General features: G+C 38.1%; 1 protein-coding gene, 1 long non-coding RNA gene and 1 pseudogene across 2 annotated transcripts; 1 reads left to right on the plus strand and 2 right to left on the minus strand.

Moving 5' to 3' along the window:
* Positions 1 to 2200: 2200 nt before the first annotated feature.
* On the minus strand, positions 2201 to 42146 carry RAB18 (RAB18, member RAS oncogene family). Its single transcript, XM_025470967.3, has 7 exons — positions 41835 to 42146; positions 36559 to 36614; positions 13897 to 13958; positions 8663 to 8735; positions 7326 to 7444; positions 7187 to 7253; positions 2201 to 3924 (listed from the first exon to the last, which is right to left on the minus strand). The coding sequence occupies exons 1-7, from the start codon at positions 41900 to 41902 to the stop codon at positions 3749 to 3751; spliced, it is 621 nt and encodes a 206-aa protein (XP_025326752.1). The 5' UTR covers positions 41903 to 42146; the 3' UTR covers positions 2201 to 3748.
* A 31-nt stretch (positions 42147 to 42177) lies between these two features.
* LOC118353977 (uncharacterized) lies at positions 42178 to 49318 on the plus strand. The gene is made up of 2 exons (XR_004813742.2): positions 42178 to 42662; positions 47118 to 49318. It is a non-coding gene; the product is annotated as an uncharacterized LOC118353977 (long non-coding RNA).
* On the minus strand, positions 47299 to 47408 carry LOC112674610 (small nucleolar RNA U3; annotated as a pseudogene).
* Positions 49319 to 72089: the final 22771 nt, after the last annotated feature.

The raw sequence follows: 72089 nt of genomic DNA on the forward strand, positions 1-72089 counted from the left end.
ATGTAACCAAGCAAACTCTACCTATAGAGCTGGGGATGTGACAATCCCATCTGAACCACATGCATGATGGGAGGAAGTTGGTTATCCAAAGAAAACATGAGTGCAAGTGAATGCTAGATGGGCAAACACAACATACATAAGAATTAAAACAATACAAATATCTAATAAGATATTGAAAGTGCCCAATCTCACTAGTAATGAAAGAAATAAAAATAAAATTACATTTACCAGGTTAATTTAAAAAAGAAAAAGTCCTGTTTGTGAGAGATGGGGGGGGGGGGGGGTACAGAGCTAAGAATACGTGCTCACACGATTCCAAATGTGTAACACAACAGCTCTAAGAGGCTCCTCAGCAAATTTTATACTACACTCAAACAACATGAATTTCTAAATATGAAACAAAAAGCTAACAACAAATAGAAAATTTAAAGCACCAAAAGAAGTTGACTCCTTTATTTTTGTTTTTAAATCCAAACTGATCAGATGTTCCCATTCAGGAAAAAAAAAATCATCCAAGATCCCTGGGTAAATCTGTACTTATATTCCTTAGCTCTAATTCTTGACGTAGCCTATTTCTTTCTATCCACTTCTTTGAACAATCTTAGACAAAACCCAGGATGGAGTCTCTAGTAAATTACCCCTGGCATAGCTGGGATCAGAACTGGGATAAATGTCTTCAGGAAACTGATTAAATGCTTTTCCCCTCATCCTAACCAGATAAAAACCTTCCAAAATATAATTAGTGAAATGGAACCCAAGATATAAAAGCATAATACTTAAATATTGAGAAGAACTATAATCTAGCATTCCAGTTTACTTGAAAATCAGAATAACTATACATTAAACTGTGTTTAAAGATATTATGGTTGTGAGGTAGGTCTGTGCCATCCCACAGAAATAGTAGTAGTAATCAAGATTATTTTATGAGCTATGAGGTCAGTTCCATACTTGTACAGAATCACATATATTTCTTGAGTATGTAAAGTACAACGAATCAAAATCAAGTTCAATCCCACTGCATTCAATTAGAAAGTCAACACCAAGTGTGCACCTGTATATATGACAATTAAGTACCTGAAATGAAACATTCCCACAGATTTCAATTTTGAGCAAAAGACTGTTCCCAGATTTAATTTCTTTTCTCAGGTCCAATTACAAAGTAAAGGTCCCATACATCTCCTGATTTTGTATCTTTCCTAAGTCAGGTATTTTCATTCCAATCCAAGAAGGAAAAAGAACTAAGAGACCACCCACTACTACCTTTATAGCCAAGAAATCTGAACTACTTCTTTAACACATAACAAAAAATGGCTTAAAAAAATTAAAAAATAAAAATAAAGGAAATCCTTTAATCCTGTGTTAAATCAAAAAGCTAGGAACTAGCCATAGCAAAAGGAACAGCGGTTGAGAGTATGGACTTATGAAAAATGCTTTCACTTGAATCCAGCTCCATTACTGATTAAGCTATGTGGTCCTTGGGGAGTTACCTAAACAAAGCTATGTTTCATTATCCTCATCTTTAAAATGGGCATAATAGGCATACCAACCAATCTCTTAAGGTTGCTGTGAGGTTTAATGAAATAATCTAGCAATTAGACCATCACCTGGCATCAAGGAAGCTTTCAATAAATGTTAACTATTACTCTTAATATAAATTGAGTATTTATTTATCTGTTTAGGTCTGTGTATCAGTACTCCTAGAATTCAAAACACTATATTCTAATTGTTCTAATTTGACCATCTCCAAAAGGCACTTTTAAACTACTTCAAATGATCTGGAAATAATTAATAAAATCCTCAGCTATTTAAATGACTAATTTTAGATATCATAACTACTTCACTTAGAAAACCTCCACTATGAAATAAGCTTGCAACAAAATAGTAGAGTGAAAGCCATATAATAGAATCTGAGTGACGCTCTATTCAGAATGTTCCTTACCCATGAGAGCAACAGGGAAATGTAGAATACTTCCTGCACAAATGCATCTAGGGAAAGCAGGCTATATTTATTTCAAAAACTATAAAAGGTTACAATATAAATCTATCAAACAAAATTAGTTTTAAAAGTAAGTGACTCATATGTATCCAAATTTTGACCGAATCAACACAACAATCCAATGCACACAAAAAGATTATTATATACCTCAAAGAGCAAAAAGCAATAAACAGAAATAAATGTCTTATCAATTCAGACACTATATAAATATACAAATCTACAGCTTTAATGTAACACAAATTATAAGTACATCTGTTAGCTACTTTTCTCCAACAATAAAGGAGTAAATGTTTATATTTAGTAAATACATATATAATGTATAAAACCTTTAATCACATGTAATGTAGTTTCACAGGTGTGAACCAAGTAGAATGTAAGGTTGTCTTACGTGAAGATGTACATTTCAGAAAGAACCCCAACTTGAAGTCAATCCACTATCACAAGTTATTGCATCATTTGCAACTGTACAGAAATTAGTATCAGACATCTTACTGAGGAGTATAAGGGTAACCTGGCTAAAAGGACAAATAACTTATTTGGGGGCTTAATATAGCAGGTATCAATGTAAATTAAATAACATATGAGTGAAAAAAAAAAGCAGTGTATAATAGCAAGAGGTTAGAAAACTGAATACTGTGGAAAAGATTTATTAGTCTGTACAAGTTGGTTTTGATAAACTATTGGCTACTTGTTACAGTAAATTACCAAGATGTCCATTGCAACAATATTTTCCAACACACATCAAAATCTGGAAACAATAGGTCTTTCTCAAATTGTCATTTAGTGTTCTTTTCCCAACCCTCAAAACACAGAGATAGGTTTCTGAATAGCAACTAGCCATTTAGGGAAGTCATGAGATACAGATGTTCATAAACATTATACAAGCTACAAATGAGGTACCCGGACAAACACCACCAGCATTATGGGAGAAGGTGTCGGTTTACATTGGTAAGTACTACACCAGTTACATAAACACACTATTCGCATCCTTCCCAAACCAAAATGGGGGAAAACCTTATTGTCATTCTGCCAAACACCACATAACTAAAAATGCTGCACAAAGGGTCAGAATCCAACGTAGGTAACCAGAGTTAAGACTCCAGTTAAGCAACTGAGCTACTCATTGAAGAAAATTTAAAAGTAAGGCCAAACTTTGTAATATATCAATGCTATTTTAGAAGCATCATCAGAACAGAGATTTAATTATAAATTGACCTGGACTGCGGCCTGTCAAGAGAATTTTGTTTAGTACTAAAAGAGAATCGATCAGCAAACATCCTACAAAAGCTGTGTAATCATGCTCAGTGTTATTCCTGAAAGGAAATCTGCCAGGTCTGATGATATCTGAATATCTCCCAGTGGTTCTGGGAGTTCTACATACCAATTAATTCAATAATTGATAGAGGAGTTTTTAAGCAAAGAGGAGACCAAAAGTAGACCTTGTATCAACATATACTAGATAGGTGGATTTTTTTAAATCACATGATAAATGTAAATCATAAAATCAAATGTACTTGTAAAAGTACACCTATTTTATGTTACATAAAAACCTATAGACTGCAAACTATGCATGCTTACCATAACATTTTACCTGGGAAAGCCGATGAGCGGGATTTCTTGCAAGTATTTACTGCCATGATACAAAACAAATATGTGCAAACTGCAAGGTCCCTAAAATAGCAGTTAAAGAGTTTATATACAGAAAGATGTCACTATCTGATCAAATATGCAAGAGATGGAGTTTCCCAGAGTTTATAACATAGAACAGTAACCACCACAGGCCCCTCCTCCAGGGCCTTCTTCCCTGTGTGTCAGTTTGACTCCTTTATTCTGGTTCTCACTTTCCCACAGTCCAGGTGTCTGAATGATCTTTTCAACAAGTTCCTCAAAGGCACACTGTACACCATCACAGGTTTTTGCACTTGCCTCTGAAATTCAAGAAAAATATGTCAGGGTATATTCTTTTCTGGCCATATTCCTATGTTTTTCTGGGAAATTATTATGGTGTAAACATCAGCCAGCAGTATACACAGAGGCAAGTCAGCAATTTCTCCCCACAGTTTAATATTCATGAATTCTGCCCAACTCTCAAAGTTGACCGATTTAAATTCTATCCACAAAAACAGTGGCATATAAGCCCAAGATTTTGTCATAGAATTGCACACTGTAAAGCCCTACAGAAATATTATGCCAAAATTTCTCAGTGAGTAACTAATTTTTTAGTTAGTTCTTAAAATCAACCCCTAAAACAGATTATTCTTCCCATTTCAAAATAAGGAAATTCAGGCTCCAAGTTGAACAATCTGGCCATTCTGTGCCTGCAATCAAGGAGCTCTAGGTGGTTGGATAAATGATACACACCCATGGACACAGGTCTCCTTTAATGTTTATGCTCCCCATGAAACTGATGTGGACACTGAGCCCTACTCCCCAATAGTATCTTTCCCTAGTCATTACCTTTTTCACTATTTGAATGACTCCCTTATTCCTTTATCATAAAACTCCTCTATCTCAGCTCATGACCTAACTTTATGTTGAGAAAAATAGAAATGATCTGACAGGAGCTAACCGATCATATACCACTAAGAGATTCACCAACCTGTCTGCATTTGTAACCATGGGCTCTTGCCTTTGCTCTTATGACAGTACATTAACGGTCCCTGCTGCTATCTAGGAGGATCCTCTTTTCTAACTCCTTGGATCCCATCCCTTCTCATTCACTGAAGAATCTTGTGCCTTCACTACTGGATCACATCAGTCAGCTTAAAAACCTACCAAAATTATTGTCCATCTTACTAATCAATCAAGCAACCAACCACCCCACCCCCCAGCCCACGTGTCCTTCTAGTAGCCACCTGGGTTCTCTGTTTCAAAGCAAAACTGATAATCAAGATTTACCTACAAGTTAGCTACTTAAGCTGTTTCCACTTTCTTACCTCACATGTTTTCTTCAAACTGTAACTGACCCTTGAACAACACCAGTTTGAACTGTGAAGCTCCATTTACACATGGATTTTTTTTCTATACAGTACGGTACTATAAAGGTGTTTTCTCTTCCTTATGATTTTCTTTTTTTTTTCCTTATGATTTTCTTAGTAACATTTTTTTCCAGCTTACTTTATTGTAAGAATATAGTATGTAATACACATAACATACAGAATATGCATTCACTGACTGTTTTATCAGTAAGGTTTCAGGTCAACAATAGGCCATTAGCAATTCAGTTTCGGAGGAGTCAAAAGTTATACACAGGTTTTTGACTGTGAGGAGGGGTCGGCACCCTACCCCCACATTGTTCAAGGGTCAGCTGTACCCTAACTAGGCTTTTGTTCTCATCACTCCGTTGAAACTATTTTCCAAAAAATACCAACATTCTCCGTCCTGTCAAATCCAATGTCCTTATCCTATTCAACATCTAGCATTTGATACAGCTGATCACTTTCTTCCTTTAAATACTTTGTTCACTTGACTTCCAGAACACTGAACACTGTTCATCATATTCCTCCTCTCACCAGCACATCGTTCAGTCTTACTCACTGACCTTTCCACTTTCTGCTGACCTCTAACTGGTGGAGCATCCCAGGCTTCAATCTTCAGCTGTTTTCTACCCAGTTACTCCTATGACCACTATAACTCCATGACTTAAAATACCACCTACATGCTAATGATCAGCATGTCCACTGGTTATCTGAAAAATGATTCATTCTTATATTAAGCAGAATTCTTAATTCCCCACTCCCTTACCCAAACCTGTTCTTACCTCAGCCTTCCACACACAGTTAATGGCAACACAGTCCACCTAGTATGCTCATGCCAAAGACTCAGAGTTACACTTGATTGTTCTCTTTCCTTATCCTCAATACCCAATTTATCAACAGAGCCTGTCACCTTTATCATCCAAATATCTCCTAGATCTGCCATCCTTCCACCATCCACAACTACTCCCAAAGATAAAGGCATCGGCATTATTCATCCGGGCCACTGTAAGAAAATGATGAACCTCTTGCTTCTGCTTCACATGGACCATCTTCTGTACAAACAGGTCTTTTTAAAAGAGTACCAGATCACAAAACTACCCCCTCACTTTTCACACTTAGAATAAAATCCATCTCTTTACCATTCCTTAAAAAGGCCCAACGTGACTTTTTAAATCTTCTCTCCCATCATCACCACCTTTTCCCCCAACATACACTATGCTTCAGCCCACAAGCTTTTTTCCTGCCCCTTAAACACACTAAACTGCTTTCTAGCTCAGGAAATATGTGCTTTCTATTCCTTTCTAAAATTTCCTATTACCTTCCACTTATAGCACCCTGCTTCTATCTATAGATGATGTTCTTTCATTTCCATTTTCTAATGCCTAAAAGATTCTAACACAGTGAAGTAGCTAAATAAGTAATTCCTAAAGCTGGCTTCACACCAGAATCAACTAGGGTGTTTCTATAAACTGTCTTCCAGGCCCAGTTTCAGGCCTGTAACAAGGCTCAAGGAACCTGCAGTGTTAAAAAAAAGTTCTACAGTGATATAGCCTGTCCACTTTTCTAGACAGGGGGTCAACAAACTTTTTCTGTAAAGAGCCAGATGGTAAATATTTTAGGCTTTGAACACCATATGGTTTCTGTTGTAACTACTGAACTCTGCCATCAGGCACAAAGCAGCTATAGACAGCACGTAGATAACTGGGTAGATACGGCTGTGTTTCAGTACAAATGGTGTGGCCAGATCTGACCCCATGCTGTAGTGTGCCAAACCCTATTTTACAATGTTTCTCAAGTACTGATGTGCATACAAATCACAAGAAGATCTTGTTAAAATACAGATTCTAATTCAGAAAAGCTGGACTGGGCCTCAAAATGAAGCATTTCTAACAAACTCCCCAGGTGGTACACCACTGTTGCTGGCACAAGGACCAGCAAAGTACAACCACAGCACTGAGTGCCTGGCTTTGCTGAACGCCGTTATATCCTGAGAGGAAAGATCTGACTGTGTCCTGTACAACTTCACATAATGTGATTTTTTTTTTTTTTAACAAAAGGAAAAATGAACCTGGCTGTATAGTTAGATTTTAGAACACAAAAAAATGATGACCTAAGTACATACATTTTACAGTTTATAAAGAGAAATATATAGCAAAAACTCCATTTTAAAATTTCTCATTAACAATGAAAGGATAAATGCTCACACACCTACCTATAAATAACATGGAATGTTTTCGTGCAAATTTCAGGCCTTCATTTCTATCAACCTCACGATTTTCCTAAAAGATAAATATAAAGATTAAGAAAAGCTACTAAAATGCAGTCAAAATGTCAAGTGTCTGACTTCTTACCTTATCAATTTTATTTCCAACTAGCATGTTTACTATGTCATTTCTCGTGCAGTATGTTTCCAATTCATTTAACCAATTATCCAACTTAACAAAGGTATCTCTTCTTGTGACATCATAAACTGAAATAAGAAGGGTCACTTATTAAATAAGCATTAGAAATAAGAAGCAGTGATATAATATTTCTGATATATGACTGAGAACTAATATTCTATATAGGTGATTATGTTTCTAAGCCTTAAATGCTTAACAATCAGTATCTACTCACCCAGATGAAAGAAACAAGTCTATAAAAAATAATAAACACATACATATACATTCTTCAATTTTAACACACATTGTTAGAGAAATGAGATTATATCCTGTGCAATAATTAAAAATAATTTAAGCAAAACAACTGTTGTTCCCATTCCTAATAGTAAAAATCATTTATCCAAAGACCAAAAAACATTCATATTCAATCTGTGGCAAAATACCAAATTTTTTACATGGATTTAAACATCTATGATCCTGTTAATTTGTTTCTTACAAGGACCAGAATTTCCAACTTTGAAAAAATATGGAAAAAAAAAAAAAGAAAAAATATCTAAGCTTAATGGATAGGATTCTATCTCCCTGTTACCACTTTCATCTTACATGAAACCACATTATAATATAAAAGAGCTTATTAATATAAAAACCTTATTAAAGTGTTTTCTAAACTTAAAGATGCTGAACCAAAATAAGAGTTGCTGTTAATGAAATGAACCCAAACCTCACAAGTTATAATACAAAAAGACAATTCTCTCTAAAATTGATCAGTATTTATTTTAAAAAGTTTCTCTGCCATATTAATAGCAAGTACTTTTCAACACTTTACAGTAAGAATCCCCATTTGGTTTTTAAATTCTGTATGATTACGAATCAACAATGTTAAGTGCTTTGTGATACTTTTTAGGACAATAAAACATTCAACTAAGCAACTAGTAGGCTTCTTCCTTTATAAACACAAAGCAAATATTAATACACTGCTCACTGAAGGTCAGTTTCTGGTTAACACTCTTAAGACAGACCAATGGCATGCAGATTAATCCTCAATCACGTCCTCATCAATATGAGCCTTTAAACCAAGTTAATTAATCTGATCTTTATCTTTTAATTGCTAGACAAAAGACTGAAAATAAATTTTGAAAGTTTAAATAGTCATTAATGTAAAATCAAGCTTACTATAACTTCAAGTTACATAAAGATGCCCCTGAAGAAAAATAAAAATTTACTGACCTTCACAGATTAAGAAAATCAGAAATTGTAATAATAAGACAATAATATTTTTCAAGCATTATCTTAAAGGAAAACCTTACCTAATATAACACCCTGTGCACCTCTATAATAGCTTGGAGTTAATGTTCTGAACCTTTCTTGACCAGCAGTATCCTAAAAGTGACAATCAATTATTATTAAATTTTTAAAAGTATAAATTAAGAGTAGAAAATCAAACATTAAAAAAAAAAGAAAATCAAACATTATTAAAAATATCCATGCACAAGCTGATTTAAAACTTGAAATTTAAATTAGATGTGTTCTCTTACTGACAAGTGTTATTACATAAAATAAAATTAATATTCATCTCTAGAAAAATGCATCTAAGTAAATGGATTTTTTAATTTTTTAAATATTTTTAATTTATTTATTCATGAGAGAGAGAGAGAGAGAGAGAGAGAGAGGCAGAGACACAGGCAGAGAGAGAAGCAGGCTCCATGCAGGAAGCCTGATATGAGACTCGATACCGGGACTCGGGGATGATGCGCTGAGCCACCCAGGCATTCCAAAGGCTTTTTATTTTTTTTTTTTAAAGATTTTTTTTATTTATTCATGAAAGACACACAGAGAGAAAGGCAGAGATGTAGGCAGAGGGAGAAGCAGACTCCAGGCAGGTAGCCTGATGTGTGGGACTCGATCCTGAGACCGCAGGATCACACCTTGAGCCGGGGCAGGTACTCAACTGCTGAGTCACCCAGGCATCCTGGTTTTTTGTTTTTAAAAATTTTTTATCGCACATGAACATTTCCTTGAAAACCATGGTTCTCAACTTTAGAAGCACAATGAAATTTCCTGGGAAATGAAAAATTCCGATGCCTGAGTCCAATCCCTAATGATTCTGATTTAATTGGCCTCAGTAAGAAAGTAGGTTTCAAAATCTTCCCAGGTGATTCTAACATAGAATCAAGGTTGAGAACCTCTTATTTTTTTAAAAGAGAACTACAAGAGTGTCTTACTATAGTTATGCAATTTTCAGGTCGAACTCTTAAAGTATTTTCTATGTATCTTCTTTTAGGAAAATGCATAAAACCAAACCACTTGCTATCACATGTTTCTGACTCCTACTGGGAGAGACGAACAGAAGATGTACACCAGCTAGGAAGTGCAAGTTTCGTGAAAAAAAGACTTCATCTGCTTAATCATGGGTTTAAGCCTTGTGCCCAGAGTAATTCTTGCCACAGGATAGTTGTTCAACTTTTCTTAAGAAAGAAAAGAAAAAAAAAGAAAAAAAGAAAAGAAAAGAAAAGAAAAGAAAAGAAAAGAAAAGAAAAGAAAAGAAAGGAAAGGAAAGGAAAGGAAAGGAAAGGAAAGGAAAGGAAAGGAAAGGAAAGGAAAGGAAAGGAAAGGAAAAGAAAAGAAAAGAAAAGAAAAGAAAAGAAAAGAAAAGAAAAGAAAAGAAAAGAAAAGAGAAGGAAGGAAGGAAGGAAGGAAGGAAGGAAGGAAGGAGAAGGAGAAAGAAAGAAAGAGAGAGAGAAAGAAAGAAAGAAAGAAAGAAAGAGAGAAAGAAAGAAAGAGAAAAAGAGAAAGAAAGAAAAAGAGAAAGAAAGTCAGTACTTCTGGATCTGGTTCCTTCTGTCTTTTTTCTACCATCCTTGGACTGTGGCTTCAAGGTACCTAAGATGATGCAAAGCAGCAGTTGACAAACAGCTCCCTCAGCCCACCACCTGTTTTGTTAAATAAAATTTTACTGGAACACAGCCAGGCCCACTCGCTTATATGCACTGCCACATGGCCGGCCTTCGGATTAGACTAAATATTTACTATCTGGACTTAAAGAGAAAGTTTCCAGTCTGCTAATATAAAATAACCTAAAGAAGAGTGAAGACGTATGTCAAACATCAACTTAGCTGCCCGTCCCATGGTCGTAAATTCAAGTTTAGCTATGTGGCAAGCAGAGGCTCCTTCAAATATGTAACATGTTAAGAATCTCTCAGAGGTTTAAAAGATTGGAGAGGAATTTTAAACTAGCGGTGATGGGCTCCGGCTACCTACTTTCCTACTTACCTACTTTCTTTTCCTGGCCAAAATAGAGACTGCTGTAATATGAAGAGCTATAGGTAGAATATATGAGTAATTTACAGCCCCAGAAGAGAAACTTAACAGGAAAATAACTTTCAAAGTAAACCACTTTGCACATCTACTACTCTTCCTCAGATAAGCTTACATAATAAATGCAGAATATTCTTGCTTCCAGATTGTCACTACAGAAACTGCCCCCAACCTTGCCATGTTGAAATGAAAAACTTAACAAAATTAAAGCTAAACTTTCTAAACAGATAAATTTGTGATAAAAATTATTTCTCTCTTTATAAAAATTCCCTTTGCTTCAAAATTTCTTTTTTTTTTTCAAGATGTTATTTACTTATTCATGAGAGACAGAGAGAGAGAGAGGCAGAGACACAGGCAGAGGGAGGAGCAGGCTCCATGCAGGGAGCCTGATGTGGAACTCCATCCCAAGGGCTCCAGGATCACACCCTCGGTCGAAGGCAGGCGCCAAACTGCTGAGCAACCCAAGGATCCCAGCTTCAAAATTTCTTAAGAAACCTCTGATATTTAAAATTATTCTATCTGCATACTGGCTCAACTTTTCAAAAACAATAATATAAATTAAAGGTCCATAAAGTGCAGTGCACTTGCTATCTAAAGCAGATTATAATTTGGATAATTTGATATAGGTTAGGGCAAGGACCAAGCAAGAAATAGTTTAGTCAAAAGACTTTTTGTTATAACAGAAAAATTCTGTGTGCATAACAAAACCTGTATTCACACTGTAGTAAATTAATTTCTAGAAATAGCAGAAAGTATTTGAATATGAATTTTGTTCCCCTTCATCTTCACTGAGATCAGCTTTAGTAACTGCCCTGATGAAACAACATAAAAATCAGAACTGCTGGGATCCCTAGGTGGCGCAGCGGTTTGGCGCCTGCCTTTGGCCCAGGGCGCGATCCTGGAGACCCGGGACACATCGGGCTCCCGGTGCATGGAGCCTGCTTCTCCCTCTGCTTATGTCTCTGCCTCTCTCTCTCTCTCTCTCTCTCTCTGTGACTATCATAAATAAATAAAAATTTAAAAAAAAATTTAAAAATCAGAACTGCTCCTGGGTAGCCCAGTCAGTTGAGGGTTCAACTCTTGATTTCAGCTCAGGTCACGATCCCAGGGTCCTGGGATGGAGCCCGATGCCAGGTTCTGTGCTCAGCGGGGAGTCTGCCTCTTCCTCTCCCCATCTGCATCTCCTCTCACTCATGCTCTTTCTTGCTCTCTCTCAAATAAATAAACTCTTAAAAAAAAAAAAAAAAAGAAATGGATAAAGGGCTAGGAAGTATCCGAAAAGGCTAAATATTAAAATGTGGGAGTGGAAATAAGGGTAGAATTTTGAGAAAAACAGCCCTAGAAGTGCTTTTAAGATCAGTGAGGACAGAGCTGTACTTGATTATTCTATTTGATCCTAGGAGGAGTGTCCAAGTAGGAAAGGAACTGATCTTATGTATATAAATAAAACTACAGAAGAATTAGAGGAAACAATGGATTTGTGTATTTCTCTTAATGAGTGAGGAGGAGGCCTTCCTCAATACAACATGATACCTAAATTCATGAAGAAAAATAACTGGTCTGACCACGTAAATACTAAAACCTTAGTATGGCAAGAACATAGCTCCCCATACCATCTATACACACATTCATTCATCCTATACAAGATTGGAAGGCAAATGACAAACCAGAAAAAATATTCGAAGCATATAAGTTAGTATTACACACACACACACACACACACACAACAACAACAACAACAACAACAAAACCCCAGAACATTAACATTTGGGGTGTTTGGGTGGCTTAGCTAACCATCTGACTCTTGATTTCAGCTCAGGTCATGATCTCAGGGTCATGAGACTGAGCTTTTTATTTAAAAAATATTTATAGTCCTATGATAAAGATATCACTTCAATAATACCTGCCAACCTTTTTATTAACAGGAACTAAAAAATAAATTTAAAAAAAAACTCCTGCATAAAAGAAAGATCTCATGGAAACCATCAAGCCTTAGATCCTATTCTAATATGTATATCTCACAAAACAGTAGCAAAGACAGAAAGAACTGATTAATTCAACCATGAAAAGTACATGGAAAATCAGGCCCCACTTTTGTAAAGAAAGAAGCCAGCATTGTTAAACTGTTCAATATATTTCATTATTACCTAGTCCAACATTTTTCAAATTGTTTTGTTAGACATTACTATTCTTATTGATACCATAATTATATTTCAGGAGGGAGCAAATAGGATACCAATCATGTATTGTATGTTAGAAACACACAATTACTTGTCATTTGGGATAAAACGTGTGTTAGAAATAATATGCCATTCAGAGAATGCCAGGAAGATGAATCATATCATATAATTAATAAACACTTCTGTTTCAATCTGTAACTGATTTACTATTTAATCACTATGTTTAAGTACATCTCAAGGTAAAGACTGCTGACCAGTTAATATTATCACATGTAATAAAAACATATTTATATATTATCACAGTATATATGGGAACCAGATATATATGAGCATATTTTTATAAATTATTTATGTAATATTTTTAAAATATTAGCAATCATTTAGATAGAGAGAGGTAGACAGGTAGACAGATACATAGATAGGAGTGAGGGAGAGACAAGTAGACAGACAGACACTGACCATTTTGGATGTTTTTGACATTTAATGTTATCTTTTTCAATCAGAATCAAGAATCAGAATCAAGAAAAGGTCTAGTTAGGAAAGCAACGTGTATCAGACTGTTTGGGTTCACAGGCAAATGAAGACAGTAGGTAAAGACTGGGCATAGGCATTAAAAAATAAATCCAAAATTGGTAAACTCAAATTTCATAAATATTTATACTAACAAACATAAAAAATACTGCTTTTCCTGAGCATTACTTCATCTCCTTCTCATCCACAACTGAGTGAGTATACATTGTCTTTTTAAGACTTTAAAGAAACATATTCAATAATAGTAATTCTCTCTGGCAAACAAGACTATTTTTCTGTACTTTATTCTGCTTTTAAATATTCTCAAGGGATTATATATTTTAAATTTTTAAGTAAAACAAGTCTCTGCCTAATTACCTAATTTTAAGGTATGACCATTTATTGTTTATCCCTTAATATTAAGTTATCCAAGTTACTTAATACAAATTGTTTATCTCTAGAACTCTACACATCTCTGCTTCTTTAAAAAAATACAAGTTGAATATTTATACAAAGTACATTTTTAAAACTCTTACCCAAATTGCAAGTTTAGCCTTATTTCCATCCACTGAAATCGTTTTCACCTTAAAGTCAACACCTTAAAAAAAAAAAAAAGAAAAAATTTTGGTAAGAATCCCAGTAAAATAATATAAAATCAGTTATCAAGAAAACGAGAAAACAGAAAAATCACTTTATCAAATACCAAGTTCACACTCCCAAATTCTTGGAGTTATAGATGTGAAAATTAAAAAAAAAAAGTTCAGAAGCTTAGGATTTAGTCAGGATAAATAAAAACCAAATGCTTGCAGAATTCACACACTCACCTACCTGTACTTCCTTGAAAAAAATAAAAAGTTTAATGAGAAAATCAACTTCAATGTAAGGTGATTAACAATGCATGTTAAAATGGATGGAATTCACAGTGCTAATGTAAAGACTCTATGGCTGACTCCAGATAAGGGTAATTTTCTAAAGAGTTCCAACTGTATCTACATTCCATTATCAAGAGTGCTGTCCATACCAGCCAATTCCCTAACTCAAATTCTGACTGTTAGCAGCTTAGTAAAAACATAAAAGGGCCACTTACTCCTTGTCTTATGAATGGTCTTCATCCTAAAAAACAGTATTTACCTATGTAACTTTATCAATGATCCCTTGCTACTGCACAGTTGCAAAAGGAGAACTTACACCCAAAAACACCTGTGCCAAATCTCTAAGAATCTTCATAAGTGAAATGCTCAAAGTGCTATGAAAACCTTCTGTAAGTACTGGGGCACCTGGGTGTCTGCCTTTGGCTCAGGTAGTGATCCTGGGGTCCTAGGATGGAGTCCCACATCAGGCTCACCACAGGAGCTTGCCTCCCCTCTGCAGGTGTGTCTCTGCCTCTCTCTGTGTCTCTTATGAATGAATGAATGAATGAATGAATGAATGAATGAATAAATCTTTTAAAAAACAGCTATAAGTACTAATTTATGTAAAGAGAAGAGCTTCATAAGACGACACTTAAGGTTCTACTATATAGTATGGCCCTCCCCGCCACAAAAAAAAACAACCTTTCCCTTTTCAGGAAAAGGAGTTGACACATGCCATCTGGCTTAAATGAACAGTAGATGTCCACATGTCTTTAAAGAGTATCAAAATTAATGTGCAGTCTACCCCACTGGCTAGAGGGAAAGCATTAGCTCAAGAAATTTGGAAAGAAACTTTCAAAAGATCTTATTAGCTTGTCATGATTGATTCAGAACATCCACAACTAAGATGAACAGCACTCTCATATACTAAACACTTACAAGAACACCTGTCACCAATATGAAAATATATTAGTAAATCTTGGATGATTTCTGGTGATCCACTACAAACACAAATTAGGTAATAAAAATGCATTTCAAAATGTGCATTATACCAAGTCTCTCTGCATGCCAAAGATTTAAGAAAAAAAAAATTTGGTGTTTTGACTAGGATGATAAAGGAGCTGATAAAGCCGCACCTAGAAAAAAAAAAAAAAAAAAAAAAGCCGCACCTAGAATCATGGGCAATTATTGTTAAATGACAGTGCCAAGAACATAGTCCAAGGAAAACCTAAGTGTAAAGTTTTTTTGCACCTAAACAAAAAATGTCATATTAAATAATCTTGTATTCACCAGGTCTAGATAAAGAAATATGCCATACCATTTATATAAAAAATACGAAATTACTTATATGTCATTTATAATGCTTTAAAAAAAAAAAAAGATTTTATTTATTCATGAGAGACACAGAAAGAGAGGCAGAGACACAGGCAGAGGGAAAAGCAGGCTCCACACAGGGAGCCCAATGGGGAGAACCTGATCCCAGGACTCCAGGATCATGCCCTGAGCTGAAGGCAGACTCTCAACTGCTGAGCCACCCAGGTGTCCCATCATTCATAATGCTTTAAAGACAAAACAAAGTCTGTGAAAATTGGATGAGGGAAATGGTTCTGACTTGGTACAGGTACAAAATTAAGGCCACTGGAAGACATTACAGAGATAACCCATCATACACACTCTACAGTTAAATTCTCAAAGTTTTTCAGAGAATAAAGAAAAACTTTTCCCTATTTACTCCAGATGACATGCTCACGGGCAGACTAGACTGGCTTTTTGCTAGCTATGAGCTAATTAGTCCACCCAAGAAAAGAAACTCACTGTTCCCAAAATGTTTGTGTTTACTTCTCTCCAAATTTCCTCCCTCTTTTACAATTGCCTGTCTTTCATATGTTTCTTGACAGTCTAACGATGGCCTCTATCATATGTATCATTTACATGTTGATAATCTTCTCCAAGTTACTCTTCTGAGATATTAGACCTGAAAGTTACAGATAACCTCCCCAGAAAACAATGCTCACTGGAGTCCTACCTTCAATGTCAGTACACACAGGTATCCTGAAAGGGTGCCCCATCTGGAACCAGACCCTGCAAGTCCCCAATTTCATCTTTCTTTGGTGTCCTAGGCAGACACTAAGCTCTGTAGCTTTCATATGCTTAAACTGCTTCTTCACCAAGTCTGGTTCTTCTGTTTTGCAAGTGGCCCATAATTTGTTTTTATTGGTGGCCACAGTGGGAATCTTTTTAATCTGATTTTGCCAACTTCTTACTAGATTTGATTAAACTATCTTTTCAATCTCTTCAAGTGAATGACAAGGAGCTCATAACAGCTGAACGTCTAAGAAAAAAAAAACATTTCTGTGTATTTCCTCTACTCTCCTACAATACTGAACACTTCTGAGACCAAATACTGTGAGGGTCTTTCCCATAAGAAATTCTCTGACTCTCCAGGTACATCAGTGTCCTACAACTCAATTTAGTCTGATAAAGTCAGATTCTACGAGGTAAAGGCTAGGCAAGAATAAGTCCTATGAGACTGCTGCACTCAGAGTGAGACACAGGTGAGGCAGAGAGAGAGAGACACAGGTGAGGCAGAGAGAGACACAGGTGAGTGAGAAGCAGGCCCCATGCAGGAAGCCTGATGTGGGACTCGATCCCGGGTCTCCAGGATCACGCCCTGAAACAAAGGCAGACGCTCAACCACTGAGCCACCTTGGCTGCCCCCCAAATCCAGATTTTACCTGTACTTCCAACCACGGGGCTATTAACCAAAAGGTTCTCATAATCCTCACCCTTGATTAGATCAAACTGTGGCTCACAGAACTCAGAAAAACAATTACTTACTAGAGTATCATTTTATTCTAAAAGGATATAACCCAGGAACAGCCAGATGGAGGAGATAAATAAGTAAAAGTATAAGGAAAGGGCACATAGCTCCCATGTCCCCTCCAAGTATGCCATCTCTCCAGAACTTTCATGTGTTTGCCAAAAAAGAACTCTCAGAACCCATAAACTTAGCATTTTTACAAAGGTTTCATTATTTAGGCATGGTTGATTAAATCATTGGCCTTTGGAAACCATACAAAATCCCCTGTCCCTCATCCCTCTTCCCTCCCCTGGGGTAGGGGAGGAAAGAGTAGGATTGAAAATCCCAGTCCTCCAATCACATGGTTGGTTCCTCAGGCAAGAGCCTCCACCTTTAGAGGCTTTCCAGAAGTCACAGGACTAACATAAACTCCGGTGTGGTTGAAAGGGGATAGTTATGAAAAACAAAAGACATCTCTTTGTTCAGGTAAGAAAATCAAAGGGTTTTAAAAGGTCTGTGCCATGAACGAAATATATATTTTTTATTATAAATCACAATATCCACTGAATGGCCATTTTGGCTTTTTTCTTGTCATTCATTTGGGCTTACACTTTTAAAATGATTTTTAATTCACTTTTTTTAAGGTAATCTTTTTTTTAGGCACATTTTATGAAGGTTATTTTACTTAAAACTAGACATCATAGTCAATAAAGCTTTTAAGACAGGCAGTAAATGAAACATGAAAGTTTACCAAAAATATTATCAACTATATCATAAAGAGCTATTTGTCAGTGAAAAACTAGAACATATCAATGGAATCACCTGCCATGTCAAAAGGAGAAAAAACAATCAACAGAAACTGAGAACTAACAAACATGTTAGAATTAGCAAATGGGAAATTAAAAACTATTTTAACTATATAGCACATGTTGAAAAAGTTAAGTAGACATGAGAGATTAAAAAGACCCAAATCAAACTCAAGAGATGAAATGACAATGTCTGAGATGTAAAATACATGGGATGAGAGTAACAAAAATTAGATACTGTAGAAGAAAACATAAGTGAATATGATGACAGCAACAGAAACTACCCAAAAGTTAAGAGAGAAAAAATTCAAAGAAAATGAGAAGGCATCCATGATATGAGACAATTCCAAGTAGTCGAATAGACAAGCAATGATAGTGGACAAAAAGAAGGTGGAAAGAAAGTCAAAAGATAGATCTAAAAAAATAATGGCCTCAAATTTTTCACAATTAATCAAATGTAAAACCTATTGATCAAAAAAGCTCAATGAACCCTAAGCAGAGAAACCTGAAGAAAACTATACTAAGGGTCACAATAACAAATTGCTCGAAGGGAAATTAGGAAGTTTTTCAAACTAGTATTCTGAATGAAAAGAAAAACATTTATCAAAATTTGTGGGACGTCACTAAAGCAATACTTACAGGAAAATTTATAGAACTAAGTGACCATATTAGAAAAAGATCATTTCAATGATCAATGACCTGAGCTTCCAAATTAAGACAATTTAAAAAGCAAACAAATAGAAAACAGGCAGAAGAACAGAAATAATGAAGTTCAAAGCAGACACTGATAAAATGAAAACTGCAAAACCATTAAAAAAAAATCAATAAACAAAAAAGCTGGTTCTATGAGGGAAAAAAAATCAATAAACAGATAAATTCTAGCCTAAGTGATCAGGAGAAACATACACAAAAATTACCATTATAAAGAATGAGAAAGATCACATCATTACAGATTTTAGAGGGAAGGTTACAAAGTTCATGCCCCCCAAAAAACTGACAATTCAGATGAAATGTCAATTTCCTTCAAAGATTAAAAACCACCTGAATTTACTCAAAAAGAAATACATCATGAACAAAATACCTAAGGAATGTAAACAAAAGGAAATCAAAACATCACTATAAAAAATTAACTAAACCCAAAAGGTGGCAGCAATAGAGGAATAAGGGACAAAAACTCTGTAAGACACAAAGAAAACATACAGCAAAATGTCAGTAATAAATCCTTCCTTACCAGTAATTACATTAAAGGCAGAGACTAGCAGAATATATATAAATACATAAATATATAAATAAATATATATAAAAGAGCCAACCATATGCTGTCTATAAGACACTCATTTTCAAGCTACAGACACATATAAGTTTAAAGTAAAAGGATAGATAAAAATATTCCACGCAAACAGTAACCAAGAAAGAATAGGAGTGGCTATACTAATATCAGACAAAATAAACTAAGTTAAAAACTATTACAAAAGAGAAAGGACAAAATATATTGAGATAAAAAGGTCAATTCATCAAGATGTAACAATTATAAACATATGCACCAAAGTTCCCAATATATGTGAAGTAAACATTCACAAAACTGAAGGGAGAAACAGACTATTAGTCAGAGATTTTAATATACCACTTTCAATAATGGATAGAACCAGACAGAAGATCACACAGAAACAGAACATTTGAACAATACAAACCAGTAAGACCCAATAGAACATTCTACTCAGTAACATTAGAATAAAGTTTTCTTGGGCAGCCCCGGTGGCGCAGCGGTTTAGCGCCGCCTGCAGCCCAGGGTGTGATCCTGGAGACCTGGGATCGAGTCCCACATCGGGCTTCCTGCATGGAGCCTGCTTCTCCCTCTGCCTGTGTCTCTGCCTCTCTCTCGCTCTTTCTGAATGAATAAATAAATAAATCTTTAAAAAAAAAAAAAAGAATAAAGTTTTCTCAAGTGCACAAGAAACATTCTCCAGGACAGACCATATATTGTATACAACAAAAGTATTAATAAATTTTAAGAGACTAAAATCGATGAAATATTTTTATCACAATGGAATGAAACTAAAAATTGGTAATAGAAAGAAAACTGGAAAATTCACAAAAATGTGCAAATTTTAAAATACCCTTTTAAAAAACAACTAATACATCAAAGAAAAAATCTTAAGAAAAATGAGAGAATATTTCAAGACAAATGAAAACACAACATACCAAAATTTGAGATGTAGCAAAAGCAGTACTAAGAGGAAAATCTATACCTATAAACACATATATTCTAAGAGAAGAAATATCGCAAATCAGTAACCTAATCAATAACCTAGAAGAGGAAACTAAGTGCTACAGAAGGAAGGAAATAATGAAAATCAAAACAAAGATAAAAGATAAAGGGAACAGATACACAATAGAGAAATCCATGACAAAAGGGCTGGGTTTTTATTATTATTCTTATTGTTAAAGATCAAAAAAACTAACAAGTTTTTAACTGGACTAAGGAAAAAAGAGAAGATTCCAATTACAAAACTCAGATATGAAAGTGGGGGACATTATTACTAACTTTACAGAAGAAAAATATTATAAGAGAATACTATGGACAATTATACACCAACAAGTTGGATAACCTACATGAACAAATTCTTGAAAACATACAAATGACAAAATCAACTTACCAAGAAAAAGAAAATCTGAAGAGACCCATAAGTAGTCAAAAAGTCCCAACAAAGAAAAGCTCAGGACTACATGACTTCACTGATAATTCCACCATACGTTCAAAGAGGTGACACCAATCCTCATTTTTCAAAAAACCTGAAGAGAAAGGAACACTTCAAAGTGTTCCTTTGAAGCTAGCATTATTCTGATACCTACCAAAGCCGACAAAAATGCTATAATATAATAAACTACAGACCAATAACCAAGAGGAATACTGATGCAAAACCCCGCACCATTTATTGAAGAGACTGTCCTTTTTCCCGCGGATAGTCTTTTCCTGCTTTGTCAAATATTACTTGACCATAAAGTTAAGGGCCCATTTCTGGATTCCCTATTCTGTTCCATTGATCAATGTGTCTGTTTTTGTGCCAGTACCACACTGTCTTGATGACCACAGCTTTGTAGTACAACCTGAAATCCGGCATTGTTATACCCTCAGCTCTGGTTTTCTTCTTCAATATTCCCCTAGCTATTCAGGGTATTTCTGATTCCACACAAATCTTCAGATGATTTGTTCCAACTCGCTGAAGAAAGTCCATGGTATTTTTATAGGGATTGCATTAGATGTGTAAATTAATATTTCACAATATTAATTCTTCCAATCCATGAGCATGGAATATTTTTCCATCATTTTGTGGCTTCCTCAATTTCTTTCAGAAGTGTTCTGTAGTTTATAGGGTATAGATCTTTTACCCCTTTGGCTAGGTTTATTCCTAGGTATCTTATGCTTTTGGGTGCAATTGTAAATTGGACTGACTCCTTAATTTCTATTTCTTCAGTCTCATTGTTAGTGTATAGAAATGTCACTGATTTCTGGGCATTGATTTTGTATCCTGCCACATTGCCAAATTGCTGTATGAGTTCTAGCAATCTTGGGGTGTAGTCTTTTCGGTTTTCTATGTACAGTATCAGGTCATCTGCAAAGAGGGAGAGTTTGACTTCTTTGCCAATTTGAATGCCTTTAATGTCTTTTTGTTGCCTGATTGCTGAGGCTAGGATTTCTAGTACTAGGTTGAAGAGCAGTGGTGAGAGTGGACATCCCTGTCTTGTTCCTGATCTTAGGGGAAAGGCTCTCAGTGTTGACCCACTGAGAATGATACTTGCTGTGGGCTTTTTGTAGATGGCTTTTAAGATGCTGAGGAATGTTCCCTCTATCTCTATGCTCTGAAGAGTTTTGATTAGGAGTGGATGCTGTATTTTGTCAAATGCTTTCTCTGCATCTACTGAGAGGATCGTATGGTTCTTGTTTTTTTCTCTTGTTGATATGATCTATCACATTGATTGCTTTATGAGTGTTGAACCAGCCTTGCATCCCAGGGATAAATCCCACTTGGTCATGGTGAATCATCTTCTTAATGTACAGTTGGATCCTATTGGCTAGTATCTTGTTGAGAATTTTTGCATTTGTGTTCATCAGGAATATTGGTCTATCATTCTCCTTTTTGGTGGAGTCCCTCTCTCGTTTTGGAATTAAGGTGATGCTGGCCTCATAGAACAAGTCTGGAAGTATTCCATCCCTTTCTTTTGAAACAGCTTTAGTACAATAGGTATTGTATCTTCTTTAAACATTTGATAGAATTCCCCTGGGAAGCCATCTGGCCCTGGACTTTTGTGTCTTGGAAGGGCTTTGATGACTGCTTCAATTCCCTCTCTGGTTAATGGCCTGTTCAGGTTTCCTATTTCTTCCTGTTCCAGTTTTGGTAGTTTATGGTTTTCCAGAAATATATCCATTTCTTCTAGATTGCCTAATTTATTGGCATATAGCTGCTCATAATATGTTTTTAAAATCGTTTGTATTTCCTTGGTATTGGTGGTGATCTCTCCTTTTTCATTTGGATTTAATTAATTTGAGTCTTTTCTCTTTGTTTTTAATAAGGCTGCTAATGGTTTATCAATCTTACTAATTCTTTCAAAGAACCAACTCCTGGTTTTGTTGATCTGTTCTACAGTTCTTTTGCTCTCTATTTCATGGAGTTCTGTTCGAATCTTTATTAACCCTCTTCTGCTGGGTGTAGGTTTTATTTGCTGTTCTTTCTCCAGTTTCTTTAGGTGCAAGGTTAGCTTGTGTATTTGAGGGGTTTTTTTCCAATTTTTTTGAGGGATGTTTGAATTGCACTGTATTTCCCTCTCAGGACTGCCTTTGCTGTATCCCAAAGATTTTGAACAGTTGTATTTTCATTCTCATTAGTTTCCATGAATCTTTTAATTATTCTCTAATTTCCTGGTTGACCCTTTCATCGATTAGCAGGATGGTCCTTAACCTCCATGTGTTTGAATTCTTCCAAATTTCCTCCTGTGATTGAGTTCAAGTTTCAAAGCATTATGGTCTGAAAATAAGCAGGGGACAATCACAATCTTTTGGTATCGAATAAGACCTGATTTGTCACCCAGTATGTGATCTACTCTGGAGAAAGTTCCATGTGCACTTGAGAAGAATGTGTATTCAGCTGTGTTTGGATGAAAAGTTCTATAAATATCTGTGAAATCCATCTGGTCCAGTGTATCATTTAAAGCTCTTGTTTCTTTGGAGATGTGCTTAGAAAATATGTCATTTACAGAAGTGCCGTCTTGAAGTCTCCCAGTGTAAGTGTATTATTATTGAAGTATGTCTTTACTTTGATTATTAATTGATATACTTGGCAGCTCCCACATTAGGGGCATAAAGATTCAGGATTGTTAGGTCCTCTTGTTGGATAGATCTTTTAAGTATGATATTGTGTCCCTCTTCATCTCTTACTACAATCTTTGGAATAAACTTTAATTTATCTGCTATGAGAATAGCTACCCCTGCTTTCTTTTGAGGGCCATTTGAATGGTAAATGGTTCTCCAGCCTTTTATTTTCAGGCTGTAGGTGTCCTTAGGTCAAAATGAGTCTCTTGTAGACACCAAATAGATGGGTCTCGCTTTTTTATCCAGTCTGACACCCTGCGCCTTTTGATGGGATCATTAAGCCCATTCATATTCAGAGTTACTACTGAAGGATATGAATTTAGGGTCATCATGATACCTATTCAATCCCTGTTTCTGTGGATTGTTTCTTTGGGCTTCCTCTTTCTTTTACAGAGTCCCCCTTCATATTTCTCGCAGAGCTGGTTTGGTGGTCACATATTCTTTCAGCTTCTGCCTATCTTGGAAGCTCTTCATCTCTCCTTCTATTCTGAATGAGAGCCTTGCTGGATAGAGTATTCTTGGCTGCAGGTTCTTCTCATTTAGGACCCTGAATATATCCTGCCAGCCTTTCTTGGCCTGCCAGGTTTCTGTGGAGAGGTCTGTTGCTAACCTAGTATTTCTCTTCATATAAGTTAGGGATCTCTTGTCTCTTGCTGCTTTAAGGATTTTCTCTTTATCTTTGGAATTTGCAAGTTTCACTGTTAAATGTTGAGATTTTGAACGGTTTTTATTGATTTTAGGGGGGGAATCTCTCTATCTCCTGGATCTGAATGCCTATTTCCCTCCCCAAGTTAGGGATGTTCTCAGCTATGATTTGTTCAGATATGCTTTCTGGTCCTCTGTCCCTTTCGGCGCCCTCTGGAACCCCAGTTAAATGTAGATTTTTTCCTTCTGAGGCTGTCATTTTTTTCTCTTAACCTTTCCTCATGGTCTTTTGTTTTACTTTTTTCCTCAGCTTCCTTCCTTGCCATCAACTTGTCTTCTATGCCACTCACCCTTTCTTCTACCTCATTAACCCTCGTCCTTAGGACCTACAGTTTGGATTGCATCTCATTTAATTGATTTTTAATTTCATCCTGAGTAGATCTAAATTCTGCAGTCATGAAGTCTCTTGAATCCTTTATGCTTTTTTCCAGAGCCACCAGTAGCTAATTGTGCTTCTGAATTGGCTTTCGACATCAAATTGTAATCCAAATTCTGTACCTCTGTGGGAGAGAATACTGTTTCTGATTCTTTCTTTTGTAGTGAGTTCTTTCTAGTCATTTAGCTCAGCATAGAGTGGCTAAAAACGAGTTGTACTGAAAAAACGAAGAAAAAAAAGAAAAAACAAAAACCAAACAAATAAAAAAAACCTAGGAGGGATATCCTCTGGTTCTATATACTGTAAATCCCTCGACTTCCCCTGGAGCTTTCCAGCGCTGCTTGGTCAAGAACTTCCTCTCTCCTGTCCTTCCAGCTGGTCTTTTATGGGAGGGGTGGGCTAGGATGATTCTCAGGTGTGTGCACCTGGAGGAGCTGCCCGCCCCCTGCCAGGTGCATGACCTTTGGGAGCTGTTCATCCTTTGAGGCCCCTGTTCCCTGACGGCGCGCTTCGTCCCAGGCACAGGGTGACACCAAGAGGACAAGACTGGCAGCAACCTGCCTTCTAGCTCTGGAGTCAGCTCCCACAGTAACTACTGCAGCTTCCAGTCCACAGGGACCTGAATGTTCCCAGGGTGGGGACGCTGATCTGCACAGCTTGGGGGCACCCAAGGGCAGGACAATCCTTGCTGTCCTGTGTCCTCCCTGCCTCTGCTTGTCCCGGGAGGAACACAGGATCCTGGGCTGTGTCCCCCGGCGCCCTGGGATCCATGTTGCTGGAATCGCACTGTTGGGGCCACGGCTCTCAAAAGCAGCAGGGCGCAGCACCCTCTGCCCGGAGCCGCCGCCTGAGCTTCCTCCCGAGGCCCCGCTGGCCACGCACTCCAGCCCTTTACTGAGCTTGGCCCACAGTGTGTGTGGCGCTCTCCCCCGAGTGCACCTCCCCTATTAGTGACCCTGGGAACCTGAGGCCCCACTGCCCCTCCTATGGCTCGGCCCAGTTTCCCTTCTAAGCGCTTTTCTGTTCAGGAAGAATCCGGTCGGATTTTTAAAGTTCCTGCTTCTCCAGGGCTGGGCTTTCCTGTCCCGGAAGGCTTTCACTGCACCCCTTAGCAGTCTCCTCACGGGGTCCCCTCCCCGACTTGAGTCTGTTTTATTTTTTTTTTCCATCTTCCTACCTTGTTAGAAGTGCAAACTCTTCTCTCTATAGCATTCCAGCTGTTCTTTATTTAAATCTCAGGTCAAATTCATAGGTTTTCAGGATGATTTGAAAGTTATCTAAGTAAGTTGGTGGGGACAGGTGACTTGGGGACCCTACTCCTCCACCATCTTGCCCCCCAGGAAAATCTTACTTTTTCTTTTTAAAGATTCTATTTATTTATTCATGAGGGAGAGAGAGAGGCAGAGACACAGGCAGAGGGAGAAGCAGGCTCCATGCAGGAAGCCCGACATAGGACTCCATCCCGGGTTTCCAGGATCAGGCCCTGGGCTGAAGGCAGCACTAAACCACGGAGCCACCCAGGCTGCCCGGAAAATCCTACTTTTAATCCTAATACACACGTGCCCCAAACTAAAAAACAAAACAAAAACAAAAAACTGTTAGAATAAATGAATTCAGCAAATTTGTAGGATACAAAAAAACAACATGCAAAAATTAAGTCTGCATTTCTATACATTAGCAAAGAACAATCCAAAAAGAATATTTTTAAAAAACCATTCCATTTACAGTAGCATCAAAAAGAAAATACTTGGGAATAAATTTAACCAGCGACTTTTAAGACTTACACACTGAAAGCTGCAAATTGTAACACTGTTTAATGAAATTAAAGAAGACATCAATAAGTGGAAAGACATGTTGTATTTATGAGTTGGAAAACTTAATATTGTTAAGATGGTAATGCTACCTAAGACAATCTACAGCTCCAACACAATCCCTATAAAAATCCCAACAACTCTTTTGCAGAAATGACAAGGCTGGTATTCAAATTTATATAAAGCAAGTAGTACTAAATAGCAAAACAATATTGGAAAAGAAGAATAAAGTCTAAAGACTCACATTTTCCAACTTCAAAACTTACTACATATCTGCAATAACTGAAGACTCACATTTTCCAACCTCAAAACTTACTACATATCTGCAATAATTAAAGCAGATGGTACTAGCGTAAGGATGGACATTTAAACCAATGGAACAGAAGGGAGAGCCTAGAAATAAACCCTAACATATAAAGCCAATTGATTTTCAGCAAAAGTGCCAAGACCATTCAACGGGGAATGGACAGCATCTTCAAATGATTCTGGCAAAAGTGAGTATCTGTATACAAAAGAATGAAGCTGGAGTCTTACCTTCTTTCATACACAAAAGTTAACACAAAATGAAGAAATACCTGAATGTAAAAATTAAATCTTTAAAAGTCTTAGAAAAAAATAGGAGGAAAAGTTTTTATGACAGAATACAGCAATGATTTTTTGGACATGACACCAAAAGCACAGGCAACAAAAACAAAAATAGATAAACTGGACTTCATCAAATTTACAAACTACGTGCATCAGAGGACACCATCAAAAGGATGAAAAGATAACCCATTGAGTGGAAACTATTTGCAAAACATACAGCAGATAGAGGATTAGTATAATCCCAGTATATGGAGAACTATCACGCAACGACAACAATAACAAAATAACCTAATTCAAAAATGGGCAAAGGATTTGGATAGACATTTCTCCAAAGAATATATACAAATGGCCAATAAGCACATGAAAATATGCTGAATATCATTATCCATTAGGGAAATGCTAATAAAAACCACATAGATATTATATTTCACATCCATTAAGATAGCTATTTTAAAAAATGAAAAATAACAAATGGTGACAAGGATATAGAGAAATTGGAACTCTTGTACTTTGCTGGTTGGAATGTAAAATGGTACAGTCACTGTGAAAAATAGTTTTATGTTTCCTCAAAAAGCTAAAAACAGAATTACCATATCATGCAGCAATTCCACTCGTCGGTATATACCCAAAAGTGACAGCAGAAACTCAAACAGATACTTGCACAATGTGTATAGCAGTATTACAACAGAAGGCTGAAGCAACTCAAGTGTCCACGAACAGATGAACAGATAAACAAAAGGCGGCTTATATGTATCATGGAATATTAGTCATAAAATGGAATGAAATTCTGATATATGCTACAACATGGATGAACCTTGAACACATTATGCTAAATGTCCCTACTCACAAAGGGACAAATATTGTATGATTGTACCTATATGAGGTATCTAGAATAGGCAAATTCATAAAAACAGAAGGTAGAATAAAGGTTACCACAGGCTGAGGGAAAAGTGGAGTCGAAGGTTTTGTTAAATTGGTATAGACCTCCTGTTTGAGGTAATGAGAAAGTTCTGAAATTGGATAGCGGTGAAGGCTGTGAAACAATGCAAATGTACTTACTGCCACTGAACTGTAAACTTAAAAACAGTAAATTTTATGTTATGAATATTTTACCACAATAAAAATATAGATAACTGGGGAGTTCTGCATCTATCAAAGAAATTGAATCTATGGTTAAAAACCTTTCCATTTAAAAAAAATTTCATGCCCAAAATGAATTCTACTGCATTTAAGTAATAATCCATTCAGTCAGTTAAGCATCTGTCTTCAAGTCATGATCCCAGAGTCTTGGGATCAAGCCCCACATGGGGCTCCCTGTTGGGAGGGGGGCCTGCTTCTCCTTCTCCCTCTGATGTTCCCCCTGCTGTGTGCACACTCTCTCAAATAAATAAATAAAATCTTTAAAAATAATAATAATCCAGACTAAGCAACTCCAGGAACCTGAAGAATGAATACTTTGAAAAAAGTAACTAAACTGGTAGACCAACAATACATGACTTCCAGATCCATTATAAAGCTGCAGAAACCAACACAGGGAGGCACTGACATAAAGTCAAATACATTAAAGGGACAGAACAGAGTCCAGAAATAGACTCACCCTATAGAAACAACTGTTTTTACAAAGGTACAAAAGCTATGCAGTACAGAAATGACAGTCTTTTCAACAAATGGCTTTAGAACATATAAGAAAGAAAAGAGGGGAGAAGGAAGAAAACAAAGAGAACTTCGATTCCTATGCTTAACACTGTATCCAAAAATTAATTCAAAATCAATCACAGACCTAAAGTAACACATAAAACTATAAAACTTCTAGAGGAAAATAGAGAAAATCATTGCAACCCTCTGTTAAGCAAAAGATACAACACTAAAACCATCATTCATAAGATTGATAAACTGCATTTCATCAAAATAAAAAACTTCTGCTTTTAGAAATAACTTTTAAGAGAATGACAAGAGGAGCCACAGACTAAGAAAATACTGGCAAAGCATATATTATGTAATAAGGGACTCATATGCAGAATATGTAAAGAATTCTCAAAACTCGACAATAAGAAAAAAACAATTAAAACGAGTAAGATTTATAAACTTCACACACACACACATACACTCAAAACAGATCAACAGACAGCAAATAAGAACTTTAAAGACTCTCAACATCATTAGTCATTAGACAATGCAAATTAAACCATAATGAGATTACCAATACATACATACCTATTAGGATGGTTAAAATTTTTAAAGTCTGATCATGCTAAATATAACAGGTGAGGATGTGGAAACAGGAATTTTAATATACTGCTAGTGAGAATGTAAAATTTTAAAATACTGCTAGTGAGAATGTAAAGTGATACAATCACTTTATTAAAAAATGGATGGGGATCCCTGGTGGCACAGCAGTTTAGCGCCTGCCTTTGGCCCAGGGCACCATCCTGGAGACCCGGGATTGAATCCCACGTCGGGTTCCCGGTGCATGGAACCTGCTTCTCCCTCTGCCTGTGTCTCTGCCTCTCTCTCTCTCTCTCTATCATAAATAAATAAAAATTAAAAAAAAAAAAAGGATGAACTATTTTCCAAAGTTAAACATGCATTTACCATATGATCCAGCTATACTATTACTGGCCATTTACTCTAAAGAAATAAAAATTAATATTCATATAAAATCCTGCACTTCAATATTTATAACAGGTTTACTAATAATCACCAAAACTTGGAAACAATCCAATGTCCTATAATAAGTGGATGGATAAATCAACTCAGAAACATCCATGCAGGGCAGCCCCGGTGGCGCAGCGGTTTAGCGCCGCCTGCAGCCCAGGACATGATCCTGAAGACCCTGGATCGAGTCCCACGTCAGGCTCTCTGTATGATGCCTGCTTCTCCCTCTGCCTGTGTCTCTGCCTCTCCCTCTCTGTCTCTATGAATAAATAAATAAAATCTTAAAAAAAAAAAAAAAAAAGAAAGAAACATCCATGCAATGGAATATAACCAACTGAGCAATAAAAAGAAACAAACTACTGGCATCAACAACTTGGATATAACCCAAAAGCAGTAAGTAAGCTAAGTGAAAAAAGCCTGAAAAATTTGAATATATTCAATTTATATTACATTCTCAAAAAGATAAAATTATACTGATGAAGAACGACCAGTGGTTGCCACAGGTAGAGGCAGGCAAAATGTATGACTAAAAAGACACTAGTTAGTTTTTAGGAATGATAGAACTGCTTAATATCCTCACTGTGGTTAACAAGTGACTATATACATTTGTATAATACATGTTAAAATTCAAAAAACTGGCCAATATCAAATATCAAAATGCCAAATAAAGACCAATTTTACTGTATGGTAATTAAAAAAAAAAAAACCCACTTCTACTCATATGGTAGGAAGATAACACATAAAAAATATTTTCTGAAAGAATAAATTATAAGAGAGACATGTATTATAAAATCCCTACTTTGTACTGATTTATGATTTGATACTAAGTCCAAGACTGATTTTGTAGAATTGTCCCGTGGGCTTTTGAAGTAATGAGTTCCTTGTCTAAAAGATTTGTTGACTGGGGGTCCTTCCTGACCCAGATGGTTAAGCAAACAACTCTCGGTTTTGGCTCAGGTCATGATCTCAGGATTGTGAGATGGAGCCTTGTATCCGTTAGGCTCTGCACTCAGCAGAGTCTGCTTAAGACTCTCTCTCTCTCTCTCTCTCTCCCTCTGCCCCTCCCTTCCCAGGCTCTCTCTCTTTCTCTCTCACAGTAAATCTTACATAAAAAGAGAAAAAAAGACTTGTTGATTGAGGGGTGCCTGGCTAGGTCTGTCAATATAACATGTAACTCGTGATCTTGGAGTTGCACATTTGAGCCCCAAAATGGGTGTAGGATTCCTTAAAATCGTTAAATAAATAAATAAATAAATAAATAAATAAATAAATAAATAAATAAAATTTGTTGATTGTGTTATTCTATTTCCCTATGATCTCATTTATGTCATTGGGATCTACTTAAGTATGAAAGAGATGTAACAAATCTCCTAAAGTAACTGTATTTTCATCAACTACTCTTTATGTTTTGAACAAATTTTGCTGTCACAAAGAGCATCTAGGTTTGGTGCCTACTTGTTATAACTGTTACAGCTACTTTGTTAGGAATTAATTGGGCCTTTCATTATTACATACTGTCCTATTTCATTATATCCAGTGCATTAGCCTTGAATTCTACTTTAAACTACATTATATTACCACCTCTGCTTTTGTAGTGCTTGCACTTACCTGGCCTACTTTTTTTTTTTTCAACCTTTCATTATTTGTTTTAAGTACTCTTCAACTCTATCTGACAATTAAATTATTAGGAGAATTGGACCTATTGACATTTAATTAAATATATCAATTTTTTAATTTAATTCTGTTGCTTCCTTATGTTTAACATTCCATTCAAATTTGTGCTTGATTCTTTTTATTTCTGTATTACTATGTTGTGATTAAAAGAATACCAAGTTAGAGGTTAGGAAGGTGGATTTAGTCTCAGCTCTCTTACTGAGGTCTAGATAGACAAGAGCTTAACCTCTTTAAGTAGGTTTCCCCCTTCTCATCAAGAAATATAAAAATTCCTGCTTCACCTGCTACTTTATTTTGGGAGAAGAGGGAGTAGAGAATATCAGGGTAGGGAGACATCAAGAGGGATACTACGAAAGCTTAAGGATCCAATGGAGAAAATATTATGACAACCTAGATTCCTCAAATTTGAGTTTACAAACTTTAAAAGTATCAACAATAAAAAAAGGTAGGTTCTCTGCTACCCCAGAGGACAGAGTAAATATGTTTTAAGAGTTGAGAAGGAAGGGAAGGGGGTGAGAAATGACATACAAAACCTTATGAAGACTAAAGTCTGGGAGATGAAGAATAATCTGGGAGTCCAGGGCTTTTTGTGATGACTACTTACAGAGAGACAAGCAACAGCAAGACAAAAAAAATATTTGGAGAGAAAAGAGTAGGGTTGAGAAAGGTCTTGTCAGAAGCTGGCTGAATTCCGAAGACTCCAACTTGACTCCTGCTGATGGACATGGGGTTGGCAGAGGGAGGGATGGTCTTATTCCAAACAAATATCATTATCCAATAAAGAAGAAATCAAATGACTACAAAATAACTTGGAAATTAAAAAAACAAATGAATTTCTGAATCAAAAATTTCAAATATATCCAAAGAGCAATGAGAAAAGAAATACACCCTACCAAAACCTATGGGGTACTTGTTCTTAGAGGACACCCTGAGTAAGGACTAAAAAGAAGGGAACTTAACACTTATCTTAAGAAATTAACAAAATAAACCAAAAGAAAAGTAGGAAGGGGGGTAGGAAAGAAATGAAGCAATTTCTCAAACAATTAAATAAATATATTCCTCAGGACACTAGGGTGGCTCAGTTGGTTAAGTATCCAAATCCTGATTTTGGCTCAGGTCATGATCTCAGAGTCATGAGATCAGGCCCCAAGCCAGGCTCTTCCCTGAGCCTGCCTGAGATTTTCTTTCTCTCCCTCTCCCTCTGGTTCTACCCCTACTTGTGTGTGCACATGCTCTCTCTCAAATAAATAAAATCTTAAAAAAGAAAAAAAAAAAAAGAATTTGCTTTAAATTTTCTAATTTAAATAAATAAATTTTCTAATTTTTTAATTTGAAATAAGTATTACTTAAAGCATTTTTCATGCTCAAAGGTCACCTAGAACAAGGAAATTTTTCTCCTCTTTTCCTGATTTCCACATCATTTTCTGTGTTTTAACGTCTTTATTCATTTTGGTAAATTCTACCCACTTTTTCCATTTCTAGCTTCTATTGTGCTTTATTTTGTTTTCCAGTCTCTACTGTCCCTTGTGATCCTTCCAATTTCACCTTTATTTCAGTGATGGTTTTATTTTCTTTATTCTTTCTGCTCAGCTTACATTGCATTTTCTCATGCAGTCACACTATCTCTTCCCTGACCTCTTCTTATATATCATTGCTTTGTGCTCTCAGTGGTAAGTACTTTCAAAAAGTGTTTCAAATTCAGAGCAAAACAGCTGGGCATGATTTTCATTTCCTTTACAGAAATATTTTTTTCTGTTGAGTATTCTTCAACTCTTCCTTGTTTTTCTGCTTTCTTCCTTTTTGATTCTTGAATGGGAAGGGAGGGGCTTTAAGCTGAAATCCTTTTGATAATTCATCTTTAGAGGTAAGGTTGTTTTGGAAAAGCTATTTGTAAGAGGTTCATGCAGAAGGCTATAGTGGTTCCAATTCCTGACCAGCAAAACTTTGTCTTGATTCAGGGTGTTATAGGAGAATCATGTAGGGTTTTTTGTTTTGTTCTTTTTGTACTTCTCAACAGCCAATGGAGACAGGCAGCCTTGAAGTTTTCACAATGCAAAGACATCCCTTCCCCTCCTGCTACAGATAGGGACAAATGCAAAAATGGCTTGTTCCTGTGATTGTTTGGCTTCCCCTCTTCCTTTGAGTCTGAGAATCAAACCAGGTGCAGGGAAACCCCTGACATTAGCTTAAAAAACCATTTTGCTTTTGCAAACAAGGGATTTAGGCTTTGCATCTCCAGGTGGGCCTCTCAGATTCATGAAGCATCTCTGGCTGGTTCTAAGCTCTGCAGCTGTGGCATCCTCACCCTTCTTCTTCCCAAATGCATCCTGCTTATGCTACTGCTTTTGGCAGCCATTCCACCTATTTTGTGGCCTGGGGTTTTTAGCTTTCTTCTAGTTCAGTGGAATATGGGGCTTGTGTTTTACTTTTTCTCTCTCTTTGTTGTTATTTTGGGTAACTGCCAGAAAGCAGAAGAAAAAAATGCCAGCTTTACTGTACCATCCTCAGACTCAAAACCCAACAATTATGTTAAAAGAATATTTTAGGGACGCCTGGGTGGCTCAGCGGTTGAGCATCTGCCTTTGGCCCAGGGCGTGATCCTGGAGACCTGGGACAGAGTCCTGCATTGGGCTCCCTGCATGGAGCCTGCTTCCCCCTCTGCCTGTGTCTCTGCCTCTCTCTCTCTGTGTCTCTCATGAATAAATAAATAAAATCTTTAAAAAATAAATAAATAAAAGAATATTTTATACAAGATAGAAACTTGAATGTCTCACTATATTACTGAAAGATAGAGGTGTGCTTTCCTTACTACTTTACGTAAAATACTAACTTTCCACAAAACATTAATTTTTACAGGGCCATTAGCAACTGAGTTGTTTTTATTTTAAAAACTCATGTGTGTATTAGTTATAACTAAAGCAGAAAATAATCTGATGTCTAAATGTAAAAGATACTTTTCAAGACCCAGGGTCCATTTGGGAAACAAATTATGTATATCTAATCAGTATACCACAATCATAGTACTGGTTTTTAAAGCAGACAAAGCCTTTTTAAAAATAAAGACAATACATAATTTGTCATGTCCAAGTTCCCAGATTTCATCTGGGTTTAAAATGAAGAGATACCTTTACACTGTATATTGATCATTCCCTTAGTACAATTTTAACTCTAGGCAAATTCATTTTCCTGCCAGTTCCTACTCTTCTCCTCGCCATCCACTGTGAGGCATGTACTGAGTGAAATGAAGTTTTAAAACTAATTTTTTTTTTACAACTAATTTTTTAAAGGAACAAATAATATAGCAAAGCCAAATTAAAGTGGATTTTAAATTACTAGTGTTTTTTTTGTTGTTGTTGTTGTTTTGTTGTTGTTGTTTTTATTTATGATAGTCACACAGAGAGAGAGAGAGAGGCAGAGACACAGGCAGAGGGAGAAGCAGGCTCCATGCACCGGTAGCCCGACGTGGGATTCGATCCCGGGTCTCCAGGATCGCGCCCTGGGCCAAAGGCAGGCACCAAACCGCTGCACCACCCAGGGATCCCTAAATTACTAGTGTTTTAAGTGATTTATTTTCACACATAAATGTAAACCTGTAAATATTAATATGCCACACAAAAGCTAAGTAATGCCTGGTATAACTTACTAAACATTTAGAGGCACTAGGAGTTTATTTTTTTTTTTTAATTTTTATTTATTTATGATAGTCACACAGAGAGAGAGAGAGAGAGGCAGAGACACAGGCAGAGGGAGAAGCAGGCTCCACGCACCGAGAGCCCGATGTGGGATTCGATCCCGGGTCTCCAGGATCGCACCCTGGGCCAAAGGCAGGCGCCAAACCGCTGCGCCCCCCAGGGATCCCCCGCACTAGGAGTTTATACTGAAGAAACAAAACCTCTTCCTGGCAGAATTCTAAGTAAGAAATGTAGATGGAATGATGGGATTTTAAAAAAATCAGCATCTGACAACCACCACAGAATGACAGGATGATACTTTAAAGAAATTTGGCATATATCACCTTAAGTAACCAAAGTCCCATCACCAATAATGGTACAAATATACACCATGCTCTGAGAAGCACTTTGCAATTCCTGCCAAAATACATGACCCAAATCTAACAACAAAGATATATTTGACAGATGTAACTGAAGGATTTCTACATTATTATCGACCTGTATGTACTCTTCAAAAATGTCAAGGCCATAAAAGACATAGAAAGACCAAAGAACTGCCCGGATTAAGACACTGAAGAGAAATGACAACTAAACTCAGTTGTGATCCTGGGCTGGATCCTGACTAGAAATAGTTTTGAGTTTTTGTTTTTGTTTTTTGTTTTTTGTTTTTTGTTTTTGCTAAATAAGACATTAGGGGGACAATTAATGAAATCTGTCTGTATACAGTAAAATTGTATCTAGTTCACTCAGGAAATACACATTGAAGTATTTAGAGAGCTTTCTGTAATTTTACTCTGAATTCAAAGTTGTGTGGAGAGAGAGCATGATAAAGCATATGTGATAAATATTAACATCTGGGGACATACAAGAAGTCTTGTACTATTTTTTACAACACTTCTCTAAGTATGAAATTATTCAGCATTTGAAAGAAAGAGGAAAAAAACCTACATAATAAATAAATGAACACGAATAAATGAACATAATAAATGAAAACAAACCCAGTTAAGAGAAACTATTTTCCCTAATAATAATGCTAGGATCGTATTTAATACATTCTACTCATCAGATCATGAAATTTTAGAGCTGTAAGAAAAATGTATTATCTCTCAACAAAACTTCTCCATTTATAGGTGGAAACATTGAAGTTATAGGACTTCCTCAAGATCTTGCCAACTGGTTCAAGGCAGAGCCAAGGCTACTATCCTGCTCTGACTCAGCTCTTTCACATTGCAAGCTGTCTCTTAATACCTTTATATTGTCATCTACTCCCTAAACATGTGATACACCAAAATATTTAGCTCAATCTTCTCTTATATTCTAGTAAGCTAATGTGGCAAACCACTTTCAGATCTAAATCTCATCTTAAAAAGGCATTTAAATATTACTGCTCCTAAGAATCTTTAGTAACTAATATCAATAAACATGTTGAGTTCAGAATTATGCAGGATACTATTGCAAACACTAAAAACACAATATTAACACACTCTAGTATTAAGTGATACCGTTAGGTCCATGATGATAGATACCAAGTCTATATTATTCATCATTACAACCTCAATCCTTAGGACAGTACCGACATACAATAAATATTCAGATAATTGCTAAGTAAAAGACAATCCATAGTACAAGAAAGAAATGTATGTATAGATTAATCATAATCATAATACCCACAGTGCTAACCAAGTGTCATGAAACAACAAATAAGTCATTTTTGCTTGGTGAGAGCTACAAAGGCTCCAGAAACTTAATGAAACCAAAGCTAAGCTTTTAAAGACAAATAATTCAACAGACTTGGAAGCAATGAGGTGGTGAGAGGGAGGGTAGAAGGAATTAGATAAAAGACTGAAGGCTAGAAAATACGTGGTATTTCTATTGAATTTTTAAACATAGGCTTACCTATCGTTGCTGCAAGTTCTGGATCGAAAGTATCATCTGTGAACCTCAAGAGCAGGCTAAAAGAGATGTTTAAAAGACAGATTAGAAATTTGTCTTTTCTCTAACCATTTGGCAAAACATTCATGATTATATTTTGTCACAAATTAGACACAGGTAAGAATAGCTGATGTAGGTCTGCTCACAAGAATAATGTCTCACTGCAGAAATACAGAGAGGAATTAAATTATTGGAAGGCAATAAAAGAATCCCAAGAGCAAAGAAGTTTCCTTAATATATTCCCCATACTCCTCTACACAATTCTCAAGTGTGAAAAGATTTCGGTTTCACGGTGCCTGGGTGGCTCGGTCTGTTAGGCATCTGCCTTCAGCTCAGGTTATGATCTCAAGGTCCTGGGACCCAGACCCAAGTGGGGTTCTCTGCTCAGCGGGGAGTATTCTTTTCCCTCTTACTCTTCCTCTGTACTCTCCCTCTCTCTGTCACTCTCTCTTCTCAAACAAATAAAATTAAAAAAAAAAAAAAAGATTTAGGCTTGATTTTGGTTTTTAACTATAAATGTATCCTTGTGAGAAAATAGTAGCAACACATCATACTGTAATGTGGACAAAAGGGGGGAAAATAAGTCTCTTGGAATGCAACAAGCTAATTTTTTGTTTAAATCTGATGTATACTCCACTCTGAATTCAAGTATAAACAGAAAGCTGCAGACTGATAAACAGAAAGCGTAGACTGACCAAACAATAGACAGCCAGAGTAAGTATAATCTGGCAAATGCTAGGCAGGGTGAATGAAAAAAGTAGGCAATAGGGAGCTCCCAAAAGCTTTTTTTAAAAAAGATTTCTTAAAAAATAAAAAGTTAAAAAAATAAAGAAAGAAAGAATTCTTGACAAAAACTGCTCATTTTAATGCCAGCAAAAAATGCCAGCAAGAAAATTAACAAAAGACAACTGCCATGGTTATGGTGAAAGATAAGAAGGACTAAACCTAAGAAATGGTAAAGAAACTAGAAAGAGATGAGAGATGAAATAATAGCAAAAGACACATATGAGTACTCTAAGATTTCATATCTCCCAGAATTATTTATTTATTATAAGGCAGAAGGGTCAGTTATTAGAAGCTATTCAAAAATACAATCTAAGTTTCTGTTAAAGCCCTAAATTTATAAAATTAATCCATCTTCCTTCACATTATCTCCCACAATAGGACAAAAGACTGTTCTATCGACCTGTATGCATTAATAAAATCAAGGAAATAGCTATCAGACGTCTGACATGAAAAAAAAAAAAAAGTATGAATTTTTGTTGCTAGAGGTTTTTTTTTTTTTTGTCCAGAGTATACTGCAACACATAATGGCCTTTTGGTATTCAAAAGCCGGTGTCTGGGACACCTGGGTGGCTCAGTGGTTGAGTATCTGCCTTCCTAGAGTTCCACATTGGGCTCCCTGCATGGAGCCTGCTTCTCCCTCTGCCTATGTCTCTGCCTCTCTCTGTCTCTCATGAATAAATAAATAAAATCTTAAAAAAAAAAAAAAAAAGCTGGTGTCATTAATTGTATTGAAGGGTTAACTCTCCCTTTCTTGTGTTTTCAATGAAACCAGCATCATAGAAGTAAAATAGATTTTCTACTTAACATTGAACCCTCTTGATTATAACTTTGCTTACTTCCAACATGAGTTAGGTGACTGCACTAACAAGAGTCTTAAGATTGCACTTGTAAAAATGTTCTCCCCAACATTAAGTTTTTAAATTCATAAAAGTGAAGATTTCGCTAAAAATTTAGTTACTCGTATTTTAAGAATGGAAAAGGTATATATCCATGCTCAGTTACTACAAAGACTCAGTTACAAAAACAAAAGAAACTTGCAGAGTACTAGTAGTAGTAAAAATACCAGAATAATAAAATAACAATGGTATTGGCTATTATTTATTGGACAGTAACAATGTGCCAGACGTTTGAACCAGCGGTTCTTCTTACATAATTGCTAATCCTTACAATAACCCTTGTCATTAAAGGTACTTTGTCAGAAAGCCAGGGAACTGATATGGTACAAAACAACAAATTTTAATACCAGCTCTGAATATAAGCAGGTCATGGCAAGGGATACATTGTTAGCTGGAAATCTATTCTAAACTCTATGTTATGCTTCTTCCTAGGCAGAGTCTACTTCTCTATTAGACTTTTTAAAGACTCCACAACCAGAAAATGATTAAGAACCAATGCTATTTACGCGTTCATATTTTCAAAGTTAGAGGAGAAAAATACTCTCCATGCAGAGCTATAGATGGAAGGAGTAACTACCAGTTAGAGGAAATAAAATTTGTAATAAACAGTGCGATCATAACTAGTCTGCATTTCTTAATTTACAAATGAAGTTGGCCAAAAAGGATAGGGATACAGAGACATAGGAGGGACAGCAATTTAGGTAACAGAAGGTCTCTATAACCTTCCAGTTTCTTTTTTTTTTTTTTAAGATTTTATTTATTTATTCATGAGAGACCCACACAGAGAGAGGCAGAGACACAGGCAGAGAGAGAAGCAGGCTCCATGCAGGGAGCCTGATGTGGGACTCGATCCAGGGACTCCAGGATCATGCCCTGAACCAAAGGCAGACGCTCAACCACCGAGCCACCCGGGCGTCCCAACCTTCCAGTTTCTGAAACACTTTGCTAGTTCTTTACTTCACCATGGCTCAAAGCATCTTATACATTTAACATTAGATAAGGTTTGAGGGATTTCTATTCCAACCTCATTTTTCAAACGAAGAAATGAAGGCCTAGAGCATTCAAGTATCACACAGGTCACATAAGTGGCAGCACCAGTTTCATAATCCGGATCTCCTGTCTGCTACCACACACGCTGATCACACTCCAACAGTCTGAAATAAACTGGAAAAATAACCTACTAATAAGATATCCTTTGTCGGGCAGCCTCGGTGGCGCAGGGGTTTAGCGCCGCCTGCAGCCCATGGCGTGATCCTGGAGACCAGGGATCGAGTCCCACTCAGGCTCCCAGCATGGAGACTGCTTTTCCCTCTGCCTGTGTCTCTGCCTCTCTCTCTCTCTCTCTCTCTCTCTGTATCTTTCATGAGTAAATAAAATAAAATCGTAAAAAAAAAAAAAAATATCCGGGGATCCCTGGGTGGCTCAGCGGTTGAGCGTCTGCCTTGGACTAGGGGCGTGACCCTGGAGTCCTGGGATCGAGTCCCACGTCGGGCTCCCTGCAGGGAGCCTGCTTCTCCCTCTGCCTGTGTCCCTGCCTCTCTCTCTCTCTCTCATGAATAAATAAAATATTTAAAATAAATAAATAAATAAATATCCTTTGTCGTGCAACAATACAAATGATATTTCACTTCCATTAACTCTAGATCTGTAAAGAAATATAAACTTATTGGTCAGAACAATTCTTAAAGACTATATCCACGACAAATGTTTTTGTACTAACTTAAAAAGCACAGGCTTCTATCTTAGTAGAGTCATTTGTTCTCCGGGTACCCAGAAAGAATAAGTATTCAAGATTGTTTTCCATAGCACAGCACAAGCACCAATAATGCAATATCTAGCTAGAAAAATAAGCCAACTTTCTCCCTGAACACAACCCTTTCTTGAAAGAGGTAAAGGTGTTAAAATTTGGCAGTGAGCAGCTGAAAATTCATTAAGTACTGAGAAAAGTTTGGAGCAGATTAGATCCAAACATGTTTGTCTGAGGGGAGGGAACTAAGGAATCCAATAAACCACTTAGCAGATCTTAGGCTAGAGGAAGAACCTCAATTATGTAAACATTCTATTAACCTTCCAGAAAATTTTAACACAACTTAACCAGTCATCCACCAGATACATTTAGGAAAATGTTGCCTACCAAAAACTGTATTGGGTTGAACTATATGAAATGACAGTCAACCCATTCTTGACTTCAGAATCAGCAATTTCATATGCCTTAACCTACATGAGTCACATCTCAAGAAAAAAAAAAAAGATCACAGGGCTATAGAAGTCCTATTAAGACAATGTTCAATATAGCAACTTTTTAATCCCAAATATAATAGATGGTGATCGTGAAAATCACTCAGTCCTTTAAATAATGCACACACACACTCCCCACACTACTATACTAGCCCACAGTGTTTCATTAATCTATTCCTTGTTATGTACAAATCTTTCACTCCAAAATACGCTGTCCTTAATATATTTAAATGAGAAAAATTGGAAATATATTGTCATACTTTGAAAATATATAAAATCGCAAAAAGAACGTATTACAGAATAAAATCTGAAATCCTTACGCATCTAAAAAAGTAAAACTTGATGAAGTGATCTGAACTTCTGGAATTGAATACTGTTTACAAACCAGGACAGCCTCGACTACTAGGATTAATAATAATAATAATAATAATAATAGCCAGATGGCAAGGGTAACTTTACCTGGAGAACTTTGTTCCAAGGCTTGAGTGAAATCACAACCCGCTTGCAACACCCACTGCTCGCTCGAGCTCCACTGCTCTTACCTGATCTCAACTCGAACTCCTGCCAATTATAATTTTCCCTCAAGAAAAAGCCAAGAAAAGAAACAGCATACTAATTTGTTCCTTGACCTCTCTGCTGTGGCAGAATGCGGAGTGAAACAATTACCCTTTATTCTCAACGGTGGTCCCAGCTTAAACTCACAGCATCTTGGACTACAGTGAATTACTCCAGTAGTCAGAAGGCCAAAGCGTTCTTTCACAAGCTGACTCCGAAAAACACGGGGGGTGGGGCACCCAAGTAGGCCAGGAATGTGACCTAGGGCGTCACGAAACTTCCTGTGTGGAACACTACGTATTCAGAGAAAGCCTGACAGAAATCAAAGGACTGAAGTTTCAACTCCAATCGCGGGATTGACGGCGAGCCTGAACCCCCCGGCCGGGTCCAGACTCGGGCCCACACCCGCCCGCCGCGCCCGAGGCTGCTCGGCAGCGAACCCGCCGGCCGAGCCGGGCGGCGGCCCTCAGAACTGTTCTTTATCTGGTACAACAGGAGGGGAAACGTATCCAGACGAGTCCGGACTGCCAGAGGCCCACACCGAGGCGGGCGCGGCGGGGGGCGGGGGGCCGGGCCGGGCCGCGCCGGGGCCGCGGGGCCGCGGGGCCGCGGGGCCGCGCCGCCGACAGGCCTGGGAGCACGCGCGGAGCCCGCCCCCCGGCCCGCACCGGCCGCTGCCTTTACCGTTCCCGAGCGGCCCAGCACACAGCCGCCACGGCGGCAGAAAGCCCGCTGCCCTCGTCACCGCCCGCAGACCCGCCTCACCTGGACTTGCCCACGCCACTCTCGCCGATGATGAGGATCTTCAGGGTAGTCAGCACGTCCTCGTCCATCCTGACCCTGCTCCGCTCTGAGCCCAGCCGGCCACCCGGGTCCGGTTCTCAACCCTTCCCCACCGGGAGCGGTGCCCGCGCATGCGCAGCGCTGCGCATCTGCCACCTTCCTTCCTACCCGGGCTATTTAGGTTGCACAAGCGCCGGTCTTCCCAGTTCCGCCTTGAGGAAGCGCTGCGTCTGCGCAAACTCAGAGTCTCCCGCGTCTTTCCGGAGTGATTAATCAGCCTTTGCGCAAGCGCAGATGCGAAGCCCCGCGTGTCATGTCACCCTCCTTTTGTAGGCTGTCGCTCCTCCCCGGCCCGAACCTAAACTTCCTTCGCTGGCTGGTGTTACGTGGGAAAGGACTGAGCTGGCCGAGCGGGGCGCTTTGATTTCAGCAGCTAGCTCGTAACAGCTGCAATATACTTCTGTTACTCCATATCGTATCATCACCATAAACGTGTACACTTTAGCTAAACATGCAAAGTTTTATTTCCTCAACCACCAGTGCCCAGTGATATAGGAAAAGAAGCCCTAATTCATCTGGTTATTTAAAGCGTTGTCTCTTACCCATCAAGAAGCCACAAAGGAAGAAAAACTTACTTTCGGGAACAGTGATTAAATGGATATGCTATTCAAATACTTGCATTAAGCTCATTTTCACTACTGACTACAATGTTCTAGATATTTCATGTTGATTATGATCCTTTCAGTTCAAAAATCCAAGTAAACATTCTGATATTTGAACATAGAGTGGAGAGGATAGCAACAATTCAAGGTAGGCCATGGATTTTATTATTTTATGACATATTAAATAAATAGCTGATATTTAGAGCAAATGATAAAAAGACCATGATGTCAATAGCCAACAACTTCAATTACCAAAAACCAGGAAGAGAAAAGCTAACAAAGGATCTCAAAAGAAAATATAGTGTTAGAGGTACTTTTTTATTATAAAGTTAGTTGTGAGTTATTAATCAGTGTAGTCTGAGAATCTAAAACCTAGATAAACCTGGTATAGATAGATTTCTTTGTCTGTACTACCTTTGCCAAGTATGGGTTTGCTGGCTTTATAAAAATGAATTAGAGAATGGTCTGCATTCTATTATCTAGAGGAGTGTGGAGAACCGACTCAAATTCAATTTAAACTTAAGTCTTCCTTAAATATTTGGTAGAATTCACCTGTGAAACCATCTAGGCCTGGTGCTTTATTTTTGAGAAGGTTATTTAATATTGATTTAATTTATTTAGATATTGGGTGGAATTAGTCTTACTTCCTCTTTACCTATTTGGTAGAATTTCACCAGTAAAACTATTTGAGGTTGGAGAATTTCAAAAGAATTTTAACCAAGAATTAATTATTTTAAATAATTACATATATATGTATATATGTAAAACTGTATATATGTACACAGCTATATATAGTTATATCATTATATATTCAGGTTATCTATTTCACCTTTAGTCAGTTTAGGGAGTTTGTGTTTTGTTTTGTTTTGTTTTAAGATTGTATTTATTTATTCATGAGAGACACAGAGAGAGAGAGAGAGAGAGAGGCAGAGACACGGGCAGAGGGAGAAGCAGGCTCCATGCAGGGAGCCCGACGTGGGACTGGATTCTGGGTCCTCAGGATCACACCCTGGGCTGAAGGCAGTGCTAAACCGCTGAGCCCCCCGGGCTGCCCGAGTTTGTGTTTTTTAAGGAATTAAATGAGTCTATTTCACTAAGCTGTTGAATTTATATAAGTAGAGTTATTATCCTTTTAATGTATCCAGTATACATAGTGTTTCCCCCTCTTTGTTTCCCTTGAAAAGAAACAAGGGGACTAAATTTCACACTCACTCTGAGCTTAGAAGCTATGTTTTCCATTTAAGTCACCACCAAAGGACTTCTTCTAGAACTTTCTTTCTGTGCCTCATTGCCCACTTCTGGTACATTGAACTGAGGCCAGGAAATTTTGAAAATAAAAAGAATGATAAATACAGCTGCTTTAGTGGTATTTCAAATCCTAGTCTTCTTTCCCAGGCCATATGCTATTTACTTTTCAGAGTCCTTAAATAGTTGCTCCACACATTTTTTCCAGGTTGTATAACTTCATTCAGTGGGAGAGAAGAAGTGGAGTATATCCATTATTTTTTACCTAAGAGCAGATACTTTGACCAGTTCCTTTTGAGTTTTGGCATTTCTGGCCCTCTGGCACACTCAGGCCAGATCTATTGAGTAACATGTCAAAAGCTCAAACGTCAGCAGATGCCTTTCATTAGTGTATTTAAAACATAACGATTTATTTTATGATATACTATTCACAATCCTTGATACACATAGAGATCATTGTCAGGGCTCATCCCATACTATTCTCAGCCAAGTTGTATTGTCTGTCAAAGGAGTATCTATTTAGGAATAGGCTGCCTGCCTTCACCCACCGATGATGAGCAGCCTAGCACCACCTCAAAATCTCTCACCCTGCTGCTCTCACCTAAGTATGCTTACGTTAAGTATGTCCATAGTTTAGTTCCAGAATGCCAAGAGGTGTTGACAGATACACAATATGGCACACCTGGGCCCCTATCTGACTCTCTTCTACACAGAGGACTCGGGGCTTCCCTATTCTTGGTGCTATGGTATCATTGCCCTATGGGTACCAAGCCAGCTGGCTGGAACCTGCTTCTGGCTTCATTCCTGCCAGCCTCATTTCTTGTATCTTATTCTTTTTATGTTCTGAGATAATTCTTAGAACAACCTGGGTCTGTATCTAATACTCCCACTGTCCCCATTCCAAAGCAAGCTTGTGTCTGTCCTCTTCTTTGAGATCAGGTTCTCTTTATTCATAAACTGAACTGAATCTGTCCACTTTTATTAGTTTTGGTCTTTTATGGGTAGAATATTTTCCCAAGCTTCTATCTATGATACTTTTTATAACTGCTTTCTCCCTTAATGCATTGACTTAGCATTTCATTAAAAAAATAATAATAAGTAATAGTGAGAGCACTGTTTTTTCCTGTTCCCAATTTTAAGGGGAATAGCTATAGAGTTCCACCTATTGTTTGTTATTTCCCATAACTTATCAATGCAATGTATTATATCAATGAATTTTTGCTATATTATTCTATGCTGAGATAAATCTTGATAGATTTTGGCAAATTATTCTGGCAAATTATTCTTTTATACACTGTTCAGTTATATTCTCTGGCACATTATTTATGAGTTTTCATATATAAATATATTCCTCAGTGAGACTGAAGATACATTTCCTGTAAGTCACTTTCACTTAGAGAAATTAATTAGTTAACTATTAAGAGAAAGAGAGAACAAGCACAGTGAAGAGGAGTGGAGAGAGAGAGAATCTCAAGTAGGCTCCACACCCAGCACAGAGTCCGGATGTGGGGGATGATCTTATGACCCTGAGACCACGACCTGAGCCAAAATCAAGAGCTGGAGGCTTAACTGACTGAGCCACTCAGGTGCCCCAATTCTGAATCATTTTAAACACTCAGATCAGAGTAGAGAATAATATAATAATGAACATCCAGTTTTATCAAATATGATAAGCATCATAATTTAAGTGTTTTCCATGGAAAGCATTAAACATTGCAGATTTGAAACAATATGTGTGTGCTCCCACCAGATCCCAACTACAACCCAGTGATAATTACTGTCATAAATTTAGTGTTTATCATGCTCATACATGACATAAGATTTTTACTACCTAGTTATGTATCCTTAAACCTATTTTATAGATTTTTTTTAACTTGATAATTTTATCAAATTACACAGGGACTCAACACAACTTGACATTTTCATTCAGTGTTGTTTTAGAGATTTACTTATGTTGTGAGACATAGCTATAATTCATTTAAAGTGCTGTATTATAAATTCCATAAAACTATGTATTCACCATTCTCTCTCTGATGTTTGCAGCATTTGGCTAGTATATCTTCTTTTCCCTTAAGCTAGACTGAGTTTGCATTTCCTTTACTTGCCAACCAAAGGGTCCTAACTGACACATTCAAGAAACCTCTAAAAGTACCCCATATAGACCTCTCTTCAAGGTGTCTAAAATCCCAACTATCAACATCAGTCTTGGTTAAAGCATTACTTTTGGAGGGATCTCATAAACTAAAGGTATTTTCTAGGAACCAAAGATGAACTCATGACATTTTGCATAGAACTGGAACCATTGCTACTTTGGTAGCTATCTCTTAAAAAAAGAGAGACACAGAGAGAGAGAGAGAGCCTTAGGTGGAGAATAGTACATAGCTCTCATCTTGTGGGATTATGAAGGAGGAAAGCAAGCCTGAACTGGGTAGTAATTGGGAGAAATTGTGAATTCAGGTTTAGCATAAAAGTACCAGGCTACTAGACCTGAGAAGGTCTAGCAGCTTATCTTACAGGAAGACAATGTTCTCTATGAAAGGCCACAGGGTCTAATCAGACAGACCTGGTTTCTTTTTTTTTTTTTTTTTTTTTTGTTTTGTTTTGTTTGGTTTGGTTTGGTTTGGTTTGGTTTTGGCCAAACTTTTATTTAGTATTCTGTAGTTGCTTAACACACACTTAAATGGTCTTATTGGGGGAGGGGATAGGGGAGGTTCTTGTAGATTCCCAAGGAAATGTCAGAAAGGCAAAATATGGCCAGCATTATCCATTTGCTTTTTTGGATTTACTGGGTGAATAGCACTTTCCTTAAATAAGCATCTGATCTCAGGTTTTTCATTACTGAGAACATTGAGATTTCAGTTTGAAGACACTCTGAAATCCTAAGAGTAGCATACCCCGACCACCCTCTAATAGCTAGCTTGTTTGTATAGGCAGAAAGATTCACCTCTCCATTTTAGAAGGCTAGATGTTTGTGGAAGGTCTTAGAATTGCTTTGCCTCATTTACTGGGAAAAATCAGATATAGGAAGTGGCCTTTAGGGACACTTTTAACTTGAAAAATTACAACACTAGTACACAAGTAAAGTCTTAACACATTTAACATTTGCTTATTGAAAGCAATGTCATAAAGTCAAATAAGATTAAACAGTTTTACTTTTTTCCCTCACAAGAACATAAAAATTATGGAAGGGGAACTTAACAGGAAATTTTAAAAAGGTAACACAATTTTTCCTTTTAGTAGTCCTTGGACAGTTATGACAGAAAAGGTTCCACTTTTTTGTTTGTTTTCTTTGAACGGGGATTTTGGTCCAAAGTTTTGTTTTGTTTTTAATATCTGCTTCTGCCTCCCCCTCGATCAGATCGGCTTCCTCCACTGCCACCACCTCTTGGTGCTCCGCGGCTTGAACTGCTGTAGGAATCACATGGCGGAGGGTACCCCCTTTCCAGAGAAGGGGGAAGCCCTCTTTCTTGTCTGCCAACCCGATCACGACCACTTGAGTAGAGATCACTTCGGCTGCTTGAGTAACTGTCTCGACTTCCACCATATCCGTCACGTGAGCTGCTGTAATCATCATAGTGGGGTACCCTACACGTTCAGAGAAACTTCTCTAGTAACAAACTATAGAAATGATCCCTGAAAGTATAGTCTTCAGACCTGGTTTCAAAGCTTCATTCAGTCACTCACTGTGTGACGAGAGGCAAGCCATTCAAGATTTTAAGCCCTGATTTCTTCATTTGTAAAACAACATGAGTTATACCTACCTTTAAGGGTTAATTATATAACATGATGAATATACAGTGACTGGTGAACAGCAGATCCTCAATAATGATGGCTATTATTATTATTATTATTAATTCAGCCAATCCCATCAGTCAGGACTGCCATCAGAGATAATGATTCCCTAGGGATTTTACTATGGAAGGATGAGTTGAGGATTATTTGCCTGGGGCCCTGTTTCAAAGCTGGAGCTTAAAGTTTATCAAGGGGTACACTTTGCTTTCTAGCAAAGACATCTCTTGGAAGTTTAGAGTTTGGAGCAAATTATACAGTATGACATCCATTCTCCTACCCTCCAAATATTAGATTAGAAGGAACACAGAGAGACAGCTCTTCATGTGACACCCCCCCCCACCCCCGGCATGGTGACAGGTCGCCTCTGATATCTTCTCAAGTCACTGTGCATCCTGTAGTTATTGCATTGTTCAAGTGGTGGAAGCCAGATGCAGTTCCAAGGAAGATCTTCTGGACACAATACTTTCTAGGGGGAGAGAAAAAGCCAGAAAAAGCAAGCACGTGATGACATTGATAGAAAACAGGGACTAATTTTTTTATGTAAGAGAAATCCTCCACAGCCAGGCCAGCTCCTATCTCTCTATACCTTTCCTGAACTAACTTCTCGGATATTCCCTTCTTGACCAACTGCCAGATCCTCTTCTCTGCCTACCGACCCCCTCCTATCACCAGTGCAGCTCATAAGCCCTCAAAAGGTAACTGGTGAGTGACTGGTGAGTGTTGACAGTAAAACTGCCTTTGGAGACACAGGAGGCACTTGTTCATGTGGCTCTGTTAAGGTATACCTGGTGTCCTGAACTGAAAGCAACTAGACAAAGGCATGCTCCTGTGCTGGAATAGACTTCACTTCCCCTGGCAGGGCTTCTAGGGGTCAGATCTCCATCACAGGGATCCCAGGGGATCTGGCCAATGGAAGGAAACTGGGAGATAATGGAGGCGTTTTGTCCATTTCCTATAACTTAAGGATAGTCCCTAGGTTAGAAAAGAAAAGGAAAAAATGCCCTACCTTATGTTTGAAAGGTAGTTAGGGAATCAAGCCTGGGGTAAATTTCAATCACCTTGAGAATGTAATTAGAGTTGCAGATATGTCTAAAAGTGAAAAGGAGGGGAGCTGCTAGGGGAGGTTGAGAAGTTCAACCCTTCAGAAACACCTGGAATTTTAAAGGTATCAATGCTGAACTCTACCCCTCAAGAGGTTCTGATGTAATTGGTAGATGTGACTTGTGGGGGTTTTGTATGTGTGTGTTTGGCTGGTTGGTGGGGTTTTGGGGGTTTGTTTTCGGTGTTATTTTAAATTCTTCAATACTAATGTGCTGCCAGGGATGAGACCCACTCGGGGTAGAGAATTCTATGACTTTAAGTTCTCCCATGTGCTGACACATTATAGTATCAAGTGGTGGTGTTGATGGTTCTAGGAACAATAATTTCACCTGCAGTAGTGTGAACTCTGCTGGGAGAGTCCTCATCACTTATCAGACTAGGTAAAACTTGTAGAACCCAAAGAAAATTAGGGCTTCTTGGGTGATGAGGAGAGAACCCCATCGAGGAAAGACCCACGGGCTCTGAGAACTCCCAGGAACAGGATGCAGAAGGTCTCTTTCCCATCTTGAACCCCTAAACCATGATATTAACACAATGACTACATATTCAGTGATTTGTATGCAAACAACATAAGCAATTGTGCCTCATGTGGTGAACTTCTGATTGTATGCCAGTACAGTAATAAAACTAAGTTACTCACTACCATGCTCTGGGTTAGAGAGCATATGCTGGCATGTACAGACTCTTTGTTATTACAAAATCCTATGCTGGTTGGTAGAGAGAACAAAAAGGCTTCTGGAATGCTTGTAATGTTCTGTGTCTTGTTCTGGATGCTGGTTATATGGGTGTGTTCAGTTTATAAAAATTAATAGATGTATACACTTAGGAATTGTGACCCTTTCCGTATGTATTGGATACTTCAATACAAAGCATTTTTAAAGATAAAAAACTGACTACTGCTTCCATTCAAGATGTGAGTGGGGCTGGCTAGACAATTTTTTTAAAGATTTGATTGATTGATTGATTGATTGATTGATTGATTTGACAGAGAGAGAGAGAGAGAACACAATCAGGGGGAGCAGTAGAGGGAGAGGGAGAAGCAGGCTACCGGCTGAGCAAGGAGACCAAGGAGACCAACGTGGGGCTCGATCCCAGGACTCAACACCATGACCCAAGCCGAAGGCAGACACTTAACTGAGCCATCCAGACACCTCTCGTCAATTCTTCTCAATGGGAAAATAAATGTCATATTGACCTCTTCTGCTTACAGAGCTTGGGAGGAGGAGAATGGAGGTGTGGTGAGGACTAAGGAAAGATAGAAATTGCAAAACCTGCCAGTTCTTCAGGGCTGCACAGGGGTGAGTGTTTGAAGGGATGGCCTTTGGTTTAGCAAAGTGATGAATGCATCTTCCAATAGGTGGTGGTGGACCCCATCCTGAAGAGGGGGTAGAGAACTAATTGCTCTGCCCTGTAAATGATGAAAATCTAATTTAGGGGAGAGCTAAACATGAAGGTATCTAGAGAGTCTGGGAATAGGGGAGGATACCTGAGTGAAAAGATTGATTATGATGTGTGTGATGGCAGATTGAAGCCAGGGGAAAAGATGGCCAGAAAGAATGGCCATTCTGGAAATGCAGTGGCCCAAAGACTTTTAAGAAAAGGGGTATCTAATACTTCATTTCAAATTGTTTATCACCTGTAAGGAAATTGCCCGCCTTTGCTCCAAATCCCCCAGTAACATCTGCTACCCTGCTTACTCTGCTACCCACACACCCTGTAATAATCCAAACCAGCCACATGGAAGGGTAACATAACTTACTGACCCAGAAATAGCATGAGTGATTTGATTATTTTAACTGGCCCAATGGAAAACATGGAATTGAATTTTGTTTTAATAATGATACATGGTGGATGTGGGGCCTATCAAACTCAAAATAGATGGGCAGGCCCGGGTGGCTCAGCGATTTAGTGCCACCTTCGGCCCAGGGTGTGATCCTGGGGACCCGGGATCAAGTCCCACATCGGGATCCCTGCATGGAGCCTGCTTCTCCCTCTGCCTGTGTCTCTGCCTCTCTCTCTCTGTATCTCTCATGAATAAATGGATAAAATCTTAAAATAAAAAAAAAAAACTCAAAATAGAAAAGTGTAACACTCTTGTAAAAAATGACTTGAGCGAATTCTGATACACAGATCATAATTGCTATTTCGCCTTGGAGTGTAAAAGATCAGTGCCTCCCTAGCAGCTCTTATGTGGAATAAAGAATAGTAAAACTTGAGGTCAGAAGATTGGCTACATTTCTTGAGAAAGCCACTTACCATCTCTAAGCTTGTTTGATCATCTATAATACAGAAGAAAATACTCTCATCTAGAAATACTCCAGGATCTCAATGGAAGAGTGTATTTGAATTAAATCCTTCAGCGGATGGCATATGGTAAATAATATTGACTCCTCTCCTTTCAATTCCATAATATTGTATATAGAAGTATTTTGTAGGAATGCCTGGGTGGCTCAGCCGTTGAGCGTCTGCCTTTGGCTTAGGGCGTGATTCTGAAGTCCTGGGATCAGGTCCTGCAACAGGCTTCCTGCATGGAGCCTGCTTCTTTCTCCCTCTGCTTCTGTCTCTGCCTCTCTCTCTCTCTCTCTCATGAATAAATAAATACGATCTTTTAAAAAAATAATAATTTGTAAATTATAAGGCCATAAAAATTATTTGTAAAATTAGTGAGAACTAAAATGTGTTGATTATTTGAGAAGTATGTTCCTTCATTAAGAGCAAATTTCCAGAAGGAAAACAGAATTTTGGGCAGTGAATTAAATTACTGGTTTTAAGTGCAGTGATTTTCAGCAAGAGTGATTTTGCCCACCCCCCACGGGTTATTTGGCACTGCCTGGAGAATGCTATCAACATCTAGAGAGTAGAGGCCAAGGATCCTGCAAAATATCCTTCAGTGCACAAGACAGCTTTCTACAACAACAGCTATCCAGCTCAAGATGTCAATAGCACCGTTGTTGAGAAACCCCATTTTGGTGGTAAGGCCAGTTATTCTGGTTAGTCTTGTTTTCAACTTAATTTATGCCTACGCATGTATTAACATTATTTAACCTTAAAGCATTCCTTCCTTAGCCTGGGAACCCTCATAAAGACTGAGAAAATTCCCCTCTAAAGTGACCCCTATGATTATATGTTCAGGCATATAACTCATGCACTTGTGGTTTTCTTTGTATGTGTGACCAGTTTTTAAAAATATTTTATTTACTTATTTGAGAGAGAGAGAAAGAGCATGAGCGGGGGTGGAGGGTTGGGGGAGTGGAAGGAGAAGCAGACTCCCCACCGAGCAGGGAACCTGATGTGGGAGTCAGTCCCAGGACACTGGGATCATGACCTGAGCCCAAGGCAGACGCTCAACTGACTGAGCCACCCAGGTACCTCTAACCTATACACTTGTATATCAATGCAAAGCTTGTGATCTGCCAGAGAAAAGTGTAGAAAACACTGTCACTACACATTCTTCCCTAAATCCCATTAAAACATGTATTACATTCTGTTAAGTGTTACCATTTTGAAACCTGTACGGTCCTGCCTGTCTCAAGTAATGCTTAGTAAACCAAATTCCACGACATCCAACTTATTTCATGATTCAACAATATGGATGGAACTCTCTCTGGTGGAGCAGGTGATTGCCCTAGAGTAAGAGACCCTCCTCCATCCCAATCCTAAATCTCAGTTTTAGAGATCAGAGTGAAAGAACTCAGAGCTAGAAAAGACAATTGTCCAGAAACCTTTCTGACATTGTGCAATAATTTTCAGAAAGTGTTCTTTTGGCTATGACTCGGCTATGACTCTAACAAAAAGTGGCTGATAACCTGGAGCAGCTGAACTGTCGTCGGACTACTCTGTTTAGTTTCCTCCTGTCCCAATATCTATGCCACTACTTCTGCCATCCTATCACTGGCTCCATAGTAGGCTCTGGAGTTCCAATGGCAAGCCAGAGCCAGGGCAAGGGCAAAGGGTGCTGGCACAGAGTGGGGGAACCAGTAGCAGAGAATTGTTCTAGAGTACAGTAATAATGATTCTAAAATTCACATGTGGTTTTCAAAACATGTCATTTATTTGATCCTTTTAAGAACCCAGTGAGGTAGGCAAGATAAGTAATTTTATCCCTAGGTTATTGATGAAAAAACCCAAATAACAAAAACAAAACAAAACAAAACAAAACAAAAAAAAAAAAAAACACAAGAACCTCAGGAACCCTAGATCAATAAAATTTGAGTACCTTGTTCTAAATCATTCAACTATGAAGTGTCTGGGATCCAGATCCTCTAGCTCTTAATCCAGAGTTCTGTACACTGGAAGTACAGAAAAATATAAACCCTACCCTATAGTCCTTTCCTTCCAGTTACGTTGGCTCGTCTTAGTTGGAAGAGCGCAAAGGAAAACTGAGAATACGATGTGGTTGTAGCAGGGCCTGCAGTCCGCAGAAAAGGGGCAGAAATCTTTCAGCAGAACAAGATCTGAACTTGCTGGTAATTCTCCATACCAAAAGGACCAGCCCTACAAAAATGTTTGAGGAAAGCCTTTATGTTCCCTAAAAAGTCATTTCCATACCATAATCAATCAGACTGGAAGGATTTTTCAAAATTAGTCTTTAATTAAAATAATAAACAATTTTGTTCTTTGCCGAATTTTATGCCGGCACCCTAATGTGAACCATATTACTGCGATTTAATGTGCTTTTTCTTCAGGATGATTATTTTAAAACATATGAAAACAGCTTGTTCCAAATGAGCGAGGTCATGACCTGAATGCAGATACTAACTCCCTGCATTTACTGTCCCTTGAAGGGACCTCTTAGTTCCCTTACTTTCTGTTACTTGAATACTCAAGGTAGTTGTTTGCATATAGAACATACAGATCTTGTTTTCTTTCTGAGAAGGTGGAGTCCCACTTGTTCCAGTTAGAGGAAGACATTTCCATGCGGGCTTTGTGTGTGCATGTGTACAGAGGTAAATCTAGTTTCAATTTGTTTGTTTTTAGGGAAGCTAAAGGTTTCAGTACTATTAGTACTATTTTTAGGGAAGCTAAAGGTTTCAGTTTCAGTTTCAGTACTATTTAATCCAGAACTCTGGATTAAACTTTCAGTACTATTTAAAGTCAGAATTTTTTTTATATATAGCTACAAAAGTATAGCTTGTCTTTCTAACTGTGAAGGACAAAACCAAGAATATAGTGTTCCCACAGCAGTATACAGGCCCTGAATTAAGAATATATACCTTATAACCTCTACACACACAATTCCGTTATACTGTTACTGCTTTTTTGCAACTATAATTTGAAAATTCAGACAGAGCAAAACTCTGAAGGAGTAGATGTGATTCATTCACTTCCTCCAAATGAGAGAAGCTTCAGCTGGATGAAACAAAACTATTGTGTTCTGTATCATTTATTTCTAGGAGAAAACAGGGAGACGCTTATTTTAGGAGTCTCTGTGAACTCTTACAACTTCGGCCCAGATCAAGAGAGGCAAGAAGGTCATTGGATGAAACCAATGCACTTTAGCTCACCTACTCTGTAACATTTCAATCCTATCTTTGAACTGTACAATAATGACTTCTCTTCCTATAATGACTTTTCCTTCCTTTTTTTTTTTTTTTTTTTTATCACACCCTGGGCTGCAGGCGGCGCTAAACCGCTGTGCCACTGGGGCTGCCCTAATTTTTTTTTTTTTTTTTTAAGATTTTATTTATTTGAGATTGTGGAGGGAAAGGAAGAGAGAGAAACAAACTCCACTGAGCAAGGAGCAGGATGCAGGACTCAATCACAGGACCCTGAGAATGTGACCTGAGCCAAAGGCAGACACTTAACCAACTAAGCCACCCAGGTGCCCCAAGGCTCTGCCATCTTGAGAGTGTTTCTGGTTTTAAATCCCAAGGCAGGGCCAGCCACTCTTGCAATGATACTTTAACCCTGCCTGTCCCCACTCCTAAATGATTATTTTCTCATCATCAATCCATTTTTTTAAGATAGCAAAAATTTTATCTCTGTTGGCAAATGCCTGCTTCAGTGAACAATAAGTTTATTGGGACCACGTTAAATCAAACCGAGAATCAATCTCTCCCTCCCTCTCTCTTCTCTCTCTCTCTCCCTCTAACCACACACTCACACACACACACACACACACACACACACACACACACTCTTTATTGTGAAATATTACCACACGTAAAAAGTACATGCATAGTTTAACAAATAGCTAAAAACAGACAAACATACAGTCCTGTATACCAGCACAGCCATCCTGTAGGTCACAAAATAGAAATTTCCTAGCATAGCAGCAACCCATGGAACAGTCCTTCCTACTAAAACTCTGCTTCCCCTCTGAGAGAGCACTGCTTTATCCCAACTGTTAGGCTAATCACTAATCAGGCAAATCCTTTATATTTTTACCATATATGCCTCCACCCATAAATAATATGTGTTGTGTTGCCTACTTTTGAACTTCTTATGTGGAATGATTTGTTTTATCCTAGTTGTTTTCTTTTTTATGATTTTATTTATTATTCACACACACACACAGAGGCAGAGACATAGGCAGAGGGAAAAGTAGGCTCCCTGCAGGAAGTCTGATTTGGGACCAAGAATCAAAGATCAAGTTGATCCAAGGACCCTGGGATCATGACCTGAGCCAAAAGCAGATGCTCAACCACTGAGCCATCCAGGCACACCAATCCTACTTGTTTTCTTAATTTGTTCACAACCTGCGCTTATATTGTATGTAGCTATAATTCATCCAATTCCATTGCTATGTAAGACTCTATTTTGTAAAAATATCACAATTTATTTATCCTTTCTGCCGATGATGACTCTTTGGGCTGTTTCCAGTTTGGGATAATTTTATCAACAGCATGGCTGTGAACATTCTTGTACATATATCTCAGGTATAAGTAGGAGTAGAATCTCTGAGTCATAGGGTAGACATATTGTGAACATTATCCTACAGTGTCAAACCATCTGCCAGTGTAGTTCTACCAATTTAGAGACTCACTTATTCTACCTATGAATTCTCGTAGTTCTACATCTTTGCCAACTCTTGGCATTTGAGACCACAAATGTTTTTCAATCATGTGGCAACTTATGTCTTGCAACCAAATAGTCCAAGGGAAAAAAAAAAGGTTTTGGGGGGTACCATTCTAGTAACTTTTCTGTAAATTCAAAATTATTTATCTGGGCATGTGGGTTAAGCATCTGACTTGGTTTTGGCTCAGAATATGATCTCAGGGTCGTGAGATTCCAGCTCCGAAAGGGCTCTGAGCTTAGAAGGGAGTCTGCTTGAGATCCTCTTTCTCTCTCCCTCTGCTCCTTCCCACTAAAAATAAGTAAATAGATCTTTTCTTTTTTTTAAAGTCTCCATTGCTTAATCCTACACATATGCCTAGATATTTCAAAGATATCAGTCAAGCTAATAAACAATGAAATAAAAAAGCCACCAATTTGATAACACAGAAGCAGTATCTCATAATCTTAATTTACATTTCTCCAATCACTAATGAGAATGAGCATCTTTTCATGTCTATGGGCATTTGAATTTCCCCTTTTATGAAGTGCCTATTTCGAGCCTTTTGCCCATTTTGGGGTTTTCTCTCTTTTTCATATTGTGAAAATTCTTGAAATGCTCTTCATACTAGTCCTCTGTAAGGATATAATTTTTTTTAATTTTTATTTATTTATGATAGTCGCACAGAGAAAGAGAGAGAGAGGCAGAGACATAGGCAGAGGGAGAAGCAGGCTCCATGCACCGGGAGCCCGACATGGGATTCGATCCCGGGTCTCCAGGATCATGCCCTAGGCCAAAGGCAGGCGCCAAACTGCTGCGCCACCCAGGGATCCCTGTAAGGATATAACTGAAATATGTCTTCTCCCACACCATGGCTAGTGTTTTATTTTATGATGTTTTCAAATAAAATTCTTAATTTCAATGTAATGCAACTTATAAATGATTTCTGTAAATCAATTTGTGAAAATTTTAATTTTTGCATTATTGAGTCTTTTAATCTATGCACATGGTGTTTTCATTCATTTAAATCTGTGACCACCTCTTAAGTTTGGTATTTTTCCTAAAAATGTATCCTTTCTATAACTTTAGTCAATTTTATTCCTAGATAATTGACTTCCTCTTATGCTATTGTAAATTGTATGTTTTGAGGAATTTGCTGGTTTATGGAAAGCCAGTTGAAATTTGTCTACTGATTTTATATAGACCTCTCTCATTAAATTTCCTTGCTAACTCTAATATTTTATCTGTATATTATTGTTTTACCAAAAGCACAACTGTGTCACATGTGAATCATACCTGTTTCATTTCTTCCTTTTCAATCATCAAAACTTTATGTCTCTCACTTACTTTATTGTGCTGCCTAGGAGCACTACCAAAATGCTAAATTGAAGATGTGGCATGAACATTTTTGTCTTTTCTTGAACTCCAAGGGAAACTTCAATGACTCACTTGTTACATAAAAATTTTATGGAAGGATTTCTGGTAATCTACAGATAATTTTGCTTTTTTCCACAATCGCTGGGAATTTTCAATCATAAATGATCATGAATTTTATCAAGTACTTTTTCTGAATCTGTCGAGATTATTATAGGATGTATTTCCTTTGTCAATCAATTACACTTACCAATTTTCCTTTTTATAAAATTGAGGTATAAATGACATATAACAATGTACAGTTTCAGGTGTACAAAATAATGATTCACTATTTGTATACCTTGTGAAACAATAAGTCCTGTTAACACCTGTCATCATATATTGTTACAAAATTATGGACTTTCTAATGCTAAATTTACATCTTTCATATAAGCCCCACTTGGTAACATTGGTTATCTCTATTTTTTTACATATTACCCATTATACTTTGCTTGTCATTGTCCTTTCCTGTTTTGTCCTTGTTAGGTTATAGTATCAAAGTTATGCTAGCCTCACAAAATAAGTCTCCCCCTTCTTATTCCTATTATCTGAAAGATTTTATCCAAAGAGCTGTGTTATTCCTTCCTTTAATACTTGGTATACCTTCCAGTGAAGCCACATGAGCCTGACTTTTTGGTTTTTATAGCTATTTGACTACTGATAAAAATTTACTTAATTTTGTTTATTATTTATTTATTTAGTAATTATTAAAGCTTTCTTTTTCTTTTTTTAGTTCATTTTAAGGTTTTTGTTGGTTTTTCTTAAGGACTCGTCCCCTTTAAGTCTCCCCCCCCCCTTTTTTGGTCTGAAGTATTTTGTTTTGTTTTTATTATTAGACTACTTAATTTCTGTAACATCTGAGGTGTGTCTCATTTCCCTTCTTAACTATTAAGGCCTTCCATCTTTTACTGCAATTGGTGTTTACAGAAATTTATAAAATTTATAATGCTTTCTAAAGACTCATTTTGGTCTTTTTCAATTTTCTCTACAATCTGTTGGTATGATACAATCTCTACAAAATTTTGATTATACATTTCATTAATTTTTTTTATTTTCTTATTTCTCCTCGTTTGGATTTATTTTTACATTCTTGTTGTTTTTTTTTTTTTTTTTAATGATAGTCACAGAGAGAGAGAGAGAGGCAGAGACACAGGCAGAGGGAGAAGCAGGCTCCATGCACCGGGAGTCCGACGTGGGATTCGATCCCAGGTCTCCAGGATTACACCCCAGGCCAAAGGCAGGCACCAAACCGCTGCGCCACCAGGGATCCTTGTTCTATTTTCTTTGATGGAGACTTATCTCATTGATTTTCAGGATTTCTTTTTCTCCATTATATATTTTTTAAAGATTTTATTTATTTATTCGTGAGAGACAGAGAGAGAGGCAGAGAGACTCAGGCAGAGGGAGAATCAGGCCCCATGCAGGGAGCCTGACATGGGACTTGATCCCGAGTCTCCAGGATCACATCCCGGGCCAAAGGTGGCACTAAACTGCTGAGCCACCCAGGCTGCCCTCTTCCCTATTATATTCAGTAAGCTCCTGTATTTCCTTATAAGACAACTTTAGCTGTGTCGCATAATCTCAATGCCCCATGTGAACTCTCGTTTCAGTTTAGAACCCAAGGAGCCTATCCACAGATCAGTTCTGCATCCACCTGTCAGCTCTATCCCAGGAGTTTTCACTAAATACACAGAGGTGGTAAACCAAAGCCTGGGAACAAGTAAGGAGGACTGAGAGAAACCTCTTTGAATGTTTCATTCAGTACCAGGAATTGGCTGCCAGCTTCCTATAGCTAGGGGAGAGCAGAGTCCTGAGACAAAGACCCCTGGGCTCTATTGGCCTTCACTGAATGCACTGCATAAGCCATCAGGGTAAGGCACAGAGAGATCTCCTGAGGCCCTCTGAGTGGGGATCATAATTGAAAGGCAAAGAGAACTTCCCGTTGACCCAAAAAGTTGGTAGCTAGCCTGTAAAGCTGGTGATTTGGTTATAAATCATAAAGACATGAACCCCAGTTTTTATTGCAGCAATGTCCACAATAGCCAAAGTATGGAAAGAGCCCAGATGCACATCAACAGATGAAGGAATAAAGAAGATATGGTATATATATATATATATATACATGTATATATATGTGTGTATATATATATATATACACACACATATATATTTATATATATTTAATGATATAATGGAATATTATTCAGCCATCCAAAAGAATGAGACTTTGTTATTTGCAATAACATGGATGGAACTAGCGGGCATTATGCTAAGTGAAATAAGTAAGTCAGAGAAAAACAAATACCATATGAATTCACCAAATTCAATTGGAATTTAAGAAACAAAACAGATGAACATAGGGGAAGGGAAGGGAAAATAAAATAAAAATAAAATGAAATAAAAACAAGGAGGCAAATCGTAAGAGACTTTTAACTCTAGGAAACAGAAGGTTGCTGGAGGGGAGGTGGGGGTGGAGTGGATGGCCATTAAGGAGGGCATGTGATGTAATGAACATTGGGTGTTATATGCAACTGATGAATGACTAAATTCAACCCCTGAAACTAAAACAAAAAAAAAAACAAAAAAAAACCTCTTTAGGGTCCCATGCCTTGGCAAAGGGAAAGTGCTGGTCCTGCACTCAAAACATTTGAAGCTAGGGACACCTAGGTGGCACGGTTAGTTAAGCCACCAAATCTTGGTTTCGGCTCAGGTCATGATCTCAGGGTTGTGAGATCAAGTACCACATCAGGCTCACACTCAGCATGGAGTAGGCTTGAGACTCTCTCTCCCTCTCCTACCTTCTCTCTCTCTCAAATAAACAAATAAGTCTTTTAAAGAAAAAATTTGAAGCTAGTGATGACCTGAATCTACCAAAGCTGCAACAAAGTCCATACTCAGTTCAACTAAAGATTAGATTAACTCAGGCCCTTACATTTATTTTCTGGGAGTATATACTATTTTCCTTTTCATTGTTTTTTCATACATAATTGCCTGATTAAATATTAAAAATTACAGCACATTCAGGGACGCCTCGGTGGCTCAGTGGTTGAGCATCTGCTTCCAGCTCAGGGCATGATCCTGTGGTCCTGAGATCAAGTCCTGCATCAAGCTCCCCATGGGGAGCCTGCTTTTCCTTCTGCCTACGTCTCTGCCTCTCTCTGTATGTTTCTCATGAATGGATAAATAAAATCTTTTAAAAAAATTATGGCACATTCAAAGAAACAAGAAAATGTGAGCTATGGTTGAAAAAAGAAATAATAAAAGTGAACCTGAAGATGGCCCGATGGTAGGCTTATCAGATAGGGACATTAAAATAACTATAATAAATATGTAAAAGGACCAAGCAGGTAAAAATGGACAATGCATAAATAGATGGGCAATATCCAGAGAGAGCAAGAAATTATAAAAAATAAACAAACAGAAATGTTAAGAATAAAAAAAAACAACAAAGGCACTTGGGTGGCTCAGTCAGTTAGGCATCTGCCTGCGGCTCAAGTCATGATCCTAGGATTCTGGAATCAAACCCCACATTGGGCTCCCTGCTTAGTGAGGAGCCTACTTCTCCCTCTCCCTCTGCCCCCAATAGTGCTTGTGTTCTCTCTCTGTCAAATAAAATCTTAAAAAAATAATAATAAAATAAAATTTAAAAAATTAAAAATAAATAAAAACATAATAGAAGAATCGTTCAATGGACTCAGCAGACTAGACACAGCAGAGAAAAAGAAGTCAGTGAGCTTGTAGACAAGTCAACTGAAGTTATTCAAATTAAGCTAAACAAACATGGGGAGGGGCAGAAGGAGGTTAAAGAGAGAGAGAATCTGAGTTCTGTGGGACAGTAACAATAATGGCCTAACATTGTGCATGTAACTGAGTCCTCAAGGGAGAGAGAGAGAGGAACAGAGGACAAATCTGAAGAAATAATGGTTGGGAAATGTCTTGAATTAATGATGTCAGGTCACAGATTCAAGCATGCCAGAGGACTCCAAGCATGATAAACATGAAGAAAACTGCTCTCAGACACAACAGGGTCAAACTGTTAAAAAAAAAAAACAAAAAAAACAAAGATGAAGAGCAAATCTTATGGGTATTCACAGAAGGGAATAAAAATTGCTTTAAGAGAAATAAGGATGAGAATGATGGCTGAATTCTCCCAGAAACAGTGAAAACCAGAAAACACCAGAACCACATCTTTCAAGTCCTGAAAAAGGGGAGAAACTGACAAACTAAAATTCTACCTCCAGCAAAATTTTCCTTCAAAACTGAAGGCAAGGTAAAGGCATTTTCAAACTGAGAGAATTCATTGCCATCAGACTGTCACTGCAAGATATGGCCAGCAGAGAATTTGCGGACAGATGGGAAATTATACCAAATAGAAGAAAGAATCCGCAGACAAAACGAAGAACACTCAAAAGGGTGAACATGTGTGTGTAGACCAACTCAGCATAAAGTGTGGCTTGTAACACCCAGTCCATGGTCACCAATACTTAGTGAGAATGGATGTGTCATGGATAGTGAGGATCTGTCTCCCTACACTGTCAGCTCTCCAGCTACGGTCAAGAGTTGGCTACCATCTCTAGCTCTGTTGTGACATTTGTGAACCATTCCACTATAGACACTGTTCCTGGGGCTCTTCCTTTCTTTCCCCTTGACTATAGTTCTTCTGGAAAAATCATTTTATACTGAAACCTATCACACTGCCTGCCAGTGGTGTGGCAGGAGCTGTAGGGTCTGAGTGGATATAGAAAGAAAGAGCTGGGGCTCCTGCGTGGCTCAGTCAGTTAGGCGCTGCCTGCAGCTCAGGTCATGATCCTGGAGTCCTGGAATCGAGCCCCACGTTGAGCTCTGTGCTCCAACAGGGAGCCTGCTTCATCTGCCTCTGGCCCTCCCCACTCATGCTCTCTCTCTCTCTCTCTCTCTCTCTCTCTCGGTCTCTCAAATAAATAAATAAAATCTTAGAAAGAAGAGTGGGTGGGTGGCTCAATTGGTTAAGCATCTGTCTTTGGCTCAGGTCATGATCCCAGGGTCCTGGGCTAGAGCCCTGGAGTTGGGCTCCCTCCTCAGTGGGAAGTCTGCTTCTCCCTCTCCCTCTGCCTCTCTCCCTGCTTGTGCTCTCTCTATCTGTTAAATAAATAAAATCTTTAAAATAAATTTTTAAAAATCTAAGAAAGGAAAAAAGGAAAGAAAGGAGCTGTGTGCTGGGCTGGGAGTGGGTTAAGTGGGTGAGGGGCTATAACTCCAAGCAGCTTACAACAGGGCTCCTACAGCAGGGAGACGCCTGAATGCCTCTGGTGTTTAGTCCAAGAGAGCTCCTTTTTCTGGGCAGGCAGTTGAGGTAAATCAAAGCCTTTTTCTCTCTTTATTGCTGTTATCCCTGCTGCTTTTGTTTAGAATTCACAGCACACAGAGTCCCAGAATGTGTCCCTTAGCCCACCCCCAGTGATATAATAGCGCAATTGTCTTTCAAATTTGCAAACAGTTTTTTTTTCTTTCCTTACTTTCCTACACTGTCTCTAGTTTTTGTCCTTTTGTTATCTTCTTGGGTATTTTAATGGGAAAGTTACAGAGGTCCTGTCAGGTATGTATAGTCTTTTTGTTTTCAATATTTTTAATGTAAGTTTTCATATATACAGGAAAGTGGAAATCATTTTAGAGGGAATATTCTACCTAAAATGTTGCTTTTGCTTATTATTGATAAATTTTCATTTATTTTATTTTAAGATTTTTTTTTGTTGTTTTTTCATGAAAGACACACAGAGAGAGAGGCAGAAACATAGGCAGAGGGAGAAGCAGGCTCCCTGCAAGGAGCCTGATGTGGGGGACTCGATCCCTGGACCTCAGGATCATGCCCTGAGCCAAAGGCAGACACTCAACTACTGTGCCACATAGGCATCTCTAAATTTTAATTTTTAGACACATACTACAATAGATTTTAGTTTAAGCAGATGGTTTTTATGCACATTCTCAGGACCTCTGAACACTATATATGCTTTAAAATATTAATAATAAAAAATAATTAACCAGAGAAATAAAAAACTGGAGTATAAATACTTGGGCTACAGCTGCTGTGTTTGCATAACATCAGTAAATGGAGAACTGAAGCAATCATTTTAATTACCCGCGTTTCAAAAAAATTTTGTGACAGTTACTTGCATAAATTTTCACAACTATCCTCTGCATTCCACAGATAAAAATTAGTCAAATGAGGGGAAAGGAAAAATAAGTGATCTTGATGTCAATCTGGGTACATGTTGTTCCAAGTAAAAATTTACCTAAAATACAAATCAATCTTAGAATTCAAGAGATCTCCTTTGTAGATGATTTTTAAAGGATATTACATGAGACTGTAAGTCTCATGCCAGGTGATGAGGACAAGAATGAGAAGCTTCTTGGCTTTTGTGATTCATCACTTTATAATACTTTCAAGATTTGGGAGAATATATCAAGAGCAGCAAATGGAGTGACCTCTTGAAAAGGCACACCAGATGGCCTCAAAGTCCATTAAAAGAGGTGCTTAAACTCCAATTTTTTATTTTTACTTTTTTCAAGATTTTATTTACTTATTTGACAGAGAGAAAGAGAGAGCACAAGCAGGGGGAGCAGCAGGCAGAGGGAGAGGGAGAAGCAGGCTCCCGGTGGAGCAAGGAGCTCATGTGGGACTTGATCCCAGTACCCTGGGATCATGACCTGAGCCAAAGGCAGACACTTAACCCACGAAGCCACCCAGGTGCCCTAAACTCCAATTTTTTTTTAAAGGGTATGTTTTATACCAAAGACTTGGTTGTAATATTCTTTCACTTTACGTTTTTCCCCCTATAATACAGCATTTTAAATATCTCAGCCAAGGAACCATAAAGCACTCTAACTCTTACATAACAATTCCCTGCATCCTATTAGTATTATTTTTTTTTAACTACATTCCCCTGGCACACATTACAAAGAATTTTTCCTACAGAGCAAAACCAAGAGCTTAGACTGAGCCAACGTTCATTTCAACTTGAATCACCACCCACCTGGGCCTGACTCAGGCTGGCAGTCCAAAGGGAAAATACTGCCTCAGTGCATTACAACCTCTGGATCTGTCCCCTGTTCAGGTGCACAGAACCAGATTAATCGGGAGAGGCGACAAGGCAAATTTGACTGGAGATGAATTCTGGGAGGCAGCAGGCTTAGGGTAGCTCAACCATTTGGCAAGGAGCAAGCAGAAATGACTTTGGAGTGGAACAGTCTGAGAAAGAACAAGGTTGTTCGTGATTCCAAACTGTTGCCAGAGCTTGCTGAAGCTTTTAGCTAGAAATGCTTTCAAGACAAGACTTTTCCTTCTAGAGAAGCTTTGAGACCTGAAAACCAGCCATCTTTTGTTATTATGAAACTTCACAATATATAAAATTCTAAAACAAAGACTCGTGTTCAAGCATTACATTGAAATAAAAAGAAGCTGGAATTGATCTGTCCTTTGCTTTAGAAATCCCTTTCAACACTAGGTTTTTACACACCAAAAGTAGAATCCCTTTTCAAGTTAACTTTCAGAAAAAAGAAAGGGAGTTTTTATTAGATAATTATTGTTCTTTCCTTTTTTCCCTTGGACCGGATTTTGCCAGGTGAGTAAATAGTGTCCGTTGGCTGAATCTAGCTTTAAATATCTCTAGCTCTCTTAAGCCTGCAGGATATTGCTTATTTAGGACAGGCGTTAATTACTCTCTACCCAAGGGCCTAGCGATGTGGTGGGTCTCCTGAAAAGTTGGTGGGGAGGAGGTGCTGTATGCTTTAAGTGGGGTTAGTCAAGAGCCCAGAAGACTGAGAGACCGTGTCGGTTGCTCTTGGAGGTTTTATCCATGTGATTGTTTGGAGAACCATGATAGCATTTCCAGCTGCTCCATTTGGTGGCTGGAGAAATTGAGACAAGTTACTTAATCTCCAAGGCCCATTTCCTCACCTGTAAAATGGGGCTAATAGTAATGCCTACATCATAGCACTGTTTTTCAGGATTAATGATGCATGGAGAGCACACAGTAAATGTTAAACATATGTTAGCATTACTATCAGATGTTTGTGAGTGTGTGACTCATGGAACTGCGCAAAGACCAATTTTTATCTGTGCCAGTAGGATTTCATTGTCAGCTTTTGTCAGATATATCACGTTTTTATTTTTCATGACTGTGAAAAGACCACAAAAAAAAAAGACCGACAGTTGAGGCAGAGGGAAAATAGGGATCCCCTGAATTCGATCCCCTGCCCCCAATGTCCCTTCCAGCTCCTATCACCACTGAAAGCTACCTTTTGGGACCAAGAGGAAGCACCACGCTTGGGAGCCTCTGTGAAGCAGGTTTAGTGTGTATACGTGTGATTACTCCTCAACATACACGCTAAGCTCTGCTTTGGGGATACATGTCATAGATACAGGAAAAGAAATCAGTAGAAACATTATGGACCTAAAAGCCTCCACAGGGACTTCACCAATGCTCAGTCACTTATGCTGTTTATATTTATTTTTTTTTAATTTTTTTTTAATTTATTTATGATAGTCATACAGAGAGAGAGAGAGAGAGGCAGAGACACAGGCAGAGGGAGAAGCAGGCTCCATGCACCGGGAGCCCGATGTGGGATTCGATCCCGGGTCTCCAGGATCGCGCCCTGGGCCAAAGGCAGGCGCTAAACCGCTGCGCCACCCAGGGATCCCTGTTTATATTTATGAAGACACCCTCAAATTACCCAAAAAAGGTGACCCATTTGGTCACATGAACATGCTTTGTGGAGGCCGAGAAAATTAAGGCCATTCACTTTAAGTTCAGCGTTATCACAAGTACAGCCATCCCAGGCTCCTGCGAATAAGAGCTGAACTTTACCTTACTTCAGTTACAGGAAGAAAAAAGCTTACAGCTTAACGTCCTAGAAAGCCCCACATTAGAATAACAACAGAGCCCCCCCCCAAAAAAAAAAAAACAAAAAAAAAACAAAAAACAGAGCCCAAGCCAAGGGCAGGAAGCTCCTATTAGAATGAGAACAGAAAAAAAAAAAAAACAGAGCTCAATGCCCTTGAAGGCCCCATATCAAAATGTAAACAGAACTTGAGGAATTGCTCCACCCTTTCTGGAGTTCTCCTAGACCAGTCCTTAAAACTAAGCTGAAACCCACCTCGGGGTTCAAGTCCCTGCTCCGCTGTGTGGGGTATACTTGGACCCAGGCTCGAGCTTGTAAATAAACCCTCGTGTGTTTGCATCGGTGTCGGCTCCTTGGTGGTTTCCCGGATTCGCAATCTTGGGCACAACAGCTTTTAACGTCACTAGTGTCCAGATGGCTACAGTTCAGTTGCGAATGAATTCACGATAAATGAAATTACAAAATGCAGTTTCTGTCCCCACGCGATGGTTTCGTTGCTTTTGTATCAATTTTGCCAAGTACATTTTCAATATAGATTCTGGTATACCCAGTGATAAAAACCATTGCATGTTAGGAAATGAGCTACATTGAAAGACATTCAGATTCTTGGGAATTTCAGCTTTTTCTTTCATATCTTCTTTTATCTAAAAGAAAAATGTAATAGTTTTTTTTGCTTTAATTGCCAGAGAAACATGGAAGCACTCTTCGTTTTATTTGCATTTGAAAGATATTGTAATATCACACTCTGGGTTCTGACTCCTATTCAGGTATTCTTAGCCACAGGGGAACTCTACTCACAAACACTCAAATTCACAATGTGGCTGCTGACATCATAGGGAATTATTTTATTATTCCATTGTCTAAATAATAGGGAAAAATCCAGACATTCGATATGACTCTACTAAACATTAACAGCATCTCTTAGCATCTCTTACACATTGTATTCCGGTATCACCCATGGTGTTGGAAGAAAAGATTTTTCTAGTTTACATAAATACTTGATTCTCATCTTTTGAGATGCTACAATAGATACAGAGGTGTCATAAAATCATAGATGTCTTAGTGTTACACAGTGGCATGAAACTGAAAGGCTTCAGCCACTGTTGTGAATATATTCCTATATAAATCCCCAGACTAACATTAGACTGATGCTTTAATTTTGCCATAATGTAAATCCTTCAGGGAAATGATAAAACCAGGAACATTTTATTTCTAATAAAATGAGTCTAATTAGTCTAAGAGTCTAATTAGTAAACGATTGTTAATTTCTTAAAACCAGAAATCCTCCGATTTCTTTTAGACACATTTTACCAGGACATATTTATAAACACTAACACAATTCCTAATCATGCTCCATGACATAAAGGCACTGCTTTAAAATATTTATATTTATATTTAGTGTAACTTCTGAAATTAAGGGGCCAATGTTACCAACTGTTTGTCAATTGAGGATATTAACAACAACAAGTAAAACTCTACCATTTATTATCTCAACATTATTTCATGTCAAATGCAACATGTCTAAAAACAAAGCTCCAGATTCCTTCCTGCCAACACAAATCCGTTTCTCTGGTGTCATCCAGCTTTGCAAAATGGCACCACCGATTCACCCAAAAATGTTACTCAAATCAAAGGCTTGGGAGTTATTCCTGACTTTTTAAAAAATTTCTTTCACACCTGACATCCAATTTAACAGTAAATTCCTTTGGCTCTACCTTCTACCTTTGCCAATTACTCCCAATCCAACCACTTCTTAGTGATCTTGATCTCCTAGCACTCTGGTCTAAACTATCATTATTTTTAGGCTGATCTGTAACAGTAGGTTCCTAACTGGCCCCCCACTTCCCCTCTTGCATCTGATATTTAGCTTATTCTCCACAGAGCTGCAAGGGTAGTCCTTTTCAAAGATGGATTAAATTATTTCACTTCTCTGCTCAAAACCCTCCTGTGGCTTCTCCATCACATTAGAATAAACCCAAGTTCCTTCCATGGCTTACAGGGCTTTAAATGATTTGGCTCCTGCTCTCCCCTCCAACCTAATGCTATTTCACTCTCCCGCTGGCTCACTCTGTTGCACCCAAATTATACAACCTGCCCATCCCAAGAGCACATGGAGCACATACCCCAGGACTTGGCCTGTGTAGTCCATTTACTTGGATTGCACTTCAACTAGGCTCTTGGCTCACAGTCTGTCCTCTTTTGGGTCTCTTCCCATGTGACTAAGCCAGAGAGGCAGTTTCTGAACACCCACCTAAAGTAGCACTTATGTCACTCTCTAACCTAATGGTTCTCAATTCTGGTTTACAGTAGACCTACCTGAGGAGCTCAAAAATCCAGATGCCCAAGAGGGACTCCAGAGCAAGTGAAATAGAATCTATCTATCCAGGTGGGATGAGGGCTTCAGCATTTCTTAAAGCTCCCTAGAGTTTCCAGTGTTGACCCATGGTTGAGCCCCACTGCTTAAACTCCTGACCTTGCTTCATTTTTCTTCATAGCAGTTATTACCTAATTAATACATAACATTATGTATTTGTTTGTTTTCTGGAATTTGCTCTTGTGTTAAGAGGCATTCTGTGTTTTGTTCACTGCTAACACCTGAGGACCTAGAACAGTTTCTTGCAAATTATAGGAATTCTTAATTAATTTCATAAAAAGGCACTCCCCCCCCAACTGCCACCAAAACAGAAAGAAGATCGTCTCAGAAATAAAAAGATAGTCATTTCCAAGAAAGAAAGTTTGACTTTATACTGTTTTTTTAAACTTTAAATGCAAAAAAAAAAAAAGTGAGGTTACACTGTGTGTCATATGATTATTTTCCTTTAGATATGTTTCTAACATGGGAGTCTGTATTCAACATTTGAAGAGAAGTAGAACTGAAATGCCCAGCTTGCTTAGTTACTTCATTTTTTAAGGTTATATCAAAAATGGAAGCAACATTGACTACTGTTTTTTACTAAATTTGAAACAGTCTTCCAAGAGACCAAGAGGAACTCAGAAGACCAGATCCCACTCCTCACTCTGTCCAAAGCTGAGGGCTTAGAGCCAGGTATGAGTGATGTTTTGGTGTTGCCATATCTTTCCAGCCTTGAGTAGCCAAACATCTAGCAGTATTCCTTCTCCTGGTCCTGGGGATGTGGGGGTATGAATCTGGGAGAGGGGAGGAGACCAGAGAAATGGATGTAATCCTTCTGAGTACACAGTTATCTAGGAAGAAAAGCACATTCCTTACCATCTTAAAGGGGAGGCAGGTATCACATGTGAGCAAATATCTTCAGCAAAGAAGAAACTTCCTTTCCTACTCCCACTAGCAGTAAATGGAGTAGATAAAGCCATTTGCGTGGAGCTTCATGCTCTAACATGTGTGAATATCTTATGTCAAGAGAAAGCCCAGTCAGAAGACATGGACAGCCATTTCTCCAAAGAAAATATACAGATGGCCAACAGATACATCAAAAGATGCTTAACATCATTCATCATCAGGGAAATGCAAATCAAGACAATAATGAAATATCACTTCACACCTATGAGAATGACTAAAATAAAAAACACAAGAAACAATAAGTGTTGGTGAGTATGTGGCAAAAAAGCAATCCTCTTACACTGTTGGTGGGAATCCAAGCTGGTGCAGCCACTCTGGAAGACAGTCTGGAGGGAGGTTCCTCAAAAAATTAAAGATACACCTACCATATATTCAGTAATTCCACTATTGGGTATGTACCTAAAGAGTATAAAAACACCAATTCAAAAAGACATATGCACTCCTATGTTTGCTGCAGTATTATTTTTATAATAGCTAAAATATGGAAGCAGCCCAAGTGTCCAACAATAGATGAATGGATAAAGAAGATGTGGTATACAATGGAATGGTACTAAAAGAATAAATAAAAAGCCATAAAAAGAATGAAATCTTACCTTGGCAACAACATGGATGGAATTGGTATCATGCTAAGTGAAATAAATCACTCAGAGAAAGACAAATATCATATGATTTCACTCATATGTGGAATTTAAGAAATAAAACAAACCAGCAAAGAAAAAAGAGACAAATAAAAAAAACAGATTCTTTTTTTTAAAGATTTTATTTATTTATTTGAGAGACAAAGTGAGAGTCAGAGCAAAAGAGAGAGAGAAAGAGAGAGTACCAGTGGGGCAGAGGGACAATGGCTGAAGGGGGCCTTGGAGGCAGCAGGTCTCACCTGTAAGGCGTGCCAGGAGCTGACATCCCCTCCTCCATAGGGGGTGCTGTGATGACGCTGTAGCCAGTCCCACCAAACGGACCCGGTGCCAGGGTGATCTGCTGCAGGTCAGGGGTGCCTAGCTGGCTCCCTGCTGCCATGCTGCCCCCTGGCTCTGCCACGTGGAGGGTTACCACTTGTGGAATGGCACCTGCTGGGGAAGGCTGCCCACCAGGGCATGCTAACTCTGCTTCCATGTCCTCTGACTTCACCACGGCCACCTATAACAGAATCCGTGGGCATTATAAAAAAAAAAAAAAAAGGCAGTGGGGCTAAGCAGGGAGCCTGTTGTGGGGCTTGATCCCAGGACTCCAAGATCGCAGCCTGAGCCAAAGGCAGACAGACACTTTACCAAAAACCCCAGATTCTTTTTTAAAAATATTTTTATTAAGTAAACTCTACACCCAATGTGGGGCTATAACTCATGACTCCACATTAAAAGTTGCATGTTCTACCGACTGAGCCAACCAGGTGCCCCCCCACCAAAAAAAAAAAACCAGGCTCTTCACTATGGAGAACAAACTGATGGTTACCAGAGGGGAGGTGAGTGGGGGGATGGGTGAAATAGGTGATGGGGATTAAAAGTACACTCACCATGATGAGCACTGAGTAATGTATAGAATTGTCGAATCACTATGTAGTACACCTGAAACTAATATAACACTGTATGTTAACTATACCATATTTTAAAATAAAGTAATAAAGAGGAAGCCTAGTGCCATTGTGTATCTTTGAAAAGAAGAAAGGATGTCCCCCACTCATGATTAAGTTGGGTATATTCCAATTGGAAAAACAGGACATTTTTTGGTGGCTGGAGAATCTCTCTTCCATCTAGGCCATATCCTGGGGAATTGAATTATTAAACAATTTGTCTCTTCTCAGTATCTAAGATAACCACAGGAGACTTAGGCTAATTTACCTCACAAAAGGAAAAACCAGTTCAGAGAGTTCTTTCCACCACATTCCATAGGGTTGTTGTTGCTGTTGTTGTTGCTGTTAATGACAATACAAAGACTACTAGCTTAAAATTTTCAAACTACATAGAATTAAAATGTAGAAATCTGCCAATTCTACACTACCTATTCATTCTTCAAGGGCAACTATCTGCTGTGTGGCACGAATCCTGGACATGTTCTATGTATATCACACAGACATGCACACACATACACACACACACACACACACACACACACACCACTATCTCCTCCATTCTAGGATGCCATCAAATGTAAAACTCAGGCTTACACTGGAACCACTCCTCCAGGTTGAAATCTTCCTCCACTGATGCTGTGCCTCAAGTGTAAGCACAGGCAATCCTACAAGTCTCTACAGAAAGACAGAGACCCAGGGGGCAACTGATCACATAGCAGTACTGACACTCAGAGGGGAACTGGCAGGAATTACTTAACAGGCAAGACATAAAACAAAACTGGAAATTACACATTACTGCTCTGGGATTAGACAGCCCAGGTTCATACTCTAGCTTTTCAACTCACTAATGGTACAGCACTGAACAAATCACCTGGGTGTCTGGACTTCTCATGGGTGAAATGGGGATAGTAACACTACCACCCATCTTTAGTGTTACAGGATTATATTAAATATTTGTGAAGAGTTTAGAGCCACACTGGACAACAGTGAGTGCTCAGCATGAATTAAGTTTTAGCATCTCTTCCTAAAATCCACGGGTTATGCCATAAGGCAGGAATCAGCAAATTGTTTCAGTAAAAACTCATGTAGTAAATATTTTTGGCTTTGGGAGCCATATGGTTTCTTTCTTTTTTTTTTTTTTAAGATTTTATTTATTTATTCATAGAGACACAGAGAGAGAGAGGCAGAGACACAGGCAGAGGGAGAAGCAGGCTCCATGCAGAGAGCCCGACGCGGGACTCCATCCAGGGTCTCCAGGATCACGCCC

The sequence above is a fragment of the Canis lupus genome, chromosome 2, assembly GCF_003254725.2.
Source record: "Canis lupus dingo isolate Sandy chromosome 2, ASM325472v2, whole genome shotgun sequence".
NCBI lineage: Eukaryota > Metazoa > Chordata > Mammalia > Carnivora > Canidae > Canis > Canis lupus.

Excerpts from the sequence above, each read along its gene's own strand:
- RAB18 (XM_025470967.3), bottom strand. The coding sequence starts at position 41,902 with ATGGACGAGGACGTGCTGACTACCCTGAAGATCCTCATCATCGGCGAG. Across the intron at positions 13,959-36,558 it reads AGAACTTGCAGCAACGATAG|GTGTTGACTTTAAGGTGAAA; the intron begins GTAAGCCTATGT and ends TTTTTTTTTAAG. Across the intron at positions 7,445-8,662 it reads TGCACAGGGTGTTATATTAG|TTTATGATGTCACAAGAAGA; the intron begins GTAAGGTTTTCC and ends TTCTTATTTCAG.